We start from the raw sequence: 72,089 nt of genomic DNA, 5'->3' as shown, positions 1-72,089 counted from the left end.
AGTACCAGAGCAGCCTTTTTCACTAGCCAAGGACAGTAAAGATGTTGGGAAAGTTTCAGTAGAGTCAAGTCAGGGACTTCAGCAGGTTAGCTGTAGAGCCAAGTCAGGGACATTGTGGGTGACACTTGGAAGCCACAAAGAGATAGTTGTGAAGGAGCTCAAGTGATCCAATGATGGCTGGAATCTGAAGAGTCTAGTGAGAGACCAGGAGCTCAATGAGAGGATCTGCAACTGGATACTGTGAGTTGTGATCTGTAATGAAGTTGAAGTTACCAGATAAGTTGCTATAGGAGACAGCAATCTACAGACACACTTTTCTGCCATTCAGCTTAAAGGCCCTTGAACTGTATAGATGTTCTTCTATTCCCATTTTGTCTCAGAGTCTGACAAATATTTTGCATCTGCCTAAGGGTGTTCAGGCCCTAACCCTCTCTCCCCAGTTTTGTTACGAGAAAATAAATCTCTTTTTGCATTCTCAAAGTGTCTGGCGCCCAACTTACTCTATCTACACCACACCCACTATGCCTAGTAACCCACACTGTGAAGATGTCTGTCAGCTCTCCCTGACTCTTGAGGTCACCATTAGGCCTCTAGGGGTCAGGGCAGTGGTACATTTGAGAAAGTATCCTGTTCTCTTTGTATTGCTTCCTTTGTGTGAAATCCCTGGTGTTACTGCCATTCCCTCTGTTTTCATAGTAAAAACTGACCACACTAGGCAGGAGAACACACTGAGGTAAGTTCTCTAGCTATGCAGGGAACTCGGCTTGCTCTCCCCCAATGATCTGACTTGTCCTGGCATGCCCCCTCTGCACAGCCTTTCACTGGGAAGCTCAGTGTGCTGGTTTTATGCTGCTTAGAACAGAGGGAATGTGATCACTTACTAAAAAAGGAAACAAGTTATTTATGATTGTTTTTTATACCTATACAAAAATGCTTTCCCTTTTTTTTCTATTTGAAACTTAATAGGCTGTTTTACAAGCTGATCGTTTACAATTGCTGCAGTATTAGAGCAAGAAGATCAATTTGACAGCCAGGCAACTAGCATTTTGCAGAATAAGATGTCAGGAATGATAGTCTCTTCAGTATCAGAGGGCATTTGCCTATGCACACATTACATAATTTGCAGAGATAGAGAGAAAAAAAAAAAACGGAACAATTTCCAGCACGATGTTCAGACTCATGAGTCACTGACAGTACATTTACTGATGGTAACATCATGTCCTAGTGGCTTAGAAACCCCAAAAATAACTCTGTGTGTCATTTTCATTACAATAGATATACGAGGGATCTCAGTCAAGTAATTGCCAGACCATTGTTCCTAAATTTTACTCACATTCTACTGGCTGGAATGGTATAAGCTGATCTGAGAAAAGCCAATGTAGCACCAATAATTACAAAGGGCCCAAAATACATACCTGGGAATTACAGACCAGTTAGCCTAACATCAATAGTATGCAAGCTCTTGGAGGGGATGATAAGGGACTATATACATGATTTTAGTAACGGGAACGGTATCATTAGCAATAATCAGCATGGATTCATGAAGAATCGTTCTTGCCAAACCATCTACTAACCTATTACAGTGCTTTGCAAAAGTATCTACCCAATTTTTCGTGTTTTCTTGCCTCAAAACCTGGAATTAACATGGATTGTTTGAGGATTTGCATCATTTAATTTACAGAATATGCCCACAACTTTGAAGATGTTTTTTATTTTATTTTTTATTGTGAAGCAAACAACAAATAGGAAAAAATAACAGAAAAAGTAAATGTGCATAACTATTCACACCCCTAAAGTCAATACTTTGTAGAGCCACCTTTTGCAGCTATCACAGCTCCAAGTCACTTTGGATAAATCTCTGAGCTTGCCACATCTTACCACTGGGATTTTTGCCCATTCTCCCTTTCAAAACTGCTCCAGCTCCTTCAAGTTGGATGGTTTGCGCTTGTGAACAGCAATCTTTAAGTCTGACCACAGATTTTCTATTGGATTGAGGTCTGGGCTTTGACTAGGCCATTCCAACATATTTACATGTTTCTTCTTAAACCACTCAAGTGTTGCTTTAGCAGTGTGTTTGGGGTCATTGTCCTGCTGGAAGGTGACCTCCATCCTAGCCTCAAATCACACACAAAGTGGTACAGGTTTTGCTCAAGAATATCCCTGTATTTAGCACCATCCATCTTTCCCTCAACTCTGACCAGTTTCCCAGTCCCGACTGCTGAAAAACATCCCCATAGCATGATGCTGCCACCACCATGTTTCACTGTGGGGATGGTGTTCTTTGGGTGATGTGATATGTTGGGTTTGCGCCAGACATAGAGTTTTCTTTGACCAAAAAGTTACATTTTAGTCTCATCAGACCAGAGCCCCTTCCTCCATACATTTCGGGGGTCTCCCACATGCCTTTTCGCAAACTTAAAATGTGCCATTTTGTTTTTTGCTGAAAGTAATGGCTTTCTTCAGGCCACTCTGCCATAAAGCCGAACTCTATGGAGCGAATGGCTTATTGCCTTCCTATGTACAAATACTCCAGTCTCTGTTGTGGAACTCTGCAGCTCCTCCGGGGTTATCTTAGGTCTCTGTGCTGCCTCTCTGATTAATGCCCTCCTTGCCCGGTCCATGAGTGTTGGTGTGCGGCTATCACTTGGCAGGTTTGCTGTTGTGCCATGTTCTTTCTATTTGTTTATGATAGATTTGATGGTGCTCCTAGGGATCATCAAAGATTTGGATATTTTTTTATAAGCTAACCCTGACTTGTACTTCTCAACAAAATTGTCCCTTACTAGTTTGGAGAGTTCCTTGGTCTTTATGGCAGTGTTTGGTTAGTGATTCCTCTTGCTTAAGCGTTGCAGCCTCTGGGGCCTTTCAAAAATGTGTGTATAGGTAATGGCAGATCATGTGACACTTAGATTGCACACAGGTGGACATCATTTCACTAATTATGTGACTTCTGAAGGTAATTGGTTGCACCAGAATATTGTAATAATAATAATAAATAAATATATATAAATATATATATATATATATATATATATATATATATATATATATATATATATATATATATATAATTACATTTATTAGGCTATAGTAAGTAGTAAGCTTTGGATTTTTTTATAATCTAACCCTGCTTTAAACTTCTCCACAACTTTATCCCTGACCAGTCTGGTGTGTCCCTTGGCCTTCATGATGCTGTTTTTTCACTGAGGTTCCCTAAAAAAACCTCTGAGGGCTTCACAGAACAGCTGTATTTATACTGATATTAAATTACATACAGGTGGACTATATTTACTAATTAGGTGACTTCTGGTTTTAGTTAGGGGTATCAGAGTATAGGGTAGGGCTGAATACAAATGCACGCCACACTTTTCACATGTTTATTGGTAAAAAAAATTGATAACCAGTTATCATTTTCCTCCCACTTCACAATTATGTGCCACTTTGTGTTGGTATATCACAGCTATCGCAGCTAAAAAGACAGTAAAGGGGTGCTAAAGATAGCACCGCTTTATCACTGACACCCGAGCACCTGAAAAAAGCCTCAGCTGCAATCCCAGTGTGAAAACCCGAGTGCTTTCACACTGAGGTGCTGCGGTGGCAGGACGCCAAAAAAGTCCTGCAAACAGCTTCTTTGCAGCGCTGTAAACACCGCTCCAAAAGTGCCCCTGACCATTGAAATCAAAGCAAAACCGCTGGCAAAACGCCGCTGCAGGTGTGCTTTGTGGGTGGTTTTAACCCTTTTTCATCCGCTAGAGAAGGTTAAAATCGCCCCACTAGCAGCCGAAAAGTGCTGCAAAAATAAAAAAAACGGTAAAGCGCCGCTAAAAAAGAGACACTTTACCGCTGACACCCGGGTGCTGGCAGTGTGAAAGCCCCATTAATGAGAATTTAATGATTAGACCATTTTCATTTGGCTTATCCTGGTTTGTCTCGCACCCTCCTTCCCTATTGTAACAATCTGCTAAAAAAAATAATAATCATTTCTAGTTATTCTACCATAGTGACTGGTGCCACTCTTTTATTTGATAGCTTGGAAAAGACCTGACCCTAAGGTGAATGTTTCTGGAGCACTACTGCCATGTACCTGAATTGGGACATCCACGATGTGACCTGATTTATGACTTGGTGATCATTGGCTACTACACAAACTATAAAAAATCCTTGCACAGCTAAAAGCCTGACCTTCTGTAAGGAAATGACTTGGAATCACACCAATATAATACAGATTTACTGAAATGGGAGAATATGCAACCAACAGTAGTCCTAAAATTACTTTTTCATTGCAGTGCCTGGAGTTGATGGCTGTGTTCAAGGAAACTCTATGAATCGTGACATAAAGACAAATATGAGGTGAGGTTTGACAAAATAACAAATCCAGAAATTGCTGATAAGTAGGTCAAGGTCTGGGTCAATGGGCTTTGTGCTAGATCGGTTATACATTTTCATTCAGGTCTATGGGAAAGCTAAACCCTTTGAAGCAAGTCCAGTGAAGGTCAGAAGGAGACCAACTGCAGGTCAAGTGCACCTGTCAATGAACTCTGAAGAATCTGAAACCGATGCCTTTCAACGCAGATCCTTAATGTTTAAGTACAGCAAAAGACATCTGTGTGCCAGTCTATAAATGTACCAAATAAAGGTACTATGTGATGCAGAAGCCTTATAAATGCAACAGAAAACCAGATACCTTCCCAGATTGATCCAAATCCTCCTTCATTTGTGTCTCACACAATCCTCTTATCAGAAACTGCAACTCACAATAGGAAAGTTTTTATTTTTTTTAAACATTCTTTATTTCTTTTTTTTTTTCAAAAATCATGTTTACAAAAGAATATCACAAAAAATAATACAGTAAGTTCAATCAAGACAGCTCTCATACAATAGAATGGTGAAGGTCTGTGGTAACAGTAAGAAATGTCGTACGAAGATTGGCTAATCATACTAGAGTATATGAAACATTTTACAAGAAAGATATTATTTGCAGGAATGAGAGCGCCAATGTTCTTGATTTTTTGAAAACCCTGTAGTGGTGCAGAAGCAAAGTAATTTATAGTTGGGGGGTGGAACTAGAAGAAATGCCCCATACACATGGTTGGACATCCCGACCACAAAATCCGTCGGATTTTTTCAGACGGATTTTGGCCGAAAATTGTGTTGCATACACATGGTCGCACAAAGTTGTTGGAAAATCCAATCGTTCTGAACTAGGTGACATCAAACACGTACGTTGGAACTATAAACGGGCTAGTAGCCAATCGCTTTTGTATCTTAGCATATGCTGAGCATGCGTGGCACTTTGTCCTTCGGAATTGTCTACACACGATTGGAATTTATGCGATCGGATTTTGTTGTTGGAAAATTTTAGATCCTGCTCTCAAACTTTGTGCATCGGAAAATCCGACGGAAAAAGTCAGATGGAGCCCACACGGTCGGATTTTCTGACAACATAATCCGATCTCACATTTTCCGTTGGAAAATCCGACCGTGTGTACAGGGCATTAGCTTATTCCATATCAAGGGTAGGTACAATAAAGGAGGGGCTTTAAAAATAAACATAAAAGATAAAACGTCTAGGGGAAGCCCACATTCAGTTAGACTGATCTGGTATCCATCATTCCAGTTAGCACTTCCGCCTGGCAGTACCAGGTTTATCAGTTCATATACCATATCCCTGCCTGGAGCTTGCATGTTCTCAATGTGTCTTCTCCGGGTACTCTTGTTTCCTCCCACACTCTAAAGCAGGGGTCTCAAACTCAAATTGCTCAAGGGCCACAGCACAAGTTTTCACATCCAATGGGGGCCACATGAAAACTGTCCTTTTCCCCAGCATTGGTGTCAGTGGAAGCACTATTAACCCCCAGCACTGGTGTCAGCGGACGTAATATTAACACCCAGCACTGATGTCAGTGGACATAATATTAACCCCCAGCACTGGTGTCAGTGGATGCAATACTAACCCCCCAGCACTGGTGTCAGTGGACGAAATATTAACCCCCCATCATCGGTGTCAGCGGACACACTATTAATCCCCAGCACTGGTGTCAGCGGATGCAAAATTAACCCCCAGCATTGGTGTCAGAGGAAGCACTATTAACCTGAGATTGTAAGCTCCTTAAGGGCAGGGAGTAATGTGAATGAGAGAGTGCTGTGGCTGCACAGAGAGATGCAGGATCTGTAGGAGGAGTTCTGTCCTCCTCTCTGCTTCAACTGCTGAGACGGGGGGGAGTTAGAAACTAGCCTCTCCACAGCCGCACAGAGAAGCACAGTCTGGCAGAGGAGTTGTGACCTCTCACACATGGGGTCTACATGTACTACCCAGTGGCGGGTAATGATCAATATTTTGATGGGGGCAGCAAACTAACACCACCCCCCTTCCCCATCTGAGATGGATGGGAAGGCCGCAACCCCTCGCGTAGGAGACAGACAGGAATGCGTGATAGACCCCCCCACCCCTACATGGAAGACGGATGGGAATGCAGCTATAGACCCCTTCACCCCCCCACGTAGGAGATGGACAGGAAGGAGGTGATCAGAGGCCTTACCTTAGAAGGCAGGGGGAAGGAAGAGCTGGGCCGTTGCTTCTTTTCCCGGCTGAACAGGAAGTGTGTCCTGAGACCTGATTGGCCAGGCATTCCTAAGACTGGTGTTTCCTGATTGTCCGGGAGGAGAATCAGGAAGTCAATAGCGAATATTAATTCACTCTTGTCACACAATTGGGTGGGCTCAGGGTGCAGTGCTTTGCGCCCCAAGCCCACCCTTTTTTGAAGCCAATTAGAGCCTCAGGCTCTAATCTTGTGCTTCAAAAAAAAAACCCCATTGAAATCCATGCGTCCCATGCCCTGCATGTAGATTAGGGGCCAAGCGCATGGATTAGGGGGGCAGTGCCCCTTATGGACGGGCCACCACTGGTTCTACCCACACCTAGTGGGATGGTTTCAGCACCAGAGGCCATGCTGTCAATCTGGAAAGCAGTAGACTAGGTGTGGCCAGGTACTGATTGATAAGTTATCAATGCTGGAAATTATGCAGATGAAATCATCTAGCTGCATATTAAGTTTCCCTGATAAAGCATAAATCACACTCCGCGAAATGTGTTGGACTACTCTATGCTCAAGAATTCCTCCATATACTAGGAAAAAGTACTACTGCCCATGTGCCATAAGATACTCAGACATCTACATGTTTTTATGATTTTATATTGATGTTTGTACATAAAAATATATTTTTTATATATTTTGTGTTTCGGTGCTCACCTCAGTGACAACCCCATATTCTCAAACATCCTACCTTATGTATGGGAGGGAGTTATTCTTCTCAATCCTTTGACTTTACTTGATAAGTTACAGGCTTTTCCATTCCCACTATAGAGCAAGCAGGCAGAACCTACATGAAAGTAGTACCTCTGCTCTGAATTCACGGGCAGTGCAGCATTGTTGCCACACCATTAAATTAAGCTACATTCGATGGACTGCACTGACAGGATCAACAGTTATTCGTGGGACTTTGAAAGGAGACTAAAGCCCCGTACGCACGATCGGAAATCCCAGCAGCAAAAGTCCGATGAGATCTTTTGGTCGGAAACTCCGACCAAGTGTATGCTCCATTGGACTTTTGCTGGCGGAAAGATGGAGAGCAGGTTTTATATTTTTCCAACGGAAAAAGTTCAGATCAGAAATTCCGATCGTCTGTAGCAATCCTGACGTGCAAAATTCATATGCATGCTCGGAAACAATTTGACGCATGCTCGGAAGCAATGAACTTAATTTTCTTGGCTCGTCGTAGTGTTGTATGTCACCACGTTCTTGACGGTCGAAAGTTCAGACAACTTTTGTGTGACCGTGTGTATGCAAGCCAAGCCTGAGCAGAATTCCTTCGGAAAAACCATCCAATTTTTTTTGATGAAAACTCAGATGGTGTGTATGCAGCATAAGAGAAAACTGTGAAAATCAACGTATAATCCGGTGCTGTAGAACATTTTTTTTATATGGAAGGTTAGAGTTCTATTTTAAGGAAAACTTCTCAGCACCCTGCCTGCTTATTGGACAATTAATGCGCAACAAAAATTTATAATCTATCTACAGGGCACAATCTTTTTTTTCCCCTTCTTGGCATGTTCTGTGTCAGCACTGTCAGGGCTTGGCTCAGCCCTTCCTTCTAAAAGCTGGCCACTTTCGGCTAATTGCCAATTCCTTTCTCTCCACAGTGACTCACTTGTTGATCATATCCTGCTTGTCAGTCCTGCCTACTTAAGCCATACAGCCCAGATGATCTCTGCCTTCGCCTTGGTCACATCTCTAGAGACGCACTACTGTGTTCTTCCTTCTGGCTCCAGATCCTGCTTGCTGTTCTACTACACTCATCTCTGGCTCCCTGACATTTTGGCTTGTCTGACTATCCGTTCCGGTTCCTGAACCCTTGCTAATTTGTGACTACGTTTACTCTGTTTACCTTTTTATTATTATTATCAAACAAGTGTTATTTAACTGTACTTCTGTCTGTCTGTGCTCTTTTCTTGTCTAGTTTCAATTACATTGTCTCATTCTCTCGCTTTGTCACGTCAATTTTCCTCCATTTCCAAGATGGGACCGGTTCCAGTTCCTGTGATTTCTCCTGATCATATTCTGGCCATGGTTCGCACCAGGTTCACTTTTCCTTTGGGTGACAAAATTCTTGCCGCTCAGGTCCGTGCTCCTCCTGCAAAAACTTGTGACCTCTGCTTTGTCGTGCTCCAGACTTACCATTCTCCCAAGACTACTGGCCACCCTGGGAAGAATCAACTCTTTTGGGCCATTTCCAAACAATTCTGGTGGCCTAGTCTACCTGCTGATGCAACCGCCTTCATAGCTGCCTGTTCCATGTGTGCTCAGAGTAAAGCCTCGTACACATGATTGGATTGTTGACCAACAGAGTGTCAGACTATTGTCGAAAGGACGTGTGCCAGGAACTTGTCTTGCATACTAACGGCACACAATTGTCGGCCAACAAACACAAACTTAGTGACGTATTACGTTGAATTTCAGCTCTTGAGCACCACACTATGTTGTGTTTGGTAAGAATTGATTCCGAGCATGCGTGTTTGTACTTTGGACTTTTGTGTGATGGACTGGTGTACACATGATACGAAAAACTGACAGCAGACCTTTTTCCACCGACAATTTACTAGCCTGCTATCAAATTTGTTGGCTAAAAATTGGACAACAATCATCTAAAGGAGCGTACTAACGGTCAGATTTTACAGTCTGTAATCGCACAATTCCCTGCCGAAAATATGATCATGTGTACGAGGCTTAAGACTCCATGACACCTTCCAGTGGGCCTCCTACCACCAATACCCAATGGAGAGAGGCCCTGGACCCACCTGTCTATGGATTTCATTGTGGAGTTACCTAACTCCCAGGGCAATATAGTTATCCTTATGGTGGTGGACCGGTTCTCGAAAATGTCCCATTGTATTCCACTTAAAAAGTTGCCCACTTCTAAGGAACTGGCTTCCATTTTTGCTGGGGAAATCTTTTGGTTACATGGACTTCCCAAGGTGATTGTCTCGGACAGGGTAAGTCAGTTTGTATCCTGGATCTGATGAGCCATTTGTGCACAGTTGGAAATTCAGCTTGCTTTCTCCTCTGTGTATCACCCAAAGTCTAATGGGCCACAGAACGAGCCAATCAGTCCTTGGAGAAATTCCTACATTACTATATTTCTGACCATCATAACAACTGGTCAGACCTCTTACCGTGGGTGTAGTTTGCTCACAATAGTGCCTTGAATTCTGCTTCCCGATTGTCCCCGTTCATGGCGAACTATGGTTTCCAGCCTTCCATTTTGCCTGACTCATTTGTTCCACAGAGTATTTCTGCATTAGAGGAGTATCTCCGTGGTCTTTGTTCCACCTGAGCACAAGTCCAGGAGGCTTTGCGATATGCTAATGATAGGTACAGACTCCGTGCTAACCGCAGATTCCTGCCTGCCCCTTCCTAACAGGTTGGGGAAAAGGTCTGGCTGTCTTCTCACAACCTACAACTTCGTGTTCCCTCTCTGAAGTTTGCACCTCGGTTTATTGGGCCTTTCCGTATTCTTCACAAGATTAATCCAGTGGCTTATACATTAGACCTTCCTTCTAATATGCATATCTCAAATGTATTTCATGTCTCCTTATAATATAAAACCTTTGGCCTGCAACCGCTTTACCACCCTGGTGCCTTCTCGTCACCCTGTACAGGTTGAGAACCATGAGGAGTATGAAATACAGTACATTGTTGACTCCCATAGGTTCCGTGGGCGCATACAGTACCTGGTGCATTGGAAAGGGTACGGTCCGGAGGAACGCTCTTGGGTCTCACCCTCGGATGTTCATGCCCCTGTCCTCCTCCGTGATTTCCATAGACATTTTCCCCTCAAGCCTGGTGGTCCTCCAAGGGAGAGGAGTCATTGAGGAGGGGGTACTGTCAGGGCTGGGCTCAGTCCTTTCTTCTCAAAGCTGGCTGCTCAGCTGTTGGCTAATTGCCAGCTCCCTTCTCTCCACAGTGACTCACCTGTTGATCATAGCCTGCTCGTCAGTCCTGCCTACTTAAGCCATCCAGCCCATATGATCTCTGCCTTCGCCTTGGTTACATCTCTAGAGATGCTCTCCTGTGTTCCTGTTAAAGACTTGCTTGGCTGACATTACTTCTGGCTCCAGATTCTACAAACAAATGGCAGCCACCCAATCTATAACTGACCTTTGCAGCAAAGAACACATGCAACGTTTAGGTAGCCTTCTTACATACAGTTAACTGTGATAGGACAGTCTTGCTGGCTTAGAGGAGAAGTGGGGCAACAATTGTATCATACTTACTTCCTCATGCAGAAATAGATTATATTCAGAATGTGTTTGTGTTTTCCTGCTGTTTTGTGAAATCCTGTTGAGGCTGTCACTTCTCTGAAATTGTCTCCAGCAGCCACCTTGGAGGAAGACTCATGTTCTAATTGGTACCAAGTTATCTCGAAATTTTGTCCACCATTTTCTGTTAGCTTCCATATAAAAGAGAGCCCATCGACCATTTTGAGAGAGATGTGTGTTGAATGAGTGAGGGAAAGGTTTACTGCCTGTGAGGAAAAGATAGGCCTTAATCAGGGAGAGTGTTTCCACCTGTATGGACAGAACAGGGTTCCTCAGGAATCAAAATGTGCCTTGTATACCACTGAATGGACTGTGAATCTGTGCCTTTTATGCTAACAAGAGAACAGTTTACTCCACTTTCGTAAATATCATTTTCCACTGTTGCTTATCTGGCAATTAAAGTTACTTTACTTTACATTTACAGTATCACGCAGTGTGTTTCCCTCTATAATACAGCCACGCTATTTCCCCGCTTACATTTTGGCGTAGTCGGCAGGATGTCTGAACCATCATCAACGGCAGCGGGAGTGGCTAGAGGGTTAACCATGGAACCTTATGGAGCAGCTCTGGCACTGATCCCTAAATTTACTGGCACAAATATCTCCCTGGCAGACTGGGTGGACAGATTGGACAGCTTAGCCCGCTTGTTCCAAATACCCACTGAACACATTGCATATTTGGCTATTAATGCTCTAGAAGGTGAAGCCCGCCGGGCTGTGATGGTTCTGCCAGTAAAGCACAGAGACAGCAGAACAGCTATTGTGGTTTGTCTGGAGAACTTCTATGGGCAGAGCTAAACTCCAGAGGAGATTATATACCCAGAGCCAGCATGACCAAGAGACTATGTTTCAATATGATGTAGGCCCTGCAGGAAATCTGGTGCCAGCTGGAGAAACAAATGGCACCCACTGGAACAGTAGTATCTAACTCTGATCAACTCATCTGGGACCAGTTTTTCTCTGGGGTATGGTCCTCTTCATTAAAGAGAGCCTTAAGAAATAGAGTGAGGGCTGATGACACAGTAAAGTTTGCCGTTATCCTGTAAGAGGCCATTGAGCGAGAACAGGAGGGGCTGGAGCATGAACAGCTAATTCCAGAAGCCAGGTTACCTCCGCTTGTGGATTTGGGTGGCCGCTAAAGCTCAAGGAAGCGACTACTCCATGTCCCTCATCAAACCCAGCTGTTGTGTTGTCCTCAATTGTAAGAATTATAAAGGACCTAGCTCATTCTGTGACCTCCCTCAAACAGGAAATGTCAGCTACTTGGATAACAGATGTTTCAGCCACTGTCAGAAAGTCCATGGTCAGTAATTCAAAGGGCTCTCCTGTGCATCCCTGTGCCTTTAAGAAGAGGTGGGCTCCCTCCAGGCATACCTGCCCTTAATCTAACCATATTATATAAGTGCTCCAACTTAGGAGACTCTCAAAAATATAGAGTTAGGACTGCAGTACACAAGGGTGACATGACGTGGTGGCTGCAGCTTACGCATATATTTGCAAATGTGTGCAAATTAAACTTAATTTTGTAACATGAACTGTTAGGGTAAATTTGGTTGGTTGCAGGCTAGCCTGCAAGTGACATGGGAACTTTTGTTTGTTGTTTTTTGACCAGAGCTGCCCTTCCATGTGCTCCTTGCTGCATAAGCCAGTTATAGGTTTGACATGGTTGCCATTTGTTTGTACTGTTGGTGAATTGGTGAGGGGACGCAATGGATAACTTTGCTGCCACTGTGCTATTGCTAGGTGTCAAGTGTGTCCCCGTGCCTTTAAGGAAGGGTGGGCTTCCTCCAGGCATACCCACCCTTAATCTATCCATTATTATATACCTGCTCCAACTCAGGAGACTCTCAAAATGATAGGGACTACAGTACACTGGGGTGCAGTGAAGTGGCTGCTGTAGCTTACAAATATATTCGTAAGCTACAGCAGCCACTTCACTGCACATGTGTGCAAACTATATCCCTTTATTGAATGCAAACTGTTAGACTGCAGGCTGGCTAATAAGTGACCTGGGAACTTTGGTTTGTTGTTTTCTGATAGCCAGGTCCCCTGCAATATTTTTTGAACCCACTGTAGTGAATTCAGGCACAGCCTACATGAGAGTGACAACTCTGTTCTAAACTCTGGAGCAATGCTGCATCATTGCCACGCCATCACAGAAAACTGCAGAATGGGTGGCAGGATGAACAGGTATTCATGGGATTTTTACAGATGCACTTATAATTAAAGTATAACTAAAAGCAAAACTTTTTTTTAGTTTTGGATAGAGTGGAGAGGGATTAGAGCACCTGTCAGGTTTTAGTGCTGTATGTGCCCCCATTAGGGAGATGTATCCTTTCTATTTGTCCTGTTTACCATTCAAAAGTGAAAATATTGGTATAGTACTAGAGTGGAAACAATAATAGAAGAGAAATCTTACAGTGGGGGCACTATGCCTGGTGACACCCCAGGATTACATTACTTTAAAGGGATTTCCTCTCACTTCTTGTTCTGGCTATGGGAAATCTCCCCAATAGGACAAAAATGGCAAAAAAATGACAAGGGTTATAACTTTCCTTTAGGCTATACTAAACTTTGTGTAGGGACCAATGTGAGTGTGCAATGTACAGGGATAGGGACAATTGTAGACACTCACTCAGGTTGAACTGGATGGACTGATGTCTTTATTCAACCTTACTAACTATGTAACTATCCAAAATTTAAAACAAAAAAGTTTTTCCTTTTAGTTCTACTTTAAGTCCTGCAGCACATACAGTATATTGTTTTGACAGGATGGCATAGTTCTACTTTAAAATCTATATATTGCAATATTTTCTGATTATATCAGTATGGATGTCACACCACTTCCTCAAATGCAATCTTTCTAAAACTGAGCTTGTAATATTTCCTCCTCCCCAGTCCTTCCCTCAAGACTTTACCAACTAGATCAACAGCACACCCATGGGTCCCTCCGCACATGCCAGGGTGCTAGGTGTAGTCCTAGACTCTGACCTCTCCTTCAGGCTCCCCATCCAATCTCTGGCTAAATCTTGCCATCTTAACCTCTGCAACAGAAGAATTTGCCCCTTCCTGACTAACGACACCACAAAACTACTTATTCATTCCTTGGTTATATCCTGCCTTGACTACTGCAACTCCCTCCTCACTGGCCTAACTTTACACAAGCTACCCCCCTTCAGTCTATCATGAATGCTGTTGCCAGACTTCTACGCCTTACTAACCAATCTGTGACTGCTGCCCCCTCTGCTAATCCCATCACTGGCTTCCACTAGCCCAATGTCTAAAATTCAAAATACAAACACAACATACAAAGCCATCCACAACATCACCCCCAGCTACACCACCATCTGCAGATATTGCTCAAATTGTCTTCTTTGCTCCTCCCAAGTTGTCTTGCTCACTAGCTCCCTTATGTTACCTCTTCCCATGCTCGCCTCCAGGACATTTACATAACCTCTCCGATCCTCTGGAACTCACTGCCCCAGTATGTCTGGTCAGTTCCCACCCTGTGCAACTTAAGGCAATCCTTGAAAACTAATTTATTCAGGGAAGTCCACCTAAAAACTGTCACCTTCATCAAATCATCCTTGGCATGTATTACCCTTTGTACCACCTCCCCCTCCCTTTAGATTGTAAGCTCCATGAGCAGGGCCCTCATTTTCCTCCTTTAGTGAACTGTGCTGTAATTGTACTGTCCCTCTTTTTATTGTGAAGCACCATATAAGTTCAGTATAATAACATAAAAGGTACACTCACATTAAAAGTTGCACAAAAAAATGAGTGCATATTTTTACTATTTATTTTTACCTTTTAACCACTTCAGGACCGCCGTATTGCCAATGTACGTCAGCACAATGGCACAGGCAGGCACAATCACGTAGATGTACGTGATTGCCTTCCAGCGGGTGGGGGGTCCGATCGGACCCCCTCCCGTTGGATACGACGGTCCGGTTCGCTCCAGGAGCGCTCCGTGATGAGGGGATGGCCGTTGGTTTTCGGCCACCCCCTCTGGATCGCTCCTGGCCAATGAGAAGCTTCCTCCCACTGTGTATTGTTTACACAGGAAGGAGGAAGTGATGTCATTCTCCTCGGGGCGGTCTTTTTGACCGGACTACGAGGAGAAGACTAATAGTAAGTGTGCACCAACACTACACTGACATGTAGGTACACACAGGCACACAAACCCCCCCCCGATCCCCCCCCCCCGATCGCCCCCCGATCCCCCCCGCCCCCCCTCCCCCCCCCAGTCACAGTGTCACTGATTGCATTGATCATTTCTTTACTGATCAATGCATTCAGTGTCAGTTGTGACAGTAAAAACTGTCAGGACAGTTAGTGTTAGGTCCAGGGTAGCCCCCTATCACCCCCCAATAAAGATTTAACCCCCTGATTGCCCCTAGAGTTAACCCTTTCACCCCCTTTTGCCAGTGTCACTAAGCGATCATTTTTCTGATCGCTGCATGTGTCGCTAGGTAGCTAGTTATTTTTTTAGGTTCACCGCCAGGTTTTTATATCGCTAGGTACCCCGATATACTACCCAATAATGTTTTTAACCCCTTGATTGCCGCTAGTTAACCCTTTCACCCCCTTTTGCCAGTGTCACTAAGCGATCATTTTTCTGATCGCTGCATGTGTCGCTAGGTAGCTAGTTATTTTTTTAGGTTCACCGCCAGGTTTTTATAGCGCTAGGTACCCCGATATACTACCCAATAATGGTTTTAACCCCCTGATTGCCGCTAGTTAACCCTTTCACCCCCTTTTGCCAGTGTCACTAAGCGATCATTTTTCTGATCGCTGCATCAGTGTCGCTAGTGTCGCTAGGTAGCTAGTTATTTTTTTAGGTTCACCGCCAGGTTTTTATAGCGCTAGGTACCCCGATATACTACCCAATAATGGTTTTAACCCCCTGATTGCCGCTAGTTAACCCTTTCACCCCCTTTTGCCAGTGTCACTAAGCGATCATTTTTCTGATCGCTGCATGTGTCGCTAGGTAGCTAGTTATTTTTTTAGGTTCACCGCCAGGTTTTTATAGCGCTAGGTACCCCGATATACTACCCAATAATGGTTTTAACCCCCTGATTGCCGCTAGTTAACCCTTTCACCCCCTTTTGCCAGTGTCACTAAGCGATCATTTTTCTGATCGCTGCATCAGTGTCGCTAGTGTCGCTAGGTAGCTAGTTATTTTTTTAGGTTCACCGCCAGGTTTTTATAGCGCTAGGTACCCCGATATACTACCCAATAATGGTTTTAACCCCCTGATTGCTGCTAGTTAACCCTTTCACCCCCTTTCACCAGCGATCACAGTATAAGTGTCACTGGTGACGCTGGTTAGCCAGTTAGTTATTTAGGTTCCCCGTCAGGTTTTTATATAGCGCCAGGGACCCCCATATACTACCTAATAAAAATTTGAACCCCCTGATTGCCCCTAGTTAACCCTTTCACCACTGATCACCGTATAAGTGTTACGGGTGACTCTGGTTAGTTTGTTTTTTATAGCATCAGGGCACCCACCATTTATTACCCAATAAAGGTTTAACCCCCTGATCACCCGGCGGGTGATATCAATTAGGTTTTAGGGTCAGGGTCTGCGTCGCCCCAGGCAGCGCTAGGTTAGTGCCAGTACCGCTAACACCCACACGCAAAGCATACACCTCCCGTAGTGCTATAGAATCTGAACAGATCAATATCTGATCTGATCAGATCTATACTAGCGTCCCCAGCAGTTTAGGGTTCCAAAAAAACGCATTGTTAGCGGGATCAGCCCAGATACCTGCTAGCACCTGCGTTTTGCCCCTCTGCCCAGCCCACCCAAGTGCAGTATCGATCGATCACTGTCACTTACAAAACACTAAACACATAACTGCAGCGATCGCAGAGTCAGGCCTGATCCCTGCCATCGCTAACAGGTTTTTTGGTAGCATTTTATATTTAAATCCGGAAGGCAGTGCTTGGTTTTCGGGGTCCCGTACGTGGCTAGGCTCCCAAAAAGTCCCCCACATGTGGTATCCCCGTACTCGGGAGAAGCAGCAGAATTTATTTTGGGGTGTAATTTGACTTCTGCCCATAGCATGTGTGAGCAATATATCATTTAGTGACAACTTTGTGCAAAAAAAAAAAAGTTTGTAATCTTCCCGCAACTTTTGGCAAAATATAAAATATTCCATGGACTCAACATGCCTCTCAGTAAATAGCTTGGGGTGTCTACTTTCCAAAATGGGGTCATTTGGGGGGGTTTTGTGCTATTTTGGCATTTTATGGCCTTCGAAACTGTGATAGGTAGTGAGGAGTTAAATCAAAAATTTGCACCCTTAGAAATCCTGAAGGTGGTGATTGGTTTTCGGGGTGCCGTGCGCGACTAGACTCCCAAAAAGTCCCACACATGTGGTATCCCCGTACTCAGGAGAAGCAGCAGAATGTATTTTGGGGTGTCATTTCACATATGCCCATAGCATGTGTGAGCAATATATCATTTAGTGACAACTTTGTGCAAAAAAAAAAAAGTTTGTAATATTCCCGCAACTTGTGGCAAAATATAAAATATTCCATGGACTCAACATGCCTCTCAGTAAATAGCTTGGGGTGTCTACTTTCCAAAATGGGGTCATTTTGGGGGGTTTTGTGCTATTTTGGCATTTTATGGCCTTCGAAACTGTGATAGGTAGTGAGGAGTGAAATCAAAAATTTGCACCCTTAGAAATCCTGAAGGTGGTGATTGGTTTTCGGGGTGCCGTGCGCGACTAGACTCCCAAAAAGTCCCACACATGTGGTATCCCCATACTCGGGAGAAGTAGCGGAATATATTTTGGGGTGCAATTCCACATATAACTATGGCATGTGTGAGCAATATATCATTTAGTGACAACTTTTTGTAAAAAATTTTTTTTTTTTTTTTTTTTGTCATTATTCAATCCCTTAGGACAAAAAAAAAAATATTCAATGGGCTCAACATACCCATCAGCAATTTCCTTGGGGTGTCTACTTTCCAAAATGGGGTCATTTGGGGGGGGTTTGTACTGCCCTGCCATTTTAGCACCTCAAGAAATGAGATCGGCAGTCATAAATTAAAAGCTGTGTAAATTCCAGAAAATGTACTCTAGTTTGTAGACGCTATAACTTTTGCGCAAACCAAAAAATATACGCTTATTGACATTTTTTTTACTAAAGACATGTGGCTGAATAAATTTTGCCCTCAATGTATGACTAAAATTTAGTTTATTCGATTTTTCTTATAACAAAAAGAAGAAAATATCTTTTTTTTTCAAAATTTTCGCTCTTTTTCCATTTATATCGCAAAAAAAAAAAATCGCAGAGGCAATCAAATACCATCAAAAGAAAGCTCTATTTGTGGGAAGAAAAGGATGCAAATTTCGTTTGGGTGCAATATTGCATGACCGCGCAATTACCAGTTAAAGCAGCGCAGTGCGAAATTGGAAAAAGACCTCTGGTCCTTAAGGTGTTTTCTGGTCCGGGGCTGAAGTGGTTAATAAATACCTTGCTTAGAGAGCGCTTTTTGATTTTACTTTATCTTTGGAGAATATACTGTATATAGGCCTACCTGTGGAGTGGAGAAGGCAAAGTGGTGTTATTGCAGCCATCCTTTAAAGAGAAGGGGTGCTAACAGGATCTACTGTGTAGTGGAGAAGACCAAGTGGTGCTATTACATATATCACCTTTAAGAGGAAAGACATAGTTGGGTGACTTTACTAAAACTGGAGAGTGAAAAATCTGGAGCAGCTGTGGCTGGTAGCCAAACATTAGCTTGTTTAATTAAACTTTGACAATAAAATCTGAAAGCTGATTTGTTTCTATGCAGAGTTGCACCAGATTTTTCACTCTTCAATTTTAGCAAATCAACCCCAGTATGGACCTATGGTAACCAGGTCCTACTGTGCAAGGTGAGAGTCCATATTATTATTAAATTGGGAAAGGAACACAAAGTGGTGGTGTGTGCCAATATTTTCTTTGTAGAATCCATGTGGGACAGTATATCAGGACTGAGCACTGAAGAGCACATTGCATACTTTTGGGTCACATTTAAAAAAAGAGACGGTATTGTATAAATTTGAGGGACTCCTATGATTTTTACTTTATTACTGTGACATGATGGCACTGAAGTATGTTTTTCACTAAGGTGATTATTTGTTTGTTGAGTATATATTAGGTTTTTATCACTAGTGAGTGCTACACCTAATTTTTGTTTGTTTTGTTCGTGTGTTTGTGCTAGAATAGCACATAAAGTGCTTGCCCAGCTCACACTTATTGAGTTCATACATTTTGGCAGTTGTAGTGAAGAAGGGAGTTTTAATTTAATTTAACATCCATAGTCATAGTTCCTCCATAGATTATCTGGTATGGGCTTCATAGCCACGGGAAGAGCCTACAGCAGGTGCGCTTTGGATTTTAGTCTGATAAGGTCACACTAAAAATATTATACAACTCTTTTTTAGGTTGGGTAAAGCGCAGGGGCGGATCCAGAGCCTAGTCTCGGGAGCGGCACTGCCAGAAAATATGTTTTTTGGGGGTAAATTTATCAGAGAAATTGATGGTGTTAGCGATTCAATCATCACGGCGCCATCGTTGTTATGGTGTCAGGATGATTGAAGCACATTACTATTATTACATTGTTATAAAAAATTAAATGGTTCAACTTACCATAATGCAGAATCAGTGGGAGCCCCAAGCGTGTCACCTGCCGCTGTCACCTGCCACACGTTGCGGATTGTCACTTGCCACGTCGCCTGTCACCAGATGCAGATTGTCACTTGTCACGTCACCAGATGCAGATTGTCACTCACCACGTCCCATGCCACACGTTGCAGATTGTCACTTGCCACATCACCTGTCACCAGATGCAGATTGTCACTTGCCACGTCCCATGCCACACGTTGCAGATTGTCACTTGCCACGTCACCTGTCACCAGATGCAGATTGTCACTTGCCACGTCACCTGTCACCAGATGCAGATTGTCACTCACCACATCCCATGCCACACGTTGCAGATTGTCACTTGCCACGTCACCTGTCACCAGATGCAGATTGTCACTTGCCACGTCCCATGCCACACGTTGCAGATTGTCACTTGCCACGTCACCTTTCACCAGATGCAGATTGTCACTTGCCACATCCCATGCCACACGATGTGGATTGTCAGTTGCCACTTCCCATGCCACACAATGTGGATTGTCACTTGCCACGTCTCATGCCACATGATGTGGATTGTCATTTGCCATGTCCCATGCCACACAATGCAGATTGTCTCTTGCTCTGTCCCAGGCAGCAGATTACCAGTCAAGCAGCAGAGAGATGAAGTAATCTCTCTGCTGCCGCGGCTGCCTGCACACTGCACAGTGAGGGTGGAACTGCAGAGATGCAGAGCAGGCGCCTGGCGGTGAGAGATGATGTAATCTCTCTTCTCCCCCACCCGCCGGCTCCCTGATTGGCCAGCAGCCGCTCACATACTGTCAGTGAGCCGAGCCGAGCCACCCGCTGTCTCTCAACAGAGTCGCCCGTGCTCTCAGCTGTGGAGCCGCCCGCCGGCTCTCTCACTTGCGGCGACACCTGCCCGCCCACTCACATTCTCGGAGGGGGCAATTGTCCCGTTGCCCCCCCCCCCGGATCCTCCCCTGGTAAAGAGTATGTATATATTGTACTTCTGTGGGTTATACTAGACTTCACTCTCCCCTTCCAGCTATGGAACAACACCTCCCAGCTTCTCTGTGTCCATACAATAGGTCATTATGTATAGGACCCAAAATTGGTCGCTAATTAGCAGTACAGTCTATTAAATAAGTCTGTTGCCTGCCATGTGTATTCAAAGCATGCTGTCAGTTTGTGAAATATAGCTATTTACGTTATCAATCTAGTAGCTCTCTTTTTCCCAATGTCCACCAAATATTCTAACTTGCTAAATTAAATAATTCAACAATGGGGGTTGTGAAGGGTGGCTTTAAAAGGCAAAAAAAATAGATTTCTTGGATGGAAACAAAATAAATTGTTACTAGTCATTATAGTCATTAAATACACTAAGCAAGAAGCACACAGCGGTGCTTTAAAATGGAAGGAATAGAAATCATTAGAATTCCAAACCATAATAAAGACTTCTGAAAAGAGAAGGTATTTACATGTCTCACTTCTATTATAAAATAAAGAAAATATAGTTTTTATCTCTCATTTTAGGACATTTTTTACTCCTGGACAAATTGCATCCAAAGCCACTGGGCACAGCAAAGGCAACACATGATTCAAGAAAAGGAGTAAAAACAGCTGTCAGTGTCATTAATGGCCACTAGGTGTCAGAGTGGAACCCTTCATTCACCAACCGTTTGAATGAAACCATGCAAATAAGCTCATCGCTTTGCTTAATGATGTTCTGCACTGCAGCTTGCTTTTTACCATAAAGGTGGCAGACTTATGATCACCACTTGCAATGGTCATCAATATGCATCTGGCAAGATGTATGTATTCCCCCATGTCCATGAGTAGCACACTGTAGTGCAATGCTTTCTTGTGCTGGCAACATTTTTACTCAGAAACTTGGGATATTTAGGTAGATCTAGGGCAATCTTTCTCAACCAGGTTACCCTGGAGGAACCTTTTAAATAATTTTCAGGTCTTAGAGAACTGCTAAAATTATTATAGCTACAACTCACAGTACATTGGCATGACTGGTAGGATGTAGAAAATGTTAATGAATGAAGAATGTGCCATACATAGAGTACAGATCATTTTACATAAAAGAAACAAAGACTTAGCAATTAGTGTCCTCTTAGATTAGTGGTCAGCCAGGAACTTTCCCCCTACACTGGTGGCCATTGAAGACTTGACCCCTACATTTATGGGAAAGAAATAATGATTCCTGGGCCCTCGCGTGGCCTTACATCTATGGTCAGTGGCGTGACCACTTACCAGTGGGGAATTACCAACTTACATTGGTGGTCATTGTAGGTTGGAGACAAATCTGTCACTGCTCAAGTTACCCCTAGCAACCTTTAGAGGAACCCTGGTTGAGAAAGTCTGACCTGGGGTCTCAGAGAGGATTAATGCCTAAATCTCAAAGTCTGCTAATGGAGCTTTTGCAGTGACATAGCTTGACACACTTGGTTCCAAAGTGCAAGATAAGAGAAAGCAATCCTGAGCTTCAATCCCATTCCCACATCTGGCATTCATATAACCTATAATTCCCCCTGCAACCAACATGCCCACCCAATCGTTCCTTGTTGCTAAAACATCCAATGCACATAACCCCTTATATGCACCTACAACCCCCTCCGTCTTGCAAAGGATGCCCTCTCTTCTTAAGGAGAAGCAATTTAGTTGCACAGTTTCTGAAAGTGGATAAAGTTTTTGGATACAGCTGGGTAGGGACTTTAGGCTGTCCTTGAGCAGGGACCTGCCTATGCTTACACAGTCTCTGCTACTTTTACTTCTACACCACTGAGCTTCTGCTTTAAATGTTTTGGGATTGCACACAACTTTTTTCTATATCTTTTTTATTAGATTTATATTTTCAATACAAACTATAAGTCTTGCTCCCTGATTGTAAACTCCCCTGTAGTAGGCTAAATAGAATAAAAGTATAAGGACAGCACAGTTGTGTAGTGGTTAGCACCTTCACCTAGCAGCAATAGGGTCACTGGTTCAAATCCTGACCACGACACCATCTGCCTGGAGTTTACATGTTCTCCCTGTGCCTGTGTGGGTTTCCTCTGGGTACTCCAGTTTCCTCCCACACTCTAAAGACATGCTGGTAGGTTAATTAGATCCTGTCTAAAAATTGGCCAAAATATGTGTATGTGTTTGTAAGTGCGTCAGGACCCTAAGGGGTAAAGGACCACGCTATACCGCAGGTGGACACCGACAGCAAAAAGCACCCTGAGGTGATTCAGTTTGCATAGGTAGCGCTATACAAGTCATTCAGATCACTTTTACCATACTCACATTATTCATGAACTCCATGAAGTCAATGAGAGAATAAGGAAAGAAACACAAGGTTTAAGTATACCGATAACACGTCAAAGAGCTTTTTATTTCTGCAGACTGTCTACCATTGCTACACCTTTTGTCTGCTCTTTGGACTGCACCAGTGACACCTTCCATGAGCTCTCACCTTTATGTAAGATAACGTGATTATCTGCCCTGCCTACTAGCATACATTCTAGGCCGGGGCTCAGCAACCTGTCAATCTGCCCGTCGACAATGGGCAAGTGATGGGGAGATGGCATCAATGGGCATGTGGATGTCCGGCCTGCTCCCAAGTGTCACTACATGGCAAAACTCTGGCCCACCTGTGTAGCCTCAAGTGTTTCACAGTTTAGGAAGGCCCCACCCCCTGCTGGCTTCAATGTAAATATTTGCAAAAATGTACTGTATATACACAATTTAATTTTTCATCTGAACTTAGAAGAACAATTTATATCTGGCATAAAGAATGTGACGTGTTATTATTAAGCATGTCAACCCTATCAGAGATCATATCATGTATAAACTTTATTATACCACCAATTAAATCATATTAAACCCAAGTTTTTTTACATATTGGACCTTTCCATGTTTCTGTTTAGAATGCAGTGCCAACCAGGTCAATATTCTGTTGACTTTCTCATTCTTCCTATACCTCACTTATAAGGGGTTATAGTGTAGTGGTAGGTGGGATTGAGACTAGGGGGTGGATTTATTAAAGCTAGAGCACTCAGAATCTGGTGCAGGTGTGCATGGTAGCCAATCCGCTTCTAACTTCAGCTTGTTCAATTAAGCCTATGTTCACATTGGTCCAAGTTGGCATGCAATGTGACTTTGTGGCACCACACGACTCCCAAAAGTAGTTCCTGTGCAAATGGTACCGCTGCTGTGTCTCAGCCAATCAGAAAGGAGACTATCAGACAGCTGAGACACTCGCGGACATCGGTGGACAGAGAGAGACTTCAGGTAAGTGTTGGGGGGCTGCTGCACACAGAAGGCTTTTTCCCCCAAAGATAAAAAACCTTCTGCCTTTACAATCCCTTTAAGGTGGAGAAGTGACCGCCCCTAAAACCCAATAGAGGGAAACATTATCAAGAAAGTCATGCAAAAGCAGCTGTCCATTGATTACACCGTGCACTGTTCTGTGCACGGTTATACCCCAATTGCAGAAAAATCACTTTATTTAAAGGGTAACTCCACTTTCGTTGGGGAAAAAAATAAATAAAAAAATAATATAGCGTATGCAATTGCGACACAAGTCATATTGTTATTGAATCTGCAGTCGCTGTAATTTTCAGAAAATGCAATGCAATATGGCAACCTGGAGGTGTTCTGTACATAGAATGTATACAGAACGCCCCCCAGAAGCATAATTTCCTACTTGTGTGATTGGCTCACTGATTTTTCGAGAATTCTGCACTAAGATACAAGTCAGATTTCAGGCACCCCCTGCAACAAAAATGTATTTTTTTGCTGAGATACTCCCAATAGGAAATCACATCTAAAGGGATGCAGGCCCATTAGCTTTCCTCAATAGTGCCCTGCAGCTGCTGCAGCTGATTGATAATTATGAAACTACTACCATTAGACTCATTTTCCCACATGGGCACAAACACACAGGGATTTCTTCAGAATAACAAAAGGTAGGAATCTGCAACACAGTTTGTTCAAATCCTTGCAATGTATATACATATCACCCAGAGGGGAATGTTTTTATTCTTAACAAAAGTGGAGTTACTCTTTAACGTTACTAGAACCACTGGACTCAATCCCATACAACAATCCCATACAACAATCTTAAACAGTTACAGTAAACGTGCAGTGTGAAAGTGGTGTGATTTGCTAACTGGAAAACTTGAATGCTGGGACCTGCTTGATGTGGGAATGGGGAGATCCCACTGTCCTGCAGAAAGTTAAACTTGTCAATTGTTAGGGCATGTTCCTACCATGTCCATTGAGCTGTATTTTTCTGCACACCACCGCACATGCATGGTGTGAACAGGGCACATAGAAAACAATTCTTTTGTTTTGCTCATCTTTTCTCCAAAGACTTTATTTAGCACGTATAAGGTCATTTGGGGATTTAGGACGCCAATAGAAAGGAAGCAGAAAATATTTTGCAATATCTTGTGTAACATTACTGTTTATTTTATTTCTTTCCAAACAGTTTTAAATGCCAAAATTTTCTGGAAGGTGAAACATTTTGTTTGTACAAAGCTAAACCAAGCAGTGATTAGCATGGCGCAAGATGAAATGTCAGCATTATATCTAAAAATTAATAAATCATATGAAGTCATCTTTTGGAAAGGTTTAGACTTGCACAGCGGCAAACAGCTGATCATCTTAGATAGCCAAGACTCAATTTCACAGGCATTCTTTTTTTTTTCCCAAATTGAACATGTTTGTAGCAAGAAAGCCAAGCCATTCCAAAAGCAAATAGACTCATGCCATAGGTCATTAATAGGCATATTCAGTATAGTAGTGCAAAAAACCAAGGTGTACTGAAACCCATCTCATCCAATCACAAGTCAGTTTTACATTACCTCTAGAGTCACTTTTTTTTTTTTTAAAAGCACCTTAAACTATTTTTTTTTTGTTTTCTGAAATACAAATGTGATAAAATCTGCCTATGTATTAAAATTTTATTTTTGTCTAGAATTATCATAGAAAGATGTGGCGTTAATGGAAAATCTGTTATGCTGAGGATTCGGCAGATTGGACCCCACTGCTCAGTCCACCCAACAAATTGCAGTGAAGTGGTAAAAAAAGTAGTCCAGAGGACAACTTACCGGTTTACAAAATGCAAAGTGTTCTGCTGCACACTCTGCCAGCACCAGAAGTAAACTGGAAGAAGTCCTTTGAATTATGGTGTCAATTCACCACTGATCAAATTAAGTTTGTGCAAAATTTGAGTGGTTGGTAGGGTAGGTAAGTATATATATATATATAAATATATATCAGGGCAGTACAAAGCTTTTTTATTGGAAAACCTCAACAAATGTATTAATGGAAAAATGAACTATAAAAAATTCTAAGCTATTTAATGCTAGGCATCCAGGGCAGATTTACCACTCACTCAGCTTAGCACTGGCCCAGATTATCTCCTGTGCATCTATATTGACCAGTAATGCCACGTACACACAATCGGAATTCCGGCCAGAAAAAGACCGATGAGAGCTTTTCATCGGAAAATGCGACCGTGTGTATGCTCCATCGGAAATTTAGCTGTCCGAATTTCAGGCAGCCAAAAATTGATAGCATGTTCTCAATTTTCCCAACGGAAAAACTTTCTATCGGTAATTCCGATCGTGTGTATGCAATTCCGACACGCCAAAAATCACGCAAGCTCAGATTCAACTACGAGACAGAAGCTATTGGCTACTGCCTATTGAACTTCCTTTTTCTAGTCACGTCGTACGTGTTGTAAGTCACCGCGTTATAAATGATTGGAATTTGATGTGACCGTGTGTAGGCAAGACAGCTTGAGCCAAATTCCATTGGAATTTCGTCGGGAAAACCATCAGAGCTTTTTCCAACGAGAATTCCGATCGTGTGTACGTGGCATAAGACTGCCCATCACAATCATGAGGCAACACCAAAATACAGGAGATGGACCAGATTATCACCATTGGAGCAGATTTTAATTTATATACCATAGCACCCTGAGTGTCAGGGCTTTCTTTCACATTATTTTTACCGCCATAAATTCTATTTTTCTAAAGATCTGCACTCTATAAACAAGTAAAAAGCACTTTGGACAATGTGTAACCTACCATTCTCTGCTAATGTAAGCTGGAGAAGGAAATGTTTTTTTTTTTTTGCTAGTTTTTATACTTTTCTGATGTAATACCATCGATTTTTCTTTTATTGCAGCACCTCTATTCAAACTCCTAATTTCAGCACTTTCAGAACAGCTGGAAATAAGGATTACAAAATCATCTAAAAGAATAAAGTTCTATTTAGGGTGAAGAGGAAAACAATATGATTTTTTTTTTAAAGAGGTCCCTAAGAAATGCCACAGCAACCAATATGTTGTCGACCGTCAATGTTCTAAGGTTATAAAAGGTAACACCTGATTGGTTACTATGCACGGTTACACTTTGCACATCATGATTGTTCTTTGCACTGCATTACCTTTGTAACTTTACCTTTGTACATTAAGCAGTTTCTAAAATACATTTGTCAACAGCAATCTGAAGGCTATACAGACTGAAACGTTGTTTAGGGTTAGTGCACATAAGCTCCTATCCTTTTCTTTAGGATTCCTTAAACTGCTATCACCTACTAAGTATACACCTAGTTTTTATAGGCAAATTCTAGGATGAGTTGAGTAGCCTTTTTTAGCCTTTTTTCCCAAGAAACCTATCCTATCAGATGCAACCTGAAAAAAGTAAACATTTCAAGTGGACATGGCCTTTAAAAATACAACAGTTACATTTTCTCATATTCAGAACAGCAAGTTCCTAGTGTCCTGGCTGAGCCTGTGCATTACAGCCTTATATACGTCTATAGAGCCATGTCCAGAGCACCTCTGGTCTCAGAAGACATCCCAATAGAAATTGATGGAGGTATAATACATAGGCATGTTTAGGACACTGAAGACTTGCAGTGCTGCATGTACACAAACAGAAAACATTGTGGCCCTCAGATTGTGGTAAGTGTGTCTTAGATTAGATCTGGGAAGAGAAGCTAAAAGATAAGTGCACTTTGTTGTAAAGTGCGCGTATCCTATATAACATATCTAATGCTGTGCACTGCACAGGCAAAGCACAGATTTGCTTTAAACTACTGCTTACCCCCTCCATTAAACTCCTCTCACCCTATGATGATTTTTTTTTTCTCATTACAGTAAATTATCAGTACAGAAATTCGGGCAGCATTGATTGTTTCTGCTGGAAAAGTATCTATAAAAATAACCAATTTGGGCAGAAAACCATAATAGAAAAACCTCTCAAACTTTAAAACTATTGGAACGTCATTAATGAAGACCTACAGTAAGTACAAGGTTGGTTTTAATCCTTCCTATTTTTCTGTGTACATTAGCTGGAAATACATTTTATTAATATGCAATGAAGCTTGAATGAATTCCATTTAAATTGTCCATTTAATATACGTTGGGTGGGAATTGGGTGTATGGGGTGACTGAATGTAATCAAGGAATTGGATAAATTTACAGTGGAGCTGAAGTTCAAAATTCCATGTGTGTTCCACAATGTACAGAACATAACATAATGGCATTGGGTATATGGGCTGTCCAATAACTGCTTTACAGTTGTCACAGCACAGCAAGGCCATCCGTCTGACTAATACCTTCACAGCTAGTTGTTAACTCAGCTTTTTAATGTAGGGTCACACAGGCTCAGGAGAATTTTCTCTTCGTATGATGAGTTTTTCTTCCCGGTTTTATCCCAATATTATTGCACATTTCCACGGCAGCCAAAAAGTCTCTTAGGTTGGATTTTTTGATCATCCTTTAATCAGCTTCATAGTCAAGAGATAACTTTCTGCAGATCCTGGGAACGTTCCTATGATTTTTGATCTGTAATAAATAATTATGTACATGCATTAACTAAAATAGCTACTTAAAAGCAGGCACTTCTCAAAGAATAAAAATCCAAATATGGACATCGCGGGGCACGGAGCAGGATATAAGCATGACTATGTGGGTTATATGCCACCTATAGGTGAATAGACACTGGCAAGTAAAACAAACAGGAAGCCCTGTCCTATATAACCCCTCATATACAGAAAGTGCTTTGGTTTTATAGCAAGCAATGATGATGTACTCCGTGATGTACAACAAGAAATTGATTTTACAGGTAAGTATGTTGAAAAAAATCAAAATTTCTTTATCATAAATCACGGGAGACAGAGGAGGCTATAATCATGACTATGTGGGATGTCCCAAAGAAATAAACTGCAATTCACCTGGTAAACCCTTGTAAAAGCATACATTAAAAACCATGTAGAGGACTTGCAAACCTGAGCTATTGACACTAACATTCCTGCTGCAGGACCCAAGCTATGCAAGCTATGTTAAAAAAGACCTTCAATGGCTCGGTCCATCTTAGGTTAACTCCCCTGGATCTGTGGAAAGCACATTGGTCAAAAAAAACAATGTGCAGTGTTCCGTTATGCAGGGTCCAGAGCTGTAAGCCTGCATTCCAGGCAAAACCCAGAGGATTCTTCTCCTTATCCAGCGAGGCTCGGGTACCATCCATTTTGACTGATAGCTTTTCGAATGGATCAGATTATCCATGATTCTCAGCTAAACTGTTCTGGACCTTCAAGTATGCTCCAAGAGCACAAGCAGCACATCAGTGACCATCCACCCTACATGCACCGGCGAAAAAACTGAAGTACTTCTTGTGTAGGAAGGAAGCATTATATAGGGGAGGACATTTTGTTTTACTGATCTGCTAGTGTCCATTCACCTATAGGTGGCATGTAACCCACATAATCATGATTATAGCCTGCTCGGTGTCCCGTGATGTAAAGAAACCCCTAATTTTATCTAAAAAAAACATTTCCGCTCTGGTCAGAAAGTATACTATAAAATTGGACTTTAAGTTTGCAATTTTATGTCTTGCTGCAACTTAATTCAGTCTACAAATTAAAATGCAATATGGTAGGACATACTATTTGTATTGTTTGAAAATGCTATGGTGCAAGCTCAAAATCCCTTTATGTTACATAGTTTTTCAGGTTGGAAAACGATAAATGTCCACCAAGTTCAGTTTTGGTCCAAAGGAAGACAGAACAAATACCCATGGGGCCCCCATTTGCAACCAATATTCAATTAGACTATTTTTTTGTATTAAAAAAAGACCATCATAAAACTACTACTACCAACTATAATGCTGGATGTTTTTATTAGAAGAGAATCACTTAAACCATGTTTATGATTAAATACTATTGTCAGAGGATCAACAGACTTCAACGTTGGTGCTTCCCTGTGTGCCTGAGGGGTAGACCAGCGCAGAGGCGCACACGGGTGCGCGATACGGCGGGTTTGTACATCACCTGATCACTCTGGCAGGCCTATAAAAGGCAACCATTTGCTCTGTTTCGTTGCTGGTTTTTCTCCTCAGCTCACCTGTGTTCCTCTGCTTCCTGTTCCTGTTTACCACTTCCTGTTGTGACCCGGATTGCCTGAAGACTACTCTGATTCTCTCCCGACCTGACCCCTGGCTCGTTTAACGGACTTCCTGCTCTTAGCCTTGCTGGCTCCCGAACTGATACCTGTGTTTGACCCTTGGCCTGCCTCTGGATTATCCTCTGTCTCTTGCACCTAGCCTTGCTGGCTCTTGGACTGATACCTGTGTTTGACCCTCAGCCTGCCTCTGGATTATCCTCTGCATACAGCCTTGCTGGCTCCTGGACTGATTACTTGTGTTTGACCCTCGGCCTGTTTCTGCACTTTTCTTACCTGTTTTACAGATTGGCTTGCTACTTACCTTCTGGTCCGGTCCATCCTGCATGAGCCCTCTTCCAGACCTTCACACAAGTCAGGTGTTAGAACCCCTGCCGGGTGTTCTCTTCAATTATATCCCAAGGCCATCTGCATGGGCATCTCTTCCTTCAGAAGACTTCCTGCATACCAGTCACCTGCTGGCAACCCCTGCCCCTTCGTGCCCTGTACCCGCTGTTCCACCCTCAGGGGTACTGTGTACCCAGTTGCAAGGGAAGCCACTCTCAGTACTTCGGCCCCTGGTGAGTACCTGACAACTATATTCTGTGATAGGACATTCCCTATCTTAAAGAGGTTGTAAAGGTAAATATTTTTTCACCTTTATGCATTCTATGCATTAAGGTGAAAAAACATCTGACAGTGCCAATGCCCCTAGCCCCCCGTTTTACTTTCCTGACCTCTTGAAAGTCCCACGTTGCCTCCGACATCCTCTTCGCCGCTCAGCCTGGCCGCTGATTGGCTAGAGTGGATGGATTGAAAGCAGCGCAGCCATTGGCTCGCACTGCTGGCAATCAAATCCAATGACGTGGCGTGCCGGGGGTGGGGCCGAGTGATACAGTGAGCGCTATAGAGTCCGGCTGTATCAACGGAGCGCGCCTCCAAGTACTTCTCACCATGCGAGGGAGCTCACATGAATGTGAGAAGTACTTGCTGGGGGAAGCCGAGACAGCCGCCTAGGGACCCCAGAAGACCAAGTTCAGGGCCACTCTGTGCAAAACGAGCTGCACAGTGGAGGTAAGTATAACATGTTTGTTATTTAAAAAAAAAAAATAATAACTTTACAACCCTTTAACCTAATATTGGTAAACCATTGTCCTATATACACTTATTGGGATAAAAAGTAAACCCACCAAACCTTTATATTGACCTTGGAATTATGTATTATTATTATTCTAAGACAGTGGTCTCCAAACTGTGGCCAGGGGATTGCTTTCCTTTATCTGCAACTTGGGGCACAATTCTGCCAAGTGACTACAACAATGGGTCACCATTTCTCCTAAAGATACCAATAATGGGGCACTATTCCTCCAAATTACACCAACAATGGGGCACTATTCTTCTCCTAAATACCAAATGTGGTGATGTTTACTCCCACTGATGCCAGAAAAAATGTCCGATCCCGCTTACCACAATCAGGCCCCCCTAAAGTCTGAAGGACAATGAACTGTTTGAACCTTTGTTTAGAAAGTTTGGAGACCCCTGATGTAAGACTTTTTTTGCAAAGTAAGCAAACCTAGTTTTTCTAAACTTTCCTTTTAAGTAAGAACCCTTCATCTCCAATATTGCTTGCCTTTGTACCCTTTCCAAAACTTTTATGGCCTTCCATGCAAACTACATTATGTATTTAAGCAGTGACCTTACATTCCATTAGTGCTCAATTACACTAGTAATGCATGTTAGGCTTGTGCAATTCGTTTCGTAACGAATCGAAATTCAGCCGAATTTTGCATCTTTTTCGGACATTCGGATGCATCCGAATGTCCGAATAAAAAATAACAACGAATACGAAAGAAATATAACAAATGAATTTGAATGAATTCGAATGAATTCAAATGAATTTGGTAATTCTTTAAAGATCTAATGAAACAAAAGGTCAGCTCAAAGTAAATCTTATAGTCCAATCAGCTAATTAATTTTGTGCCGGAGGTTGGATTACTGGCAAAGTGCATTCCTGAGAACTGAGTTAGAAGGGTGTTGTATTGTATTTGAGCCGAGGAGAAGAGACGTTGTCATTGTGTCTGTTAAAAGATTCAATAAACAAACGACTTTCCAAACTATGAATCATTATCACGAATGTCTATACATACATAAATAGCGAATTTCAACGAATACAAACGAATGAATTCGACACTCTATGAATAATAACGAATTATCCGAAAAAGTATTAACGTAACAAAACGAATATAACTGAACGAAATTATGTATTTTAAGAAAGACAACGAACCGAAACAAAACAAAATTTTCCGTTGTGCACAAGTCTAATGCATGTTATATGCACTGGTGTGCTGTGGTGCCATTTATTGTGAACTACACCTCAGCACATCTTCTCAACATACTTGCATTGCACCACAATGCAATGCATGGTAAAGCATTGCTATACAATGTGGTGCATTGTGCAAGGACAAATGAACAGATCCGATTTTTGGTCTTTTGTAGTGCTTTAGACATCCCATTCAAAATAATGAGCTGCTTTAACACAACAGACATTAATGTGCAACCCAACACCTGTTAATGTGTATGCTTTAAAAACACTGCAAATGGGCCTGACCAGTGTGAATAGCCTCTTATGCCCCGTACACGCGATCAGACTTTCTGATAACAAAACCGTGGAATTTCGTTCAAAGGTTGTTGGCTCAAACTTTTCTTGCATACACATGGTCACACAAATGTTGGCCAACAATTACGAATGTAGTGCCGTACTAGACATACTACGTGTTTTTTCAGCTCTTTAACGCCACCTTTTGGGCTGCTTGTGCTAATTTCATGTTAGTAGAAGTTTGGTGAGTGTTGATTCGCACTTTTCTTTTTGTGTTTTTTATTGTGCACTATTATTATTATTCTTGATATCACTTGAAAAAAAAAGCCTTTGAAAATTTGTTTGCAATAACTCCATCAGTATCACCAGCAAAGTGGCTTCATTATTATCCCATTAAAAAAGAAGAGAATTGTGCGCTGCATTTGAAGATTTCCTAATTTGTCACTTCACAAATGTTAATTCTCCATTACGAGCACTAGTTTACAAGACCAGCCGCTTATGCTCCTGAGCATGTGTGGACTTTTGTGCATGGACTTTTGTACACATGATCGGACTTTCCGACAACAAAGTTTTGTTGGCAGAAAATTTGAGAACCTGCTAGCCAACATTTGTTGGTGGAGAGTCCAACAGCAAATGTTCGATGAAGCATAGACACGGTCAGACTTTCCGACAACAAGCTCACAACTAACATTTGCCGTTGGAAAATCCGACCGTGTGTACACGGCATTAGGGCGACATTAATCAACATTAAATTAGTATCCTATTTAACCATCTAAGATGTAATTTTGTTAAGTTTGATCTGTAGTACAAGATTCTGCTGAGTTTAGATAATTGTATATTTTTGTGTCATTGGAATAAAATTACCAAATTATCCATCCGATCATTAATATTATTTGTTGAGGAAAAGAAGGAGCTCTCCGTACACAAAAAATGTCACATACGGTTCTGGTTTCTTGAGGCCCACAATCACCACAACAGTCTCCACCCATAGGACCTCCACAGGAACACGTTTCACTCAAAATACCTTACTTATAAAGATGCCCATCTCCTTCATGTGAAGTGTTTAGGGGTGGGGACATTTGTAGTGCTTGTCGGCCTCAATAACCTGGAACCGTGCGTGGAGACCTCCTTCTTTTAATCTATGTATCCGAGCGTGAACAGCTTTGTGTATGCACCCAGCACAGAATCCAGAGCGGGGAGGATTTGGTTTTAAAGTGTAATAGAGTTTATGTGCTGGAAGTAAAATGTCTGAGTATGCAATCAATCTACTGGAACATCCCCTGTTCTACCCTTTGTAGAAGTCACTAAAAATCCAAGAACAACATTTCTTTAAAGTAAGAAGCCAGGTTACACTCACCGTCTTTGCCAGTGGTGTTAGTGATTGGAGCAGCGCAATAAGAGTCTAATATGGAAACACTGCAGCCACAGAAACAACATTCTTCCACTATACCGAGCCGGGATTTGCTCCGAGCTGATCCAGGTTTATCTGTAATAATGTTTAAAAAAATAACATGAACAAGTAATAAAATTGGGAACTCTAAACTTCATATCCCCTTTAATGTAATGAATTTGAAGAGCCGTTCAACCATTTAGCCCATTAATGTTTTTTTTGTTTGTTTTGTTTAGTACATCTGTTTAGTGAATATACCTGACATTTGTATACTTTATTTAGCTGCCACATAAGCTGAAAGGTAAAGTAAGGATTTTTGTTAATTCCAAAAATGTAAAAAATTGGTTTGGGAGCTATTTGGATGAACTTACAAAAGGGAAAAGACTTAGGTGGATGTCACCAGTAACCTATGTGACATATTTTTGTTTTGGCAGTTCCTAAATGGGTGTTTCAGCTGTGTGTTTAGCTGCTTGGCTTGAGTTAGGCTTTATTGAACTAAAATCAATTTTTCCTAAGAAACTGAATGAAGTTTGCAATATTACCCACACTTCATGAATTTTGAAATAATAAATCCTCAACTACATACAACATTGTATTACTGTGCCTGGGAGGCATACAATTGCCATTCCACTAATTACCTACAACCTGATCACACACAGGAACATACATTGGACCTCCTACATTGTACAGCAGATGATGTCACAGTAGGCACAGCAAAATAGGATCTCACTCCAAAAGCTTGATATGAAAATGAAATAATCCTGCAGAAATGCCTGAATTAGTCCACACAAAAGTGATACTTTTCCTGTAGATGAATCCAGAAGTTTAATTTAGAGATGGACTAATTTACTTGCATTAACTGAATGCCCCAGTTTGAGGTTTTCCTGGAAGCTTCATTTTGCTTTTCTTTGATTCACTTAGCGAATTATTAAAGTTGTCCAACGGCACACTTATTGGTTCACTTCTAAGCCATAAAATGAGCAGCAGGCCACCCAATAGTAAGCCTGCATTCTTAGATAGAACAGGTTCCCCACCCACTGAACAATTTCTGGTCAACAAACATGGCAATGCAATCATACTTTGCAGGTCACAGGGGGTTATAAGGCAAGTTTCTTCTCTATAATGTAGGTGCCACAATATGCTGTAGACATAATAGACTTCCTTATTCAATTACATTCCAATATGATTCTATAGTGATTCCTTATTAAGGATATTCTGTCACACATGGCAGACCCATAATTTACAGATTGAGCAGTTTTCCACTTTGCCTATCTCTAGTGTGAGTCACCACTGGAGGACTCTACCACTGAGAACTGAAAAGATCTTGGTTCTGTCCCAACCTACAATGGATTTTGGGAGTTCACAACCACATCTGAGTGCCCCCACTCATCCTATAATATAAAATAAAGAAAAATCCAACAGGGGGAGCAGGGTCTCCTCACAGCAGCAGTTGTGAAACAGTCAAATTAAAAAACTGATCCTTTAAATTATTTTATCATTTTTGAATACATTTCAGATATAACTTCTAAATAAATAAAATACAGATTTTCTTAGTAATATTATTTTCTTATTTCCTAACGCGAAACATGTTGGGATAAAGTGCTGTCAACATTTCAACTTCCACTTCTGGGATCCCTCCTATGTAGTAAAGGTTTGTGCATAGTTCTTTGTGCTATTGCATATTATGTATGCTGTTTTAATTGTATTTAATAAATTATATAATTTTTTATCTACTCCTCTGGTATCTTCCTGGAATATAAGCACCGTAAAAATCCCCTCTCTTTTTCTCCCTTTTTGTTAATTCATAACTCATAGGGTATGAGGTGCCTACTTTTTGGGTGTTAATGGGTAGTTGGGACCAGACTATTAATTATTTTCCTATTGTAATTCACTTACTTTTGTTTCTTGTGATGCTGACTATTTTTCACTTGCTTAACTTGAAGAAAATGTTTGTTGGCAGGTGGGACATTTGTTTTTGATTGAATATAGACCGATTTACTTACCAATTCTTCATGAACCAGTGGTGCAAAAATGTGTGTTTCATTAAAGGCTAATTTAACTTTTGTAAAAAAAAATTAAAAAGTAATAAATGCACATTATACACAAAGCCTATCTACTCTTTGATGTCTATGGCCTTGGAAGACCGTAACAACGTTGTGGCGTTACTTACAGTTCAGTTTTTATTTATTTATTTTTAAAGCACAAGATTAAAACAAGGTTCTTTGATCTGTTGCTTTTAAAGGTAAAGAAGAGATCTGGGGTCTCTTCGACCCCAGATCTCTTCATAAAAAGGACCTGTCGTCCTTATTTGTATTACATGGGATGTTTACATAAAAGTGAATAAAATACAATATAGGGACAGTATAAAAATAAAAAGTAAAAAATAAATAGAAAAAAAATATTTTAAATCGCCCCCATCTCTCCATACTCACTCTCAGAAGCGAAACGCATATGTAAGTCATGCATGCATATCTAAACGGTGTTCGCACCACACATGTGAGGTATCGCCTCGAACAAGCAATAATTCTAGTGCTAAACCTCCTCTGTAACTCATAAGGTGTTTAAAATGTCTCCTGTGCAGATTTTTAGGTACCATAGTTTGCCACCATTGCACGAGCGTGCACAGTTTTAAAGTGTGACATGTTGGGTACCTATTAACTCGGCGTAACATCATCTTTCATATTATACAAAAAAACGGTGTATATATTGTGTTTTTATTTTATTTATTAAAATGTATTGCGTTTCAAAAATTGCTGCACTGCGCAAATACTGCGTGACATAAAAAATTGCTGCACTGCGCAAATACTGTGTGATATAAAAAATTGCAATGATCGCCATTTTATTATATATATATATTGTATAATGTTTGGGGGTTATATGTAATTTCCTAGAAAAAAACACTGATTTAAACTTGTAAACACAAAGTGCCAGAAAAGACTTGGTTTTATAAGTGGTTGGTGGTATAATAAAGTTTATAAATTATATGATCTCTGATAGGGTTGACATGGCTAATTAGTAATGCATGTCACATTCATTATTTCAGATAAAAATCCTTCCTATGCTCAAGTGCAGAGGAAAAATTATGAAAAATTTAAATCTTGTATTTATAAATGTTTGTGAACAGTTATATAGAGGCCAGCAGGGGATGGGGCTTTCTTAACTGTGAAATGCTTGAGGATAGACAAGTGGGTCAGAATGTTGCCTATGACACTTGAGAGCTGGCTGACTTTTATTGAGGTGCATTTAAAACGCCAAAAGCCCCAAAAACATCAGTTTATGAGCAACAGTGTGTGCATGAGATGGGAAGTGTGTTATTAGCCAGATCATCAGGTGACAATAAAGGAAACTAAGCCTAAATCAATAAAACAAATGTAGCAATCACATCTAAGAATTGGCAAGCTGCAATATATTACATTTTGTTTTTGGATTTAGATATGATTTAACTACTTATAACTCTCCCTAAGGCTGTACACATTTTAAAGTTGCTCAATTCTAAAATTAAAAATCATGATATGAAATATAGGAGAAGAGGTAAAAAAATGTGTAGAATTTTTCAGTAAATTGGTTTGGTTACTTATTGAACATGAATAATTAGATGTAGGGTATTAGGTGAATTCATCTTTTAAAGAAATACATACTGACATAGAAGCCTCTGGTCCCACAGATGAATTGCAGCATGTCCACCAGCTCCGAGCCACACAGCATCTCCTTTGAACGTCTGGAACAGCGAGCGTTGGCGACTCCTACGCATAGCGTAAACACCAGAGACAGACACAGCATCACCTGACTGACAGTGAGCGGTGCTGCTTTCTAGGAAAGGTGAAAAAAGTCAACGTTATAAGTAAACACAGTGAGGCAAAGGCCACCCAATAAGCTGTTTGATTGTGTCACCTTTCCTTCATTATTTCTTTTCAAGTATGCCTCTCACTCTACTTTGCTACTTATTGATTGCTAAGAAGAAATAAGGTCAGGAAGATCAAACTGTACAATCTAGAATATCCAAAAATAATGAATTCATCCATGTCAACATACATTTTCTAGATATGCAACAGTTTATCCTGTTAAAGCTGACCTCCAGAAATGTTTTATATTGCATGCTTACATTAGCCTAGCTTGACACAATGTAAGTATACATTGCTCATTCCTAAGGGACCACTGGGGAAACTGACTATTACTGTAGCAGTGAGAAGTATGTCACCAGCACACCAAGGATCTCCATACCAGGCCCAAAACTTTATTCAGTGATCACATCATAATCACAGAAGCAATATTTCAGAACCACACAGGGCACATTCATCAGGCTCCTGACCTCCACATGCCTGATGAAGGGGTCCTGCATGGCCCTGAAATGTTGCTTCTGTAATTATGATGTGATCACTGAAAAAAAGCTTTGGAACTATTAAAGAGATCCTTGGTGTACTGGTGACATACTTCTCGCTTTGAACATCCTCAGTTCCCAGCCGGTGGTCACTGCCAACACCCACTTACACCCACAGCCATTTTTTAGGGACATATGCATTGGGAATAGTGTAATTTTTACTGTAGTAGTGGGCACGACCACAGTGTTAACCGCAATATTCCGGGCCTGCTCAAGTTCTGCGCAAAGGTATTCCCCTGTGCGCACCGAGCATAGTGAGTCAGGCATTCAAAATGGTCACTATTTAGAGAACATGGTTTTTTTCAATTAATACAAGATGTTCTCTGGTTGGATGAAGTGGAGAGGAAGGGTGATGTCATGATTTCCACCTCATCCAATAAGGGAACGCCTTGTATTTGTTGAAATAAAATCCAGGGCCTTCTATGAATGGTGGCAGTGCTGGGCTCTTGACTGACTTCCTTTGATCTGTGTACAGAGGTAAAGGCGCTTGCACAGAAAACAAGCAAGACCCGCAGGATCGTGGCTATCACTGGAGTGAAAAAAATTGGGGAAATTACTGCGCTAAACCAATAGAAGTGAAGCTGCTAACACTAAAACAAACAAGGTCCAAAATATATGTGAAAACAAAGTGTAGCGCTTAATTATACTCATAAAACAATATAACGGTGATAAACTGAAAATATTGAAATATAAACATGTGATGTATAGATACAATAATAATGTACACAAGAAATGTAATCAATAAATATAAAGACAAAATAAAAACACCAAAGTAGTGAACTTCCTTAGAAGTGTGTCCATCAAATAGCTGACTTTAAGATCCTCTGTCGGGATAATACATCTTTTTGATAGAAGAATTGTCTGCTTTGACAGCTTCACAGCCAGTCTTAATTCATCCCATCACATCAGTATTATCACTGGAGTATCGCTGGCTGCTCCAGGAATTTTCAGCTACCCCAGCAGCCCACCAGGTATGAAACATGCATACTTACATTGGGTCAACCTGAACTAACGTAAGTATGCAATAGAGATCATTCCTGGAGTTCAGCACTCCATTAGAGGATATCTATGGGCAATCAAGTTGGCTCGGTGCCTTGATGGTCTACAGTTCAATCAAAACCTCTGTGTTTAACCACTTGCTTACTGGGCACTTAAACCCACCTCAGTCCCAGACCAATTTTCAGCTTTCAGCGCTGATGCACTTTGAATGACAATTGCGCGGGCATACAACACTGTACCCAAATGAAATTTTTATCATTTTTTTCCCACAAATAGAGCTTTCTTTTGGTGGTATTTAGTTACAGCTCGGAGTTTTATTTTTTGCTAAACAAACAAAAAAAGATGCAAAAAAAAAATAAAAAAAAAATCATGTTTTAATAGTTTGTTATAAAATTTTGCAAACGGGTCATTTTTCTCCTTCATTGAAGTGCGCTGATTAGGCGGCACTGATGGCTGCATTGGTGGGCACTGATGGGCTGCATTGGTGGGCACTGATAGGCTGCATTGGTGGGCACTGATAGGCTGCACTGGTGGGCACTGATAGGCATAGTTAAGGCGGCACTAATAGGCACAGATAAGGCGGCACCGATGGGCACAGATAAGGCGGCACTGATGGGCAAAGATGGGCACAGATAAGATGGCATGGATGGGTGGAACGGATAAGTGGCACGGATGGGTGGCACGGATGGGCACTGATAGGTACCACTGATAGATGGGACTGATGGGCACTGATAGGTGGCACTGATAGGTGGCTCTGATAGGTGGCACTGCTGGGCACTGATGGGCGGCACTGCTGGGCACTGATGGGCGGCACTGCTGGGCACTGATGGGCGGCACTGGGGTGCAGCACCTTTGAGGCACATTGTGGGCACTGTGGGTGGCACTGTTGGTGGCACTGCTGGATGGCACTGTGGGTGGCACTGTGGGTGGCACTGTGGGTGGCACTGTGGGCACTATGGGCACTGCTGGGTGGCACTGATGGGGGCACTTACTTTTATTCAGGATGGCACTGCGGTGGGCAGGTGGGCACTGGCAGGGGGCAGGTGGTCAGCTGTATTGCTGGCCGTGATCGGGACTGATGTCCCGATCACGGCCGCCAGTGATCGGCTTTTTTTTTCTCTCCTCGCGCTGTCAGCGCGAGGAGGAATAATAGCCGATTACCGGCTCCGTTCTATCACATGATCAGCTGTCATTGGCTGACAGCTGATCACGTGATAAGGGGTCGGGATCGACCCCTTACACGGATCGGTGATCAGGCGAGTCTCACGGACTCGCCGATCACAGAGCGCGCCGCGCGCGCCCCTCAGGGCGCGCGCAGGCCGCTCGTACCCGGGACGACGTCAATAGACGTAGTCCCGGAAAAGTAGATCCGCGCTAATGCCGTCATTTGGCAATAGCGCGGATCCCAAGTGGTTAACCAGAGTTGATAAAACAGTTTAGCTTTTTGTTGGCTAAATTGAAAGTGTGTCATGGACCATTTGTATTGATATGCATTATTCTCTGCTAACGGACATCTTTTTTGCTAGTTTCAAGCAGATCAGAGCAGCTGCCATTATAAAAAAAACACCAAAATCCGGAACTCATGTTGATGGTAACATATACAGTAGATTGCCATTGCTGACTTCTTCAAAAATCATTAGTTGCCTGGTTTTTATTCTGGCTTTAAAGTTTTTAGCTTAATCAGAAACAAACATGTAAATCAAGAGCCCTGATTTAGGTCTGATTTTACGTCAGGGTTTGGTGGCTCAACTCAGACCGCCAGATAACTATAATTTTCAGACAAAGGTCATCAACTGCAACCTACATATTTATCTCTGTATAATTGTATCTTAAACCACATATCACAATCTACAATATACCGTATATACTGTACATAGGAAAAGCCAATGAGACAAACTGAAAATGTTGACATAATAATATCATCGATGGGTTACTGCCCTGATGAATCAACACTTGCGCATAAATGTCCAGCAAACTATTGTGTCCTGGACCAGAGTTCCGAATACAGGCCAACATGTCTGACTGCAAACTTTTTTCTATGACTAAAGTTGGCTTTCAAGTTTTGTACGACCAAATAATGATTATGTATAGCCACCAGGGTTAACTAGATGTGTTTCTACTGAATATCAATATTGCTTTTTACTTGACTGATGTTTCTACAAAGCACAAAGCCCTCAAAAATATAATGTTTTTGCCAGTGACCCTATGCACGTGTGGTATTCACTGCCAATCAGTTCACTGTATCTCCCTGTCTGTAGACAAATACTGAAATGTTTGTTCGGTTGTGTGAAGAGTGGGGAGGGTGGAGGTCATGGCTGCACAGCTGTTCATAGGTACAGCAGACAAGATAATAGGATCCTCAAGCTAAAAGAAGAAAAAAAAATAACAGACCTAACACAAACATTGTCAAATCCATTACTTATCCATGACAAAACATCACGTAACCCTGCATAACACAAGACCTTCTTTGCATACAGTGCATTCCAGAACCAGTTGTGCTTTCTCTTTATATTTATTAGTTTTCTTTTTACATTTAGAGATAAAGGGATTGATTTACTAAAGGCAAATGCACTGTTCAATTTGCAAGTGAGGCAACTTTCCCCAGAGCTTAGTGAATGTGAATATGGTAAAGCTTCACTTTGCAAAGAATACCCAATCACGTGCATTGAAAATAAAAATACTTGCATATGACGGAATGAAGGAAGACAGCGGAGTTTCACCCCATTCACTAAGCAATGGGGCTGATTCCCTTTGCTGAATCTATTTGCCTTTATTAAATCACCCCCAAATGGTTATACAGGATGCACGTTTGACATATGTAAATGCTGTGCCAATTCCTACAGATTTCACAGAATGCTTTTAGTTATTAAAGCCAAACACTAGGCTTCATGTCTATTTCCTAAAAGAGGTTACTCAGACATTGTTAACCAAGAGTAGCTGAGGCACCAACGCTCACCTTCAATTTACAGCTTTCCCATGCAGTACCCCTTCCTTGCCACGAGAAGTCCTCAGTCTTTTGGGATGAACCACTCAACCCAAAAGCTTAAAATGGAGTTCCATCCTCCCATTTAAAAATTAAAAGTCAGCAGCTACACATACTGTAGCTGCTGACTTTTAACATTAGGAAACGTACCTGTCCTGGAGTCCAGTGATGTCAGCACTGCAGCTGATGTTTCCATTGGTTGGTCGGGTGCTGCCATTGCGGGTAGGGAATGCAGTGGCAGTGTAAGGCAGTGTAGCCTCAATGGTGTTATCTCTGTGATCTCAGGTGCATTTTGAGACCTGAGTTGAATAACCTATGCCTTCTGTAGACCTGAGTGGCAGGTAAAATGTGAAGCAGTCTCTAGTAATCGGGATGGGGAGGGTCCAGTTGTGATAAAACACCCTGGTGTCAGGGTACCTGAATGGACCAAGGACTCTGGTACTAAGTCTTCAGGTTGACTTAGGAATCCCAGCGTTGGGATGGATACTGCACTAAAGAATTGTAAGCTCACAGTGTGGTTTCTTCTCAGGGATCTAACTAGCAGGAAGCCCAGCCGTGGTACCCAGTCAGCTCCTTGACGCTGATGGTGGGGCACAGTGGAGTGTCTAGAGGTTGACTCAGACCCATCATCAACCATTCTTAATCAGATCCATCATCATCGTCAACCATTTTTACTCAGAACCATCATCATCATCAACCATTCTTACTCAGACCCATCATGATCACCATTAACCATTCTTACTCAGACCCATAATCTTCATCAACCATTCTTATTCAGACCCATCATCATCAACAACCCTTCTTAGCCCTTGTACACACGATTGGAGATTCCGACGGAATGTGTCCGATCGGAGCGTTTTGTCGGATATTCCGACTGTGTGTGGTCTGCATTGGACTGTTTCCGTCGGAATATCCGTCGGACCAAATTTTCCAACTTGCCGGAAATATTTTCCGACAAAATGCTCCAATCGGACATACTCCGATCATGTGTAGAGAGTTCCGATCGGACAAAGTGCCACGCATGCTCAGATCAAATTCCTACATCAAAGCTATTGGCTACTAGCCTGAACATAGTCCCATCGTAACGAAATTATGTCATCACGTTCTGAAAGATCGGATTTTCCGACAACTTTGTCCGACCATGTGTATGCAACAGTTTTGGACAAGATCCGTCGGACAAAATCCGACGGATTTGGTTGTCGGAATCTCCGACCATGTGTACAAGGGCTTACTCAGACCCACCATCATCATCAACCATTCTTACTCAGACCCATCATCAACCATTCTTACTCAGACCCATCATCATCAACCATTCTTACTCAGACCCACCATCATAATCTTTTGCAGATAAATAGACAGCTGAAAGAAAATCATAAGGATTTAATTATATATATATATATATATTTATTTATTTATTTATATATTTATTTATTTATTCAGCAAATCACTAATACACAAGATTGCTACAACTAGTGACAGTGATCTTTGTGCTGTTATATTTTGCAATCATGTAATTGAGGTACACTTTTAGTGATTGTAATCCTTTATTTTTTAATTAAAATAAAAAAGAGGATTATACTTACCTGCTCTGTGCAATGGTATTGCACAGACAGACCCCTTACCTCTTCTTCTGTGGTCCTCTGCTGGCTCTGTTCGCTTCTTCTCTCCTGTGTGTACACTCGTAGTGAATTGCTTTCTATGCGAGCACACGCGTGGACGTGCTCCTGAGCCGAGCTGTGTGCATCTCTTGACACACATAGCAAGGTTTTTCCAAACCACCCGCCCTCTCCTCATAGGACAGCTGCATGAGCAAATGGCTCTCGAGAGGGGAGAGAAGATCTGCAGATGGGCACAGCGCTGGATTGATAGAGTTACTCAGATAAGTGCGTTAGTGTGCGCAGCCTATTGCATTAGGGAGAAAAAGGGGGAGCTGGGATTTTAAATGAAATTACCTCATGGTGCTTCCATCCCGGTAATGAATAAAAACTAAAGGGTGGTTGGGACCTTAAATGAAGCAATTGGATAGTGGAGGTAAATTGTAAATAAATAATGTTTAATTGATGACATTGATCTAAAAACATAGAAAGTATTTGTTAATTTCATATATATACATAGTGCGTGCATAAGGCATAAACATGATGAACAGGATAGTACAAACAGCATGAACAGGATAGTACAAACATAGCGACACATGATCAAAGCAATAAAAAAATATAGATACTATGGCATACAAATGCCACTACAACATGCCCAAGGCTGGCACATGTGCCCACATGGTATGTGTGTGTCTGTTAACTTGTATAAGAACAATGTCATGAAGTATTAATAGTAACTGGATCAATCCGTATGGAATGTAAATACGACATCAAGTATAGCTCAACGCGTTTCATGGATTTTTCCACTCGTCAGGAACAGATGCACCAGAGATTCCTATAAGGTGTATATAATAAAGATGTAATATATCATTGTTTAAAGTAAAATTATACAAGATGTTATATGTCTATAGACGGCTCACCAACCACACTCACCAACCCTTTTTATCTTTTGCTTTCCCCCCCCAATGGTGGGTTCTTTTATGCCTTCACACTTATATACATCTTTGTTTCTTGATAATTACTCCACCACATAGGCTCTTGCACTAGTAGAAAAATCCACGAAACGCGTCAAGCTATACTTGATGTCACTTTGATCATGTGTCGCTATGTTTGTACTATCCTATTCATCATGTTTATGCTATGTATATATATGAACTGAATAAATACTTTCTATGTTTTTAGATCAATGTCATCAATTAAACATTATTTATTTACAATTTACCTCCAGTATCCAATTGCTTCATTTAAAGTCCCAACCACCCTTTATTTTTTTTTCAGCCTATTGCATTAAAGTGTACACCCCAGAGCACAAATACACATGTATATATCAGCAGAGCAGTGGACGGTGCCAGTAGAGCAGAGATTGGTGTCAGTAGGGCAGTGGACAGTGTGAGTAGTTTTTTATTTTTACAATTTAATTTTTGTACGATGTTTTATTATTCTTTCACTATTTTTTAGAAGCCCCGTTGGGGGCTTTGGTGAAATGTCAAGGGTCTAAACAGACACTTGATGTCAAATATGAGACAGAAAAAGCAACTGAGGACAGCGATTCCCCAGTTCCTTTCTCTGCAGCCTCAGCTGCTCTGGACAGTGAACAAATGGAAAGTGATCTGTGCTGAGTACCTTCCTGTTCATTCACAAACTGAAGCATAGTTAACATAGTGTACTATGCTCAGTTAAGAATGAAAACAGGAGCGATAGGTACAGATCACTCACTGTGTTCATTTAGAAACAGAAGGGGTTGGTAAATTGGGGAGGGGGCAGAGGGTACAGGGTGCACCAGAAAGCAGGGGGATTCAGTAATGCATTGATTAGGTTGTGCCTAGGCACATCTGGCGCACCCTGTGCACATGCCTATAGGTAGGTGTTAGGGAGGAAAGGGGGGCGGGGGGAGAACAGCTAGTGGATTTTTATTTTACCTTAATGCAGTGGATGCATTGGAACAAAAAAACCTTTATGCCCTGTACACACGATCTGACTTTCCGATGGAAAATGTGCGATCGGATCTTGTTGTCAGAAAATCCGATCATGTGTGAGCTCCATTGGACTCTTTCCATCGGAATTTCCGACACACAAAGTTTGAGAGCAGGTTCTAAAATTTTACGACAACAAAATCCGATCGTGTGTAGACAATTCCGACGAACAAAGTGCCGTGCATGCTCAGAATAAATTACATGACGAAAGCTATTGGCTACTGCCCTCTTTATAGTCCCATCGTATGTGTTCTACGTCACCGTGTTCTGAACAATCAGATTTTCTGACAACTGTGTGTGACCGTGTGTATGCAAGACAAGTTTGGGCCAAAATCCATCGGAAAAAATCTGACGGATTTTGTTGTTGGATTGTCCGACCGTGTGTACAGGGCATTAGAGTTTAGAACCATTTTATTAGCAATGTAATTTGCGTGCCATTTGAGTCCACCTTTCACTTCAGTCATTAGTAGCAAAATGAAAAGTGTGCATAAGTGCTGGACAGCAAGTGAAATTAAACTGGAACTAAACTTCCAATCAACATTAACTATTATTAATTCTTATGCTGCTATTTTTTGTAAATTGATAGGAAGGTGTACAGTATGATATTTAGTTTCTTCAGCTCTGTGTATACAAAGGAGCACGAGGGGGCTCATGTCCATAATGGGGGTGGTAGTGGCACAGCCCCAAATGATCTACAATGGTTTAAAAGTGATATGGTCGAGAAATATTTAGACAGAATAAAGCACCTGCACCAGATGGCATCCACCCATGAATCCTAAAAGAATGGAGCTCTGTCATTTCAAAGCCATTGTTTCTCATTTTTAAGGACTCTGGAATAGTACCACTGGATTGGCGTAAGACCAATGTGGTGCCTATATTTAAAAAGGGATCAAAGTCTTTACCAAGTAACTACAGACCTGTTAGTTTAACTTCTATAGTTGGGAAGATACTGGAGAATTTTTTGCCCCCCCTTGCTGCCCAGACCAATTTTCAGCTTTCAGTGCTGTCATACTTTGAATGCGCAGTCATGAAACACTGTACCCAAACAACATTTTTATAATTTTTTTCAAACAAATAGAGCTTGGTATTAATCACCACTGTTTTGTTTTTACCTTTTGCCTAATAAACAAATAACGACCAAAAATGTTGAAAAAAAAACAAACTTTTTTATAGTTTGTTATAAAATTTTGGAAACAGGTCATTTTTCTCCTTCACTGATGTGCGCTAATGAGGCTGCACTGATGGACACTGATAGGCTGCACTGGTGGGCACTGATGAGGTAGCACTGATGGGTATTGATGGGCACTGATAGGCTGCACTGGTTGGCTCTGATAGGTATTCATAGGCTGCGTTAGTGGGCACTGATGAGGCAGCACTGATGAGGCTGCACTGATAGGTGGCACTGATTGGTAGCACTGATGGGCACTAATTGGCAGCACTGGTGGGCACACATTGGCGGTCATGCTACACTTTACCCAAACGAGATTTTTATTTTTTATCATTTTGTTCTCACAAATAGAGCTTTCCTTTGGTGGTATTTGATCACCTCTGCATTTTTATTTATTTTGCTAAACAAATAAAAAAAGACCGAAAATTTGTAAAAAAATCTTTTTTCTTTGTTTCTGTTATAAAAGTTTGTAATTAAGTACATTTTCTCCTTCACTGAAGGGCACTGATGGACACTGATGATGTGACACCAATGAGGTGGCACTGATGGGCAGCACTGATGGGCACTGATAGGCAGCACTGATGTGCAGCACTAATGGGCATTGATAGGCGGAACTGATGGGCACTAATAGGCGACAATAATGGGTACTTATGGGTGGCACTGATGGGCACTGATGGATGGCACTGATGGACACTGTTAGATGGCACTGATGGCAGTAGCAGGCATTGCTGATGGGCAATGATTGGCATATGTCTCGGCACTGATTGGCATCTGTATGGGCACTGACCATTATCCGTGGTGGTCCAGGGTGGCATACCTGGTGGCCATCCATTGTGGGCATCCCTGGTGGTCCAGTGTGTGCATCTGCGGGGGGCTGCACTGATAATCAGCACAGATCCCCCCTGTCAGGAGAGCCGCCTACTCCTCTGCTCGCGTCTGTCAGACGTGAGTGAGGAAAAAGCTTGATAAACGGCTCTACTTGTTTACACTGTGATCTGCCTTGATTGGACATGCCACTGGAGACTGACGCGTCGCACCACCGATCGCCATGCTACGCACCCCCATGGACGCGTGCCGGCTGTGTCCTGATAATAGAACCACCATCTGCCTGTCATTCTGCTATAGGCCAGGTGGGAAGTGGTTAAGGTCACTAGAGAAGATTAAGGGGCACTCCTTACGTCTGAAAGAAAAGAGATTTGATCTCCAAATACGGAAAGGTTTTTTCACAGTAAGAGCTGTGAAAATGTGGAATAGACTCCCTTAAGAGTTGGTTCTGGCCAGCTCAGTAGATTGCTTTAAAAAAGACCTGGATGCTTTCCTAAATGTACATAATATACTGGGTACTAACATTTATAGGTAAAGTTGATCCAGAGAATTTCCGATTGCCACACGGGGGATCAGGAATGAATTTTTTCCCCTGCTGTAGCAATTTGGATTATGCTTTGCTGGGATTTATTTTGCCTTCCTCTGGATCAACTGTGTGTATAGGATTGTGTATATAGGATTGTATATGTGATGCTGGCTCCTGAAGACTCCTATATACAGAATACAGAACGTAGTCTAGTTGGGTGCATTAGGGTTATTCTCTCTCTGAACCAACCCAGTGGAAGTGTCACTCTTGCTGTGCTTACTGGGAGAGGGTACTTAAGGTGAGGCTGTCACGTGTTTCGGGGTTCCGGTCCAGAAGTATGCTCTGACTACATGGTCCTGGTCCTCCTGACCAGCCCCCAGGACTCCCATGGCCTGAGGTGCAGATCCACCCGATCACATGCCTCGGGGCTGGCTAGCCCGGGGGAAGGAAACTGAAGGAAGGATTCGGAGGGGGTCCATTTCCTGTCTTGGTTAGTGGAGAGGCCCAGCAACTGTGAAGTTATCCAGGGGAGGACTCTTCGGGAGAAAGCCCCACAAGGGTTGGCTTCTCAACAAGAGCCTGGACAAGTTGAAGGACCCAAGTGAATCCAATCTCATGTGGTATCGTCAGACTGGCTGCAAGATACTGGTACCATACGAGGGTTCTACGAGTTTTCAGTTTTACTCAAGTGTTCTGTATCAAAGTCTGTGGCAGAGACTTGTTCTTGATTTAAATACCCTGATGGCTGCTAGGCCTGGTGAGAGAAGAACTATCCAATAAGGGTGAAGATCCAGTTGTGAATGGGTATTCTCTGGATTTTCTACTGGTGAGAGACTTTTCCTATTGAAATTATAGAAAAGAGTACCTGGACTTTTCTACCTAAACCCTCTAACCCTACGCTGAGAGACTGTATTGTTAACTATTTTTCGCAAATTAAAATCCCTTTAAGTGGATCTGGCGTCAGTCTCTGCAGTTCTTGGGTCATCTATCTTGGGAAACCCCTAGACGCACACGAGGTGAAGAAGGTAATGGTAAGCCCAATAAAATCAGCTGCTCCTTCGGGAGTCAGTGCTAAATGTGGGGGCTCGAGTCCGGGATTTGCCATTACCCCTCGCAACAAAAGGACTGTGTATTTGACTACTATAGGATAGAGGGTTTAATTTTTGGATTACTCTATATTGGAAACATCAAAATGATTGACATTCACTGTTGGCGTGAAAACTCTGGATGGAGTCGGAAAAAGCCAGCGAGTTAGGTGACCGGAGGAGCCAGTGGGAGGAGTCTTGCCTTTCTTTTTGCCCTGCACGAGACACCGCATGAGAGTGTCGCAGAAGAGAGAGGAGGAGGCTTGTGTACAGTGCTGAGAGCAAAACTAAGGAGAATGTTTGGCGTTCAACGGAGCATCACCTGCCATGGGGCCCAGGATGCCAGTTGCAGGTATACCAGCGGGTGTGAGGCTTCCAGGGACATTGATAACGGACATGGGGATTTGCCTGGCATCTCAAGGGCGTTCCCTGTTGTACACCTCGGGAGACATTGAGGCCCTCGGGATGCTGTGTGGGAAGTCCCCGGCCATTCGCCCGATGTACAGGATGTGGAGAGTACCTATTCCGTGCAGAACAGCCTGTCGTGCCACCAAGGGTTTTCCATGTGGACTGGGCCACAAGCATGGTCGCGGAGGAGTTTGCTGCCCATACTCCTGTCGTGAGGCCTACCACAGCCATGATGCCTGTTGCGGTCAGTACTCCGGACGGAGAGGTGACCACTATCACCGTAACCACTACTACTGCTGCCATCGTCGGAGAAACTACTCCGGAGATAATGGATACAGCATATGGACATTATTGAGCAACACCATGAGGAATAGTATGCGGAGGATGCTTGGAACTATCTAAAGGTTCCGAAGCCTTTCCGGAAAAAGATCTTTTCGCTGGATATGTACAAAAGGTTCACAGGGTGCCTCCAGCAGTGGAGTTATGGAAGGCATGTGTATGCGGACAAAGTGGTAATCTGTAGACTAGGGAGAGACAATGTTGTCTATTTTATTACAACAATAGACGCCCAAGGAAAGTCTGTAATCTTGCCGGATCCCAGGTTCTACTGGTGAAGACAATTGCCAGAACTGTTTTTTTTTTTTTTGTTTAAAGAAAAAAAAAAACTTTCTGCTCCCCTTACTTTACTTTTTTTGGGTGAGATCAAAGACTGTGGGTACCTAGCTACATAGTAGGCTTTGAAGGGAGTACTACGGGTTAAGCTTGCACAGCACAAGAGAAAAAAAAAATTGTGGACTAGCACTTATGACTTTTGCCACTGGGCGGTGTAAGTTTGCAAGGGTATACTCTGAACATTCTGAACTTTTAGGCTTTTGTTACAGTTACGTTTGAAGAGAAGGACTCATTGGCTTATGATGAGGACTTGCCTTCCTAAATATGGTTAATTGTTTTATGTTTTTCTTGTAGGAGGACTTCTATCAATCCACAGAGAGAGGGTGGTTTAGGTAGATAGGCCTTGGGCTGCATTATATGTGATATTTGTGAGGATGATCCTATGTTGCTAATTACTGTTTCTAATGTTTAAAGTTTATTGTTTTTTCCTTCCCTTTCCCCCATTCCAACCCTAAAGTTCGGGTACTAATTTTTTGATAGGGCTAGGTTTTTTTTCTCTGGGCTTTTTTCTTTCTTTCCCAGACGATGAGGATAACTTGCCAGGGGATGTATGTAGCACTGGCTCCTGAAGAGCATGCGCTATGTGTCTTTGTCATTTAACTGTACCCTTGAACCGCAGTTTGGTTTTGGGTTCAAGTATCCTAAATGTAGACCTCAGCACCAGTCTGGCTGGACTGCCGTGTGTTCTGCCTGACCATAGGTGGCGCTGTCATCATGGCAGGATGCAGAATGTAGTCTAGTTGGGTGTATTAGGGTTATTCTCTCTCGGAACCAGCCCATTGGGAGTGTCACTCTTTCTGTGCTTCCTGGGAGAGGGTACTTAAGGTGGATCTGGCATCAGTCTCTGCAGTTCTTGGGTCATCTACCTCGGGAAACCCCTAGACGTACACAAGGTGAAGAATGTAACGGTAAGCCCAAAAAAATCAGCCACTCCTTCGGGAGTCAGTGCTACATATTTTTTTTTCCCCCTTTTGTTGGTTGAACTAGATGGACTTGTGACAAGTACAGTGTAAACAAAGAATAAAAGTTAATTTTTACATCAAATTTCGGTTTAGTTTTAGTCATAGCCTTTTAAATAAAATGCCATTTAATTTTAGTTGTATTTTAGTCATCTAAACTGTAGTGATCTGAACCCACACTGGATTTTATTTTTGTTTAGTTTTCATCACTGAAAACATGCAGCTGATGAAAACTATGATGAAAATATTTTTGGAGACAAAATCAACACTGATTTCACAGAAGAACATTTAATATGTGTGCTTACAATACATTGCATGCAGTATATCTACACTGCCCACTGAACAAAGCTGCCAATCAGTTTTATAGTAAATATAGATCTGTATAAACCTGTTCTTGACACGTCTGTACTGTGTAAAATTTGCTTAACCTCCTATGGATTGTGAAAGCATCATGATGAAACCAATTAAAGTGAAACTATATCACTTACCATTCAGTGGTCAACTAACCTGTAAAGTCCTTATATGGAGTTTTTTGAAGTGCCGGTAACATTTTATTTTATTCATTTTTTTATGTATTGCTTTCCTTGCTTTTAGGGCTTATTCACATCATGTCCATTGAATTGTGCTGATCTGCATAAATCAATACAGGCCCAATGCAAGGGAACATAGAATGCAACTGTTGCTGTTTGACCGATTTTTAACCACTTCTGGATCACCACATGCCGATATACGTCCTTACTTTGAAGAGGGATATAGTTGATATGGCAGCAGCTAGCTGCCATAACCCTGGTATCCTCTTCTTCGGCTGGCGGTCCGCTTTGATAGTGGTTTTTGAGGCAGATTCACGCAAGATCACTTTTATCGGTGGCCAGAAAGAGCCCCCGGCGTGCTCCGGTGCACTCCACCGCTTACCGGAGGTGATCGGATCTTCACCCTTACTGGGTATGGAGACGAGTGAGGGGAAGATGGCCCCCCACCCATCTCCATAACAACGCAGGGTTTTTTTTGTAAGTGTAAATATGAGATATGAGGTCTTTTTGACCCCAGATCTCATATTTAAGAGGTCCTGTCATGCTTTGTTTCTATTACAAGGGATTTTTACATTCCTTGTAATAGGAATAAAAGTGACACCATTTTTTAGCGTAAAAAAAAAAAAGGTAAAATAAATAAAAAAAATGTTTTTTAAACATACCCCGTCCCGCCGAGCTCGTGTGCAGAAGCGAACGCATACACGAGTAGCGTCAGTTTATAAAAACGGTGTTCAAACCACACATGTGAGGTATCGCCGCGATCGGTAGAGCGAGAGGAATAATTCTCCATAACTTAAAACATGCAAGCTGTAGGATTTTTTAAACGGCGCCTATGGAGGATTTTAAAGGTAAAAATTTGTCTCCATTCCACGAGCGGGCGCAATTTCGAAGCATGATATGTTGGGTATCAATTTGCTCAGCGTAACATTGCCTTTTACAATATAAAAAAATTGTGCTAACTACGGTTGTCTTGTTTTTTAATTAAAATTGTGTATTTTTTCCCCAAAAAAAAGTGCGCTTGTAAGACCGCTGCGCAAATACGGTGTGACAGAAAGTATTGCAATGACCATCATTTTATTCTCTAGGGTGTTAGAAAAAAAATGTATAATGATTGGGTGTTCTAAGAAATTTTCTAGCAAAAAATAAAGTTTTTGACTTGTAAACAACACATCTAAAAGAGAGGCTCGGTCCTTAAGTGGTTAAGCTTAATGCAAATCCTGCATGATCAAAGCATTGTTTATTAAAAAAAAAAAAAAAACTTTTTTAAATAAAAGTAACTTTTATAAAAAAAAAAAGTTAATGTAATGTAATTTTAGATAAAACTTTTATAAATTCTTGCAACTGTCTTGATATAACCCTCCTGTAATCCCCCATAGACTTCGCCATAGGAGAGGGAGGGAGGGCCAAAAAAATGCTAATCAGGTTCTTCTGTAGTGCAAAAGTGCTGACAAAAAACATTTTGACAAGAGGAGAGGGCAGCGCAGGCAGAACGATGACTCGGTTTTTTTTTTCATCTGACCTGCTCTTCAGATCCCATGCTTTCAGCTGCCTGCATGTTCCCTTGCTAACATCTCATACAGAGTGTACACAACGTTCTTATGCAAATTTTATCTTTAATAACTTTAATGTGTTATACAAACAATAAGAATATGAGACAAATGATCATCTGTTTTTTTTTTGTTTTTTTTTACATGCTAGTCTCATATCGAAAAACCAATAGGTTACTGAAGTTACGAAAAATCCCATGCGACAGAATACAACTTTGGAAGTGATGTATAGTATTGTAATGTATTCTCTCATTTCCAAGCATGTGTGGTCATGGTCCTACAAATACCATACGAAAATTGTTAGTTCTGTTATTGTATGAGAAACATTTTCACGCTTGTGAATTAGTGTTATTTTAGCATGAACTGTCCTGATCAGCTCTCGAAATCTGTGTACTAATAATCAGATTATTGGCCGATTGTTTCGAAAGTGGTATCTTTGTCCGATTTTCTTATTGTGTGTACTAGGCATTACTGTATGCATGATAAAAGCACAAAGTATAATCTTGCAGTTTTAGTATAAAGGATTTAAAGTGGAACTAATCCATCAGTAATAAAAAAAATTGCACGCAGGTAGGTACTATGACTCTTCTGTAATAAAACAAATTTGTCTGCCTGTTTTCAATTTTCTGTTAAATGCACAGTGAGCCACGCATGTGCAGCTCAGGACACATTCTCGCAATGGTGCCAATCTTAATGCCACATCGGTCAAACAGGAGGCCAAAAGCCTGGTAATGTGAGAGCCTGAGCTACTACAATCATTGGCACTAGCTTGTGGATCCCATGCTGAGGAGCTACCTTCTCGCTTACTAAACACATAAGGTCACTCTGTGTTAGTTGTGATATCACCGCCCTGCATCTCCACCTCATCCAATCAAATTTTGCATTGATTGAGAAAATGCAAAGTGTTCTATTAAGGGCGCTCATGCCAAGCCAGGTACCGCCTGTGTTCACAATGTAGCAGGCCAGCTGCTTGGCACGGGACCCGGAAACTAGTGGAGATCAGTGATCTAGTAGTGGTGCCCAGCTTCCCCAGGGATTCCATAGGTATGGCACACACATACTTAAATTGGTTCAAGCTGGGTCAATGCAAGTGTGTAAAAATTGTAAAATAAAAATACCTGTTGATCCTGCCAGTGACCTATTCTTGCTGTTTTTTGGTGGCAACAATCTGCATGGTCATCTGCCTTCTGCAGTGTTGTCACCACTTGTCAACACTGCAAAGGGTAGATGACCATGCAGATTGTTGCAGATTGCTCCAAAAAAAGCCATAGTTACTCTACCTTGCTCTTTTATGATCCAAAAGACCCAGACATTGGGCAGAACCAAGCTGCTGTGCAATGAATGGCAGTGGCAGGATGAGCCACTGTCAATCAGTCATGCTTACGCAACCAATCAAGCAATCCAGCCGGTGAGGTAGGCATTGTTTTATTGATAGAGGCTCCTCCTGTCATTGGAGTTTCATAGCAGGGCAGACCCTTCCCACCTACCGCTTGAGTAATTTAGTTCCAAAAAAGAGCAATGAAGTCATGTAGCCTAGGCCTAAAAGGTGATATAAAATATATGAAAGCATTTTTTCCTACTCTGCTCTATAATTTGATGTGGGTGGAAATTCCCAACCTGGATTTCTAAGGAAGCATTTTGGATTTATGACCGCTTTACCTGAAACAAACCTTACAACACACTTTTGAAAATCATTCAAGTTATTCGGACTTGTTGAAAAAATTCCTTGGTTGCTGGTTACTGATTTTCATGAATTTCACTTGCAGTCCTAACTTTAGGTTTATCCAAAAACATGACCCTGTAAACAGTAGTCTGATACGGTGAATGAGGTTGCCAAGCAGTTGGATAAAGTTGATGTCTGGGGAACATAAAAATAAATAAAAAAAAGCATGTTCAGTACAACATTAACCTTCCCCCATATTTTGTCCCCTATAAAACACTGCAAGTCTCCTCTAGCATCCAAACTAATTTCCGTGGTCTGTTCCCAACTCAACAGACTACCCGCTCTGTCTCCACATACTTATGTAACCAGGTGGGAAGAGGATGTCGACTGCCCACAGTAACTATACGTCATTACTTTGACGTTAAATGCCACTGTTATGGCAGCAGCTAGCTGCCATAACCCCGGTACAGTCTTTTACTGTCATCAGATAAAAGTAGTTCTGCACCCCCCCCCCCCCCCCCTCCACTTCCCACTTGTTAAAACTGGAAGTGATCCGATTTGGCCGTTCGCTGGGCAGGAAGTTGAGAGAGGGCAAAATGGCCCCCACTCGTCTCTTTGCCCTTGGAGGATTGGAGCAACCTCTAACCTCTAACCTCTCGGGCATAAACAAATGATTTTTTTTCTTTTAAGACAAAATTTAATATATACATTAATATTAATATTATAATATATATATATTAATCAGATATTTGAACATCTTCAAACATCTGATTATGTAATTTCTTGAAAAATTGATTAATAAATATTTTAAGTGCAGCAATCCATTGGACTTTTTCTATATTTGGTTGGTGGGAAGACTAGATTGCATTGTACTGGATACAGTACAGGTGATGCTGCTTTCATCAACTATAGTGAAGATATATATATATATATATATATATATATATATATATATCGCTCAGAAATTACACTTGCATTTTGCGAGTGAATTTTGAGGGCTGGCGAGGAAGGGCTGCCTGGGAGCGAAGGGGAAACGAGCACTGCCGGCTGGCGCGTTATATTGGAGTCCTTTTCCCAGTTCTTGCAGAATGGAAGAGAGAGGAGAGAGCTGGATGGATGATCAGAGTGAGAGGGACATCACTAGCGGCTTTCATTTCAATAGCCGAGTGTTCCCTGCACTCGCTGTCACACACAGCCCCACCCCCTGGTCCTGGGGAATTTGATAGACAGATTACCTGTCCAACCCGGGACGAGTGATGTGTGTCAAAGTTCCCCAGGCCAGGGGGCAGGGTTGTACGGGACACCGAGCTGCGGGAACACACAGCAATTGAAATCAAAGATGTTCCAGTAATGTCCCTCAACGTTCTCATCATCCGGCCAGCAATGCTCTTCTTCTCCTCTACTCTCCTGCATGATGGACACAGGTAGGCCCCACGATGAACATGGGCAGGCTGCATTGGTGGACACAGGGTGAGACTGCATTGGTGGACACGGGTGAGATTGCATTGGTGGACACGAGTGAGGTTGCATTGGTGGACACGGGTGAGGCTGCATTGGTGGACATGGGATGTCTGCATTGGTGGATATGGGTGAGACTGCATTGGTGGGTATAGGTGAGACTGCATTGGTGGACAAGGGTGAGGCTGCATTGGTGGACAAGGGTGTGGCTGCATTGGTGGACAAGGGTGTGGCTGCATTGGTGGACAAGGGTGAGGCTGCATTGGTGGACAATGTTGAGACTACATTGGTGGACACGGGAAGGCTGCATTGGTGGACATGGGCAAGGCTGCATTGGTGGACGTGGGTGAGGCTGCATTAGTGGACACGGGCAAGGCTGCATTGATGAGCATGGATATAGTTGCTTAATTCTGCATAAAATATTTAATGGTAATTTCATGAGAGTTTATGAGGGCGTGTTTAGGGGCGGAATTAGGGGCGAGGCAGGGTAGGGGTTGGGTGCCCCAAGGTCTGGCTAGTAGCTCAGGACTTGAAATTTTGAGCCCTGTGTGTATATATATATATATATATATATATATATATATATTTTTTTTTTTTTTTTTGCACTAAAGGTAAATGAGAGATCTAGGGTCTTTTTGACCCAAGATCTCTAAAAAAAAAAGGACCTGTCATTCTTATTTCTATTACAAGAGATGTATACATTTATTGTAATAGGAATAAAAGTGATAAGAAAATAAATAAAGGGACAGTGCAAATAAATAAATAAATAAATAAATAAATAAATAAATAAATAAAAATGAAAAGCGACCCATCACTCCGTGCTTACGCAGAAGCGAATGCATAGATAGGTCGCGCCTGCATATGTAAATGGGGTTCAAGCCACACGTGAGTTATTGCCGCGATTGTTAGAGCGAGAGCAAAACATTTTAGCACAAGACCTTCTCTGTATTTCTAAACAGGTAACCAGTAAACATTTTTAAAGCTTTGCTTATGTTTTTTTTTTAAGTACTGTAATTTGTCGCCATTCCATGAGCACGTGCAATTTTAAAGCATGACATGTTAAGAGCATATTAAATAAGGGTATCAGCCAATGCATCCCATTGGGTAATACATTTAAAAGAGCGAACAAAAGTTCTGTATGGCTCAACTCCAATGTAAAAATGCATATAAAAGCAAAGTAGAAGACCTTCAAAAAATACAAGGTTGAGGGATCATCATCAGCATTTAGACTTTATAAAGAATGCAACAAGAAATTTAAGGGTGCAATTGGGCCGGCTAAGATAGAACAAAGTGGAGGAGAGCAAAAAAAAATCCCAAGAAATTCTTTAAGTATGTAAACAGTAAAAAAGGGAGGACAGACCATATTGGCCCCATAAAGAATGAGGAAGGACATCTGGTTACAAAGGATGGGGAGATGGCAAAGGTATTGAATTTATTCTTCTCCTCAGTCTTCACAAGGGAATCGGGGGGCTTCGGTAACCATAACTGTAGTGTTTATCCTCATGACACATCACAGGAAGCACCTCCATGATTAACAGAGGACAGAATTAAAATTAGACTTGGGAAACTTAACATTAATAAATCCCCGGGCCCAGATGGCTTGCACCCAAGGGAACTTAGGGAACTCAGTCAAGTAATTGCCAGACCATTGTTCTTAATTTTTACTGACAGTCTACTGACTGAAATGGTACCAGCTAATTGGATAAAAGCCAACGTAGCACCATTATTTAAAAATGGGCCCACATCCCTGGGAATTACAGACCAGTTAGTCTAACATCAACAGTATGCAAGCTCTTGGAGGGGATGATAAGGGACTATATACAAGATTTTAGTAATGAGAACGGTATCATTAGCAGTAATCAACATGGATTCATGAAGAATCATTCTTGCCAAACCATCTATTAACCTTTTATAAGGAGGTGAGTTGCCATCTAGATAAAGGAGCGAGCTGGGACTCGCGAAACATGTCAGGTACAACTGATGTTTGTATGTTATGTGACTGTTCATACACAATTGTACTACTACTACTACTACTACTACTACCAATTGTATTCAATCCAGTTTTATGTACCTTGTACTAAGTGACTTTCTTTGATGACAATATGCTTGTAATATTTTTACTGAATAAAAACATATACTGTACTTACTCTTGTTACTTTTATTGGCTCCGTGGTGCTCACCTCATCTAAAGTCCCAGGGCGAATTTCTTTTTTTGTTCTAGATAAAGGAAGGCCCGTAGATGTGGTGTATCTGGATTTTGCAAAAGCATTTGACACAGTTCCCCATAAACCTTTACTGTACAAAATAAGGTCTGTTGGAATGGACCATAGGGTGACTACATGGAATGAAAACTGGCTACAAGGGCGAGTTCAGAAGGTGGTGATAAATGGGGAGTACTCTGAATGGTCAGGGTGGGTAGTGGGGTCCCCCAGGGTTCTGTGCTGGGACCAATCCTGTTTAATTTGTTCACAAACGACCTGGAGGATGGGGTAAACAGTTCAATCTCTGTATTTGCGGACGACACTAAGCTAAGCAGGGCAATTCTCACTTCTCAGCAGGATGTGAAAACCTTACAAAAAGATCTGAACAAATTAATGGGGTGGGCAACTACATGGCAAATAAGGTTTAATGTAGAAAAAAAGTAAAATAATGCATTTGGGTGGCAAAATATGAATGCAATCTAAACACTGGGGGGAGAACCTTTGGGGGAATCTAGGATGGAAAAGGACCTGGTTGTCCTAGTAGATGATAGGCTCAGCAATGGCATGCAATGCCAAGCTGCTGCTAACAAAGCAAACAGAATATTGGCATGCATTAAAAAGGGGATTGAGATAAAACAATAATTCTGGTCCGGCCGCACCTAGAGTATGCTGACCAGTTCTGGGCACCAGTCCTCAGGAAGGATGTACTGGAAAAAGAGTGAGTACGAACTTATTCTCTCTGGAGAAGAGATGCTTGAGAGGGGATATGATTTCATTAAATACAAATACCATACTGGTGACCCCACAATAGGGATAAAACCTTTTCACAGAAGGGAGTTTAACAAGACATGTGGCCACTCATTAAAATTAGAAGAAAAGAGGTTTAACCTTAAACTACATAGAGGGTTTTTTTACTGTAAGAGCGGCAAGGATGTGGAATTCTCTTCCACAGCTGGTGGTCTCAGCGGGGGGCATCGACAGTTTAAAAAAACTATTAGATAAGCACCTGAATGTCCACAACATACAGGGGTATACAATGTAATACTGACATATAATCACACACACATAGGTTGGACTTGTCTTTTTTCAACCTTACCTACTATGTAACTATGTTGGGTATCATTTACTCGGCGTAACGTCATCTTTCATATTATACAAAAAATGTTTTGTCTTTTTTTCAATTCACTAACATGTATTATTCACCATTTTATTCTTTAGGGTCTCTGATAAAAAAAAAATATATTTATATAATGTTTAGGGGTTCTAAGTAATTTTCTAGCAAAAATTACTAATTTAAACTTGTAAATAGAAAAGTTCCAGAAAAGGCCTGGTCAACAAACACATAGCTGGAACTCGCAAACCTGGAAGATGAACAGGTGGAAACATGTCAGCCCTCTCATCAGTGACTTTACAGTGCTGGAGGGCTCCGTTCCAAGGGGAGTATTTCATAATGTGCTAGTATGCCATTACCTTGCAGTTTTTTTTTTTTGTTTTTTTTATATCGGTGGTTTACAACTGCTTTAAGCTGATCTTTTACAATTTTAGTGTACGATCTCCTTTAGATCAACCAACAATGCAGTGTGAAGACCTGAATGACTGGATACAGATAAATAGTAATTGTTCAGGTAGATCCCTATGACGGACAGGGGTACTTCGGGTAATCTTAATGGAGGCTGTAAACAGTTTGTACAATCAGATTGTAAAGTGTGTGGCCAGCTTCCATTTTGGACATTAGAATCCGGGCCAAAGGAGAATGGTTTAAGCACAATTTACATTGTTACATCGAAAGGTGTCCAAGTTGTCCATAATAAAAATGGTATCTGTTCCCATCTCTGTTCTACAGTATGTTGTGTTTTGATAAATACGACAGGTCTATTTTTTCTGCATTTTTGTGAGATGGAAGTCAATGACAACATATCAAAATGCATATAACATTCATTTTGGTGCTTTGACAAGTTGTATTAAGCTTTGGTTAATGCCTGTATGTATTAGCTCCGTAATCCTAACATCAAAGCACACTGAAAATCAACACGCATCTACAACGCATATCAATGCACAAAGGAAATGCACAATGATGTACGACAATGCACCTGCCTAAGGATAGTCGCTGGGCTGAAGAAGAGAAATCACTAATTTCCCCCATTCACGCTAAACAATGTTTCTGCTGCCATCTATTGTATTCAGACGGCACACCATTAGCTGCCCGAATACCTGAACAGCGATTGCATCTGATAGAATGCAGTCACACTTCAGCCAACAATTTTCCACAATTTTGAAACCAATCCTTGTCTAGCCAGGTTGTGCCGACGGGACCACCCATTGCCCACAGCTTGAATTTTTTTTTAACATAAGCTGCTCATAGATGGGTCGAAGCTCAGAGGGACCTCTGTCGTACAGGAATGTTGGAAAACTTTGATTTTGAATTCGATCAACAGTTGCAGCCAGTCGGCTACAGTGCTGATCAGTATATTTTGACAGAGGAGTCCTGGCTCTCAGAATACAATAGCACAATGGGAAGGATTCCCCTATCCACTTCACTTGTGTGAATGGAGAAATCTGTTAATTTAAAAAAAAAAAAACACTGGCTGATCGAAAAAAAAAGTAACCCATCTATGGACGACCTTCTCAATAATTAGCCAAAATAGTAGTGGTGTATAGCCAGCTTAAAGAAAATATAAACCCAACATTTCATATTCCAGATATGTGCCTGCTGTACCATGTACTTGTATGAGAAAGTCACCTGTTCTCTTTGTATTGCTTTCTTTATGTGAAATCCCTGGAATTCTTGTCAGTCCCTCTGCTTTCCTATTAAAAACTGACCACACTAGGAGAGCACAGCATGGTCATTTCTCTAGCTGTTCTAGGAACTGAGCCTGCTCTCCGCCAATGATCTGACACTCCACTCCTGCATAGCCATTCATTGGGAAGACCAGTGTAGTGCTGTTTCTTCTTCCCAGCTCTTATGCTCTTATGCAACTGAGAACAGAGGGTATGTGATCACGTAGAAAAAAAAAGGGAAAAAAGGTATTTATAATGTTTTTTATATATACACACAAATGTTTTGCCTTTTATTTCTAATTTAATCAGAATGGGTTGTTTTACAAGATGAGGGTTTGCATATAATTTAGTGCTTTTATTATATGTAATCTCTGAGGAACAGGGCCCTCCTAATCCTCTTGAATTGCAATGTAACCACACTGTCTTCCTTTATAATGTAAAGCGCTGGGCAAACTGTTGGAGTTATTTAAATCCTGCATACACACACACATCTACCGGTAGTTAAAGGATTTTTACTTAAAGGAATTAACGGAGATTACTTTCTGGAACGTGCTACATGTTCCACCCATATTTAGGCTGCAACATGTAACATGTTCCAGCTCCTGCCACCTCTTCCCCAGATCAACACCTCAGTGTGACAGCGAGAGGGGAATCATCTCCCTGTACCCACTGTCACAATTCAAAAACAGCGCAGCTGCGCAGGGCTCCATCTACGGGGCCAGGTCTTTCATTCACAGTATCCTGTGAATGAATGAACTACAAATACCATCAGCCACCGCAGCAGACAGCTTGTAGCTCTGAATAAACTGCGAGAGTGCTGATGAGCGGCCCTGGTAATTTATTCACAAGACCTGTATTTCAAACTGACAGCCTGTAAGGAGATATGAACTGAAAGCTGCAAGGCTTGTCTGCAGAAGCTTGACATTGCACCCCTGATCCACTGACTACAGGGTGCAATGCTTTCCAGGCTCCTGCAAGAAAAAATAATGAATGTAATTTTTTTTCCTGCAAAAATATGTGCATTCATTATTTTTTTTCTAAAAAAGTCAAACTTATGTTTTAATATCCTTTGTAAAACACTGCAGAAGATTTATCAGTAATACTATATATATATATATATATATATGTATATATATATATATATATATATATACACACACACACACACACACACACACACACACACACACACACACACACACTGTGCAGGCACTATTTTCAGCAGAAGACATGCAAATGATCTGGGAATTGCACGTTGCACTGTTTGCATACTGATACAAGACAATTGGTAAATATTAACTTCATGTTATAGCTGCATGTTGGCATTCTGCGATATTTATACCAGCAACGTGGCGACAGCAGGCACAGTGGGGCAATGCTCCCATCCTGTGTAAATGAAATGTAGCCTTTTGTAAACATTCAAAGAGTAGATAATAAATAAGACCAGCACAGAATCATGCAGGCACAGCTGAAAAGTGCCAAACAAATAATTACATCTTTATTCTTTAGCAATGCAAACTGTGGCGTCCAGATGTAGAGAAACAACACATTCCAGCATGACTGGTGTGCAGGGTTTGCTGAGATTGGTAGTCCCTTAGCAGCTGGTATACTGCTATATAATCCTATCCTTCACAGAGATCACCCAAACAATGATATTTACATAAGAAAAAAAAATGTGTAACCAAGATAAGAGCGCTTAGACATGCAGCAGTTTACTTGTTAAGTTTGTGCTTAGATTCATGGTAATCTGAAATGTAGCCAGGGTGCTGCCTTTCTGTGAAATATTAGCAGGAACAAATCAGTGTTCAGAGCTTCCAGATGCACCATTCAGCTATAAAATGAGAGATATTAATAATTGCCCAAGAACGGTTGGTTTTCCACTGCAGATTATTCAGTAACGAAAGAAAAAATAAAGCTGCTTTTGCGTTGTTTCATTCTGCTAGAACCAAACAAATTAAAACACAATAGCATTGTAGTTTAGGAAAACTATTTTTATGTTACTGTTAAACTAGTCTGGTAGGTTTTGTTCTGCTCTCTCGCTCTATAGCTAGATAGATAGATATAACATTTATGTAATTAAGCAAAGAAAAAAAAAAAAGTTCCATATTTCAAAAAAATGAATCAGATTTTACTTTTATCAGAAGTCATAATAGTGAACAAAAAATTTTGATTGGTTGATGTTGGCTACTGTACTCTGTATATTTCATGTTCCTTAATATATAATGCATATGGTAAAATATTTGTGTTTTAGGCTTGGTTCACACCTACAGGTGCCGCCGAGCACACTCGCACTACGTTTCTGCAAGCCCATTAATTTCAGTGAGCTGCCCTACACTTGACAAACTCAGAAAGAAGTCTCTGACTCTTTTCCAGACTGCATGGTGTGTGTGGGGGTACCATTAGCAATTACCGACACTGCCGTGCGTCTGCTTAATAGCAGCACACTACTTTACATGTCAGGAAAGGTGTGACTTTCCACAAATTCCCAACACGCAAAGCTGTAAACCTAACTTTAGTACATTTAAATTTAAATACTAATAACTATAATGCCCATACACACAAGCAAAATTTCCGTCCGAAAAATCTTAGATGGTTTTTCCGACAGAATTCCGCTCAAGCTTGGCTTGCATACACATGGTCACACAAGAGTTCTCTGAACTTTCGACTGTCAAGAATGCGGTGATGTACAACACTACGACCAGCCGAGAAAATAAAGTTCGATGCTTCCAAGCATGCGTCAAATTGTTTCCGATCATGCGTAGGAATTTTGCACGTCGGAATTGATACAGACGATCGGAATTTCCGATCTGAACTTTTTGCGTCTGAAAAATAGAGAACCTGCTCTCAATCTTTTGCTGGCGGAAATTCCGCCAGCAAAAGTCCGATGGAACATACACACGGTCAGAATTTCTAACCAAAAGCTCTCATAAGACTTTTGCTGGCGGGATTTCCGATCGTGTGTACGGGGCATTATAGTCTCTTATTGAGACTTTCCCTTCTGGGAAACTAAACTTACTCTATACTATATACCAAAAAAATATTTTGATTACATTTATAATAAACAACAGTAGTTTTTCAGTATGTCTTTGCTAAGATAAATGTAATTAGATGTCATTTTTTTATCTATATGATAGTATATGTTTAGTTGTGCAGAGGGGAACACCTCCAATAATAATAATAATAATAGTAATCATAGAGGGTCATAGTATTTAATTAAAATTGTTATGCCCACCTGGGTAATAACATTTCATACATTGAAAATCATAAGTGGTATATCTTTGAGATACTGGATCCCTATGCTTTGTGAATTATTTCACTTTTACTTGAAAACCCAGTTGCAAGATAATAAATGTAAAATATCAGTTTGCAATTTGCCATTGTCAATTTTTCTTTCTTTTTTTGCTTTGTGTTAAAGCGTCAGGCATTTCCAGATGTTATGGAGAACTGATATCAGGGATACAGGAATAAAAAAATAAATATTAATAACATTTATTGTAATCTTATTTATTTATTTATAATATTAAATCGTATTAAAATCATATTGATCAATCTATAAGACCATGCTTTGAACTTTGTTACTGTGTAAGCTTTGTAACACACATACATTGTAAGTGTGCAGTATCATTTAGTCATAGTTGCCTTAATTAAAAAAAATCTACAAATCTATCATCTCTACCATATTGCATGCATCTGAGCAGACTATGCAGCAAAAAAAGCAATTGTTAATTATTTTTAAAACTAATATTGCTAAATTATAATTGCAACTCTCCAACACTTATTAACATGAAAAGACCAAAAATTGTATAATGGCAATACCATTTTATCCTTGCAACCATTTTAATACCATTTTAACCTTGCAAATGTGTTTAGTCAGTGCAAGATATTTAAGGCAAAAGTTTTTAAACTCTGTCGGTGCATTCATAGATGTCTGTTTACTACATGTCATTTTCAAACAAGGTAGGTATCCAAGTGAACATGCAAGATTTATGCCAAACATTTTCAAGAGACAAGAAATTTAAGAGACAAATCTTAAACCCTTGGCAGTAAATTCATAGACAATTGGCTACCATATGCTTAGCAAATATTGGCTTTAAATAAACTAAAATTGTGTCTTATTAAAATTATATATATCAGTTTTAGGCAAGGTATACAATTGAGAATACAGAATTTTATGCCAATACAGAATGTTATGCCACACTTGGTCAGTATTTCATGCTGGTAACATTTTCAAGAGACAATAATTTTAAGAGACAAATCTTGAAACCTTGGTGGTGTATTCATAGACAGTTGGCCATGATATGCTTTGCAAATATTGGTTTTAAATAAAGTAAAATTGCGCTGGATTACAAAATATATATTGGTTTTAAGCAAGGTTTACAAACTGAGAATACAGACAACTCTTGAAACCTTGGCAGGGAATTCATAAAGAATTGGCTAGTAAATATCAATTTTAAGTAAAACAAAATTACATTAGATGAAAAAAATTCTTGCGACATTTCCAGGCACAAAAAACTTGAGATAAATCTTGGAAACCTGGTGGTGAATTCATAGACAGCTTCCTACAATATGCTTAGTAATTAGTACCGGTTTCCAGCAAAGTTTACAAGTGAGCATGCTCTGTATAATTCATGACAGTTCACCCAGTCATTGGCAGCTATGCCTGGTATGGACTAGGGCTTGTAAGAGTTAAATATTTCCAGCTGCAGACAAGGTTTGCTCAGTATAGCTATCACTTCACTCTTTTTTTGCTTGGTAATAATCGGTAATAATCAATAGATTTGCTGTGTTAGCAAACAGGGTTAGAGGTCATTGTGCAAGGGGACTTAGAAATGGGAAGTAAAATGCAGTTACCTTTCTTGTCAGCTTAGGCGTTTTTTGCTTTCTGCAGTCCCCGAGACACATGACTGTCAATGTGCCTGTAATATCGACTGACTGTATGGTGGCATGCACAGTGTTTCACAGCACAGATGACTGAGGACAGGACTTTGCACTGAGCGAGGTCTCAGGCCATGTAGCTGCTAGTTCTGATGTCCAGGAGGTGTTTGTCTGAGGGAAGCCCATGGGAAGGCAAGGGGACTCAGCAGTGTATGGATTTGAAAGGTGGAGGAGGTTCCTTCCTTGCTGTCCATCTGGACAGAGGCATGGGGGAGGGTATTATTAACCTAAAGTTCCCTGAATAGTCCAGATATTGGTTGTTGGCTGACCACAGATACCTTTTTTTCCCCTAGCAATGAGATCAATCTAAATCAGGTAACATAGGGGAAAACATTACTTTAGCTGAAAAGATTTGCCAGTGGGCTGGAAATTATCACCCAGTGATTATATTTAAATGTATGTGATACAAAGAACAATCCTATGCTGTGCGAACTTTAAATAAAACATTGTCAGAGTTGGGAAAACAATTGAGGCTGCATGCATAACTCATTATGGGCCAAAGGGTATCTAAGTCAGTGCTTCTCAACTGGGGTGCTGTGTGGGTTCCTCTGGGGGTGCCATGAGCATGGGAACCAGTTTGCCCTAGATCAGAGTCCTGAGTTTCCATGGTGCAGGTGGGCCAGCCACCTGCAACATGTGGCACCATAACCACCAGTGACACGCTAGGGCGCTAAACACGACGTCATTCATTGCTCTGGTGTTGGCAGCTTTTGGTGCTGATCCAGGGCAGGTGACATGCAGGGCTTCCCTCAGCATTTGAAGGAGAGCATAAGTCTGACTTCTCCAGACCTGCTCCACCACCTGACCTGTGCTGCACTTTTGGATAGGAAGAGGGAACTGTGTGATTAGGGGCTCTGTGATGGGTCAACATCGGTGTGATGAAACAACTAAACTCTGATGTGATGGAAGGACTCAGACATATAGGAGAGATTCTGATGTATAGGGAGGACTTTGACATATAGAAAGAAAGGCCCGGAGCAATGCCAAAGGTATTCGGCAGAAGGGCCGGCATGACAGGGGTTAATAGGGGTGGAGCCATGGAGTGGGAGACTATATGGGGCTGGCTGGCTTAGAGGACGGGGTGGGCTCCACACATTCCTAGGTAGGCAGGAAGAGGAGGGGCCAGACTACACGAGGAGCCATGAGGGTAAGGAGCTTCCCACCCAACTGTTCTACGATTGGAGGAGCTTGGTGTGATAGTATGGAGAGGGTGGCCAGAATACTGGTTGGCGGTTATTTGGCGGGGTGCAAGGTACTTGTTAAGGTCATATGGGCACCCAAAGGGCATGGTTTAGGGACCCGTCTGATAAAATGGCTGCTGTGGCCAATTCACTCCACCCATGTGTTGTGTGGTCATTAGTGGGGGGGATGGGTTTATTGGTAACAGGTTAATCCATAGTTAATACCATAGTCAAGGATTGTGACATAATGAGGGGTAACTCTGAAGTGATAGGCAGACCTCTAACATGATGGGGGCTCTGACGTGATTGGGGGACCTCTGATGTGAAGGTGGGGTTTTGATGTGAAGTTAATTTCATTGAGGCGATTTTATGCACTGTCCCAGGCCCAGGTTTCCTATTGATAAGTAACATTTTAGTTTTTTTACATTTTAGACTGGGGTAGCTTGGAATCGTATTTACTTATGAAGGGCACCAAGTTTGAAACATGTTTGAGAAGCACTGGTCTAAGTGGTCAATGTTTGCCTGGCATCATAGGGGCCCTTGGGGCAATTTTAATCAAGGACACTATCAGTGTGGACTTTGTATGTTCTTGAGCACATCTGTGTGGGTTTTCACTCAGTGCTATGATGTTGTGTAAGTTCCTACCAAATTGCCTATTATGTACAGTATGTGTTTCTGTAGTGCTAATTAGATACTTTGATTTAAACCTCTTCCGGAGGTGGGCCGATGTGAAAGGCTCAACATGCTCTGTAAGCATTGCAGAAATAGTGTCATTACTAAATAAACAAGCTCTGGCAGATCTTGGAGCTTCATTATGGCCAGATCTTTAAAGGGTCACTGACAGTTGGACTTTTGAGATCTGTCTCACCTGGAAGTGGTTGCACCTCACATCATCACTGCTGGGGGTAAGCTTAAAGTATAAGTTAACTTTTTGGAGAAAAAAATAAAATAAATGCACCTTTTTTTTTTGCAGGTAAAAAAATATGCATTTTCTTTCTTTTTTTTTTGGAGCAGTTTGCTGGTCTCCTGCAAATCTGTCAGTGTATCTGTGTGCCTGCACATCCCATACGGGCAAGCAGATACTTAATACTTGTTACATACTTTAAATCTCCATAGGTGACGCTTTACATTTTTTTACAGGTTTAGATTTACAGAGGAGGTCTAGTGCTAGAATTATTACTCTCGCTCTAACGATTGTGGCATATGTAACCTGTGTGTATCTGGCTCTGATACTAGCCAGTACCTCACTGCATGTCCTTGCTGCAAGGTCCCCCTGCTCAGGAGAGCACATGTACAGGCCTGTCTGAAGTCTGCTAATGAACATCTGAATGATTCAGAGGAGAACTTGGTGAAAGTGTTGTGGTCAGATGAGACCAAAATCAAGGTCTTTGGCATCAACTTAACTCGCCATGTTTGGAGGAGGAGGAATGCTGCCTATGACCCCAAGATCACCATCCCCACCGCCAAACATAGATGTGGAAACATTATGCTTTGGGAGTGTTTTTCTGCTAAAGGGACAGGACAACTTCTCTGCATCAAAGGGACGATGGATGGGGCTATGTACCGTCAAATCTTGGGTGAGAAACTCCTTCCATCAGCTAGGGCATTGAAAATGGGTCTTCCAGTATGACAATGACCCAAAACACACAGCCAAAGCAACAAAGGAGGGCTCAAGAAAAAGCACATTAAGATCGTGGAGTGGCCTAGCCATTCTCCAGACCCTAATCCCATAGAAAACATGTGGAGGAGCGAGTTTACAAACATCATTTTGCTACTAAGTCATGTTTTGCAAAGGGGTCAAATACTTATTTTACTCATTAAAATGCAAATCAATTTATAACTTTTTTTAAATTCATTTTTCTGGATATGTTTGATGTTATTCTGTTTCTCACTGTTGAAATAAACCTACCATTAAAATTATAGACATCTCTTTATCAGTGGGCAAACATACAAAATTAGCAGGCCATCAAATACTTTTTTCCCTCACTGTAACATATATGTGCAGAGACAAAAAGGTGGTCTTTAACAACCCACATATGCACCACTGAACAGCCAATGTGTCTATACTGAGAGTGTGCTCACTGTCAAAAACAGCTCTGTTTCCTCAGTGGCCATATGATCGCCTTTTAATTACCACAGAAAAATTGTGGGATTTAACACCCACTTATCACACATATGTATGTACTGGGCAGCCAATCTTTCTGTGCTGAGATTGAGTTTGTTTGTGCTGACAGTGCACCCACTTCACGCTCCCAGCACAGAGACCGAGTTGTAAAAGATGTTCCTTGGTCCCCACTAACGATTTGTAGTCACCGGGACTGGCTCACGATCATGTGACCATGTAACAGCCAATCACAGTGGCCTCATTATCTCCGGTCCTTCCCACCCCTGGGTTAAAGAAGGTGATACTTACCAGTCCATTTGGACAATTAAGGAGCAGCAATCATTGATAAGCCATCAACACGGCTCACTCTGCTCTCTCCCCTTGTCAGCATGTTGTCTGTCAGCATATGAAACAGACCCTGACTGACTCCTAGTTTTGACCCTCCTTCTGCCAGCCTGGATACTAATTTCTTACATTAAAATATGGCTAGCACAAAGCACAGCTTCACAATCTCTCATTAATCAAACCCTATTTGCATTAAATGCTGGCAGCACTCATACATCTATTTCCCAAAGACAACCTCTGGATATGATGTTTAGCACGTGCACTCAACTTTTTTGGTCGACCATGGCAAGGCCTGTTCTGAGTGGAACCTGTCCTGTTAAACCACTATATGGTTTTGGCCACCTTGCTACACCTATGTTTCAGGGTCTTGGCAATCTTCTTATAGCCTAGGCCATCTTTATGTAGACCATTGATCCAACCTTGTGGTCAGGGCCTGAATCAGACCAGTGTTGTTTCCACCCCAAACTCAGGACTCTCCTGCTCAGGCCACCCATATGCAGCAGTGATGGTGCTCCCTGGACATCCATGTGGGAAAGGGTCTGGTAAATATGTCATATTTACCAACCCCTTCCTTTACTGAATGAACACAGTGAGTGATTGGCTACCCAGCATGTCAAGGCTTAAGATTGGCTTAAGATTGTGTGTGTCTGTCAAATGGTGACAAACTTTAGTACTCTATATTTCATCAGTTTTGGGCTACGCAGTGTCTCTAGTGCTAGAATAATTGCTCTCACTTCGGTGTGCGTGGATGTGTATTGCAATTGATGTTTTAATGCATAGGCGCACAAGAGAATACACTTGCCATGTATGTGAGGATGGGGGGCGTCTCAAAAAAATGTTTTGAGGGGGGGGGGGGTTTATGTGCTTAGGTGTAACTTTCATTTTTTACAGTTTTAAAAACTTTTATTTATTTATTTTTTACTGAACTTTTTTAATCACATAGGGGACGAAAAAGTTGCCTATGTGATGATTTTTTGGTAACAGGGTCTCTGTATTGAGACACCAAAGGTCTGAAAGACCCCTGAGGTTTCACCTCTCCTCCAATGAATGTAATGTAGTGCACTGTATTTGATTCTTCCCATACTGGCAGAAGAAAGTGACATGGGGACACAGAAGTGATGTTTTCACACGGGTCACAAGAAAATGGGGAGGAGAGAGGACATATATCCTTTCTGCTCCCTCCCCTCTCCCCAGGGGCACCTGCTATGCTGGTTCTGGCCACGCCAATGGGTGAGCTCAGCCCAGGATAATTGACAGGGCACGTACAGGTGGAGTCCGCCTTTGATGGCGGAGTTTGGAAGCAATCCTGCTCCTTTAAATTTTGCCACACTACAGTCCAACAATAAAGTCAATTTGACCCCACCAACCTTTGTAAAAATTAATGAGCATTCTGAAAATTAGAAATTTCAAACAGGTGCTAGAGGTGAGATTTTTTTTTGTCAGAGCAAAATTTAGGCAGGCCAAGCTGGAAGATAGGCCTGTTTGTTTTGATCTGTGTGGGCTGGGAGTGGCCCAGAGTAAGCTGGTGACTCACAGATAGCATCATCTTTCGGGTACCTCACACTGGCTTCTAGACGAGAGGAGGGGAAGACAGGTGGAGCTGTCTGAGGTGTCTCAGGGAGCCCTGATTAATCCCCAACTAGGATTGTCAGGGGGCAGGCCTCCTTGATATACCATGGGTCAGCCCAGCTGGGGAGGAGTTGTTGGGTGGAAGAACTGGAAATGGAGCACTAGGTTGTCAGGGCATTTAAAGGCGCTCCCCATTCTGGGGGGGGGGTGACTTGGGCCTGGGGTTTGGGTGCAGGACAGAGCACTTCTGGAAAGC

The 72,089-nt window shown here is 41.7% G+C and overlaps 1 protein-coding gene across 1 annotated transcript; it reads right to left on the bottom strand.

The window, feature by feature from the left end:
* Positions 1-27,827: 27,827 nt before the first annotated feature.
* Positions 27,828-66,790, bottom strand: LOC143933958 (insulin-like growth factor 3.L). Its single transcript, XM_077457169.1, has 4 exons — positions 66,551-66,790; positions 37,590-37,761; positions 33,919-34,047; positions 27,828-28,372 (listed from the first exon to the last, which is right to left on the bottom strand). The coding sequence occupies exons 1-4, from the start codon at positions 66,599-66,601 to the stop codon at positions 28,359-28,361; spliced, it is 366 nt and encodes a 121-aa protein (XP_077313295.1). The 5' UTR covers positions 66,602-66,790; the 3' UTR covers positions 27,828-28,358.
* Between the last annotated feature and the right edge of the window lie 5,299 nt (positions 66,791-72,089).

This window comes from Lithobates pipiens, unplaced genomic scaffold, assembly GCF_037356315.1.
Source record: "Lithobates pipiens isolate NorthernLeopardFrog02 unplaced genomic scaffold, aLitPip1_a1.2 Scaffold_27, whole genome shotgun sequence".
Lineage (NCBI taxonomy): Eukaryota > Metazoa > Chordata > Amphibia > Anura > Ranidae > Lithobates > Lithobates pipiens.
This window is presented reverse-complemented; position numbering and strand designations above follow the sequence as displayed.

What these genes read in the sequence shown, in the direction of transcription:
- LOC143933958 (XM_077457169.1), bottom strand. Translation starts at nt 66,601, where the DNA reads ATGTGTCTCGGGGACTGCAGAAAGCAAAAAACGCCTAAGCTGACAAGA. An exon ending in CGCCTAAGCTGACAAGAAAG is followed by an intron (nt 37,762 to 66,550) that starts GTAACTGCATTT and finishes CACCTTTCCTAG; the next exon opens with AAAGCAGCACCGCTCACTGT. An exon ending in GACCAGAGGCTTCTATGTCA is followed by an intron (nt 34,048 to 37,589) that starts GTATGTATTTCT and finishes ACATTATTACAG; the next exon opens with ATAAACCTGGATCAGCTCGG.